The sequence below is a fragment of the Labrus bergylta genome, chromosome 10 (assembly GCF_963930695.1).
Source record: "Labrus bergylta chromosome 10, fLabBer1.1, whole genome shotgun sequence".
NCBI classification, from domain to species: Eukaryota; Metazoa; Chordata; class Actinopteri; order Labriformes; family Labridae; genus Labrus; species Labrus bergylta.
Window position 1 is genome coordinate 1,402,501 of NC_089204.1, and position 54,726 is coordinate 1,457,226.

At 40.3% G+C, this 54,726-nt stretch overlaps 5 protein-coding genes across 7 annotated transcripts in view; 1 reads left to right on the top strand and 4 right to left on the bottom strand.

Moving 5' to 3' along the window:
- LOC109993215 (cytochrome c oxidase subunit 7A-related protein, mitochondrial) overlaps positions 1-6,213 on the bottom strand; it is a 6,518-nt gene extending 305 nt beyond the window's left edge. The window contains exons 1-3 of the mRNA XM_020646085.3: positions 6,029-6,213; positions 5,228-5,362; positions 1-877 (exon numbers count right to left, since the gene is read on the bottom strand). The exon at positions 1-877 is cut by the window's left edge and continues 305 nt beyond it. Of these exons, the coding sequence (XP_020501741.1) occupies positions 740-877; positions 5,228-5,362; positions 6,029-6,097 (342 nt within the window). The 5' untranslated portion in view covers positions 6,098-6,213 and the 3' untranslated portion in view covers positions 1-739. The remainder of the gene's footprint in view (positions 878-5,227; positions 5,363-6,028) is intronic.
- A 2,005-nt stretch (positions 6,214-8,218) lies between these two features.
- On the bottom strand, positions 8,219-17,113 carry LOC109993257 (potassium voltage-gated channel subfamily G member 3). Of its 2 annotated transcripts, XM_065959762.1 has the most exons (4): positions 15,807-17,113; positions 14,770-15,655; positions 13,181-13,254; positions 8,219-13,093 (listed from the first exon to the last, which is right to left on the bottom strand). In XM_065959762.1, exons 2-4 carry the CDS (start codon positions 15,342-15,344, stop codon positions 12,609-12,611), a joined length of 1,134 nt encoding a protein of 377 aa, XP_065815834.1. In that variant the 5' UTR covers positions 15,345-15,655; positions 15,807-17,113; the 3' UTR covers positions 8,219-12,608. The 2 variants fall into 2 exon arrangements, with proteins under 2 accessions (XP_065815834.1, XP_020501816.1); XM_020646160.3 differs by having other exon boundaries at positions 8,219-13,254; positions 15,807-17,110.
- A 3,411-nt stretch (positions 17,114-20,524) lies between these two features.
- On the bottom strand, positions 20,525-31,690 carry LOC109993231 (protein quaking-B). 2 transcript variants are annotated; one of them, XM_020646119.3, is made up of 6 exons: positions 31,226-31,690; positions 28,013-28,149; positions 26,471-26,587; positions 24,421-24,564; positions 23,450-23,537; positions 20,525-22,527 (listed from the first exon to the last, which is right to left on the bottom strand). In XM_020646119.3, exons 1-6 carry the CDS (start codon positions 31,353-31,355, stop codon positions 22,145-22,147), a joined length of 999 nt encoding a protein of 332 aa, XP_020501775.1. In that variant the 5' UTR covers positions 31,356-31,690; the 3' UTR covers positions 20,525-22,144. The 2 variants fall into 2 exon arrangements, with proteins under 2 accessions (XP_020501775.1, XP_020501774.1); XM_020646118.2 differs by having other exon boundaries at positions 20,525-22,551.
- Positions 31,691-37,055: 5,365 nt separating this feature from the next.
- Positions 37,056-42,283, bottom strand: LOC109993225 (uncharacterized). The gene is made up of 5 exons (XM_020646107.3): positions 42,122-42,283; positions 39,966-40,122; positions 39,392-39,762; positions 38,953-39,181; positions 37,056-38,868 (listed from the first exon to the last, which is right to left on the bottom strand). The coding sequence occupies exons 1-5, from the start codon at positions 42,281-42,283 to the stop codon at positions 38,747-38,749; spliced, it is 1,041 nt and encodes a 346-aa protein (XP_020501763.3). The 3' UTR covers positions 37,056-38,746.
- A 78-nt stretch (positions 42,284-42,361) lies between these two features.
- Positions 42,362-54,189, top strand: prkn (parkin RBR E3 ubiquitin protein ligase). Its single transcript, XM_020646162.3, has 11 exons — positions 42,362-42,499; positions 42,790-42,953; positions 43,108-43,372; positions 43,454-43,569; positions 44,563-44,646; positions 47,979-48,094; positions 48,725-48,861; positions 50,637-50,698; positions 51,352-51,582; positions 52,181-52,298; positions 53,652-54,189. Exons 1-11 carry the CDS (start codon positions 42,493-42,495, stop codon positions 53,753-53,755), a joined length of 1,404 nt encoding a protein of 467 aa, XP_020501818.1. The 5' UTR covers positions 42,362-42,492; the 3' UTR covers positions 53,756-54,189.
- The last annotated feature ends 537 nt before the right edge of the window (positions 54,190-54,726 follow it).

The window sequence follows — 54,726 nt, forward strand, 5'->3', positions numbered from 1 at the left end:
CTGAGCTACTGCCGCCCCCTAACCAGACAGCAGATGAACATTCACTACTCTGCCCCATACATACAAAGCTGGAATAGAAATAACAACTTGTAATTCTCAGACTGGTCTTCCAGGAAAGTTGATCTGAGGTCTGTTATGTAAGAACTGATGGAACAATTAATCCTCCATAAACCCACTGAATCCAACAATATGAGACTGATTAGAAGAGATAATAAGGAGAGGATCAGTACTCAAAGAGTGGATCCCCTCAAACACAGGAAGAAACTCTTTTGCTAGCAGCTTGGGGAAAGATAGTTAATATGAGAATAACATGACACAGATGAATCTAAGCTCAGACCAGTCTGAAAGAATGTTTAGGGGCATTGGTATCCCATTGTGAGGTCTCTGGATAGTGATCAAAACAAGACTAAAAATAGTCTTAATGTGTTTGGAGCAGAGATCGATAGAAATCATGTATGCAGCTCACATCCTTTGCTGTTCATTGGTCTACAGTTACCTGGAAATCATGAATTAACCCAGAAAGACAAATTGATTATTTTAAAACAAAATACATTTTAATGTCATTTCTTCACATCAATAATACCTTTTCTGTACAAAATATTTATTTAGAGCTCTGCAAATTGTCTGTCTCTGACAGCTTAGCCAGGAAACATTAATGCTGGATGAACACCTTGTTGTCTGTCAGCCAGCTTTCAAAAAACGTCTTGACCAATCGGAGGGAGGCAGCTCTGCAGCCTCACTATTTTCTGGGCTGAGCGGCAATGTAGAGTGCCACCAGGCAGTAAAGCGCCCCCCCAACAGTCAGACCCATGGTGGTCCGGTAGAGCAGCTTATCCATGACACCCCTCTTCAGGTGGACTGGGATCCCGTCAGACATCTGACAGAAAGAGAGATATGGGTTACTTAATAATGGACTCTATATGGCATGGACATCACAGATACATTGGACGAACCAGATGCATTGTTTAAGTGTTTTAGCAAGCATGCTAGTTCTCAACACCGGTCCACATGAGGCTTTTAAAAGGAAAACAATTAAGATAGGGAGAAAAGCGATAAAACAGAGAAAAATAATAAGGAGAGAATAAATAAATACACTTAAACTGTAGCGCAAAGGCAGCATGATCAAACAATAAACCAGTCAGAAGCTAGTCATGTGAGCACTGTTGTTTTGATTTTAGCCATTGTTTGAGTCCTCTGTTAAAAGCATTCCTGTTGCTCTCTAATTTTCTGCCAGTAGGCAGAGAGCTCCAAAGTTTTGCCCCCTTTGCAGAGAAAGCTGACTGGACAAAAGATGTCTTGTACATTGGGACAAGACAATCACCGCTGATGGAGGCTTGTGTGACTGCCCTACGAGAGCTCTGACGCCTAATGGCTAATTCAGATAACAGTGGTGACACATGATTATTTACACATTTAAAAAACAGTTTAAGAATACTACAATTCATAAAATTGTAAAAGGTGAAAAGGTTGTGTTTTTTTAAAATGCCACAGTGATGCCATCTCATAGGTTTCTGCTCCATGACTTTTATTGTCTGCTTGTATAAAGAAACAATAGGTTTTAATGTAGTTGGAGAAGTTTGGGACCATGATGTGATGCAATATGACAGATGTGAAAAAATCATTGCATGCATGAAACAGCGGGTCTCATACATCATCACCCAAACAAAGACCTGTTAGATAGAATCATTAAGTAGTATGTGAGTTTCTAGTGACAATGCAATAAATATCTTCTCTAGAAAGTCCAGACAGCTCTTTTTTTGTGATTTGTGGCTCCCAGTGACTCTTGTCTTGAGTAGCTGGTCTGGTGTGGTGGGCTACACCCACTCACTGAAGTTTGTTGTCTGTTGTCCAGGACATTGCATCCTGAGAATTGTCAGATGGTTGTTGTGGGATTAAGCACTGACATGCTACCTTGCCAGTAGAAAGGAAATGAAACGCAGTTGTACAAGATGTGGGCTTTCATGAATAAGTTAAACTACATGAGAGTGAATATCTGATGAACTATTTTGTGGTTATTTATTGAATATTTCAAACTGAAATCAAAGCATCGCTTGAAATGAAAACGACACATTTTAGTTTTAAAATAGAATTTCTCTAAAACAGTAGAAAATAAATAACCTGCATTTCTTGCAAACAAGTTTTTCTGCAGTGTTTATATTTGACTTCTTTTTGTTCGGTGTCGTCTTCCCTAAAGACAAAATGTGTCCAAACGACCAACATGCTTCCATGTCACGGATTGGACGTGTCGCCGTGTGACTCTGCCCTGAAACGAATCAAAATCATCGACATGGACAAGATTATGACGCTTAGAGGTTTTGAATGTCGTTTTCGATACTTTTTCCAATTAATTGCACAGCCGTAATGTAAAGTTTGGTTCAGTTTGGTATGGTAAACCCTGATCTTGCTTGCGTTTCCACAGCCAACAATGCCCTTATTTGGTAAGCGGAGTGTAAGCCAGCTGCAGATAGCCGAGTCAGCTATGTAACAGTGTGACATCACAGCAGCCCGCTATTAATTAAGTTCAACGAAGAAGAAGAAGAACAGGGACACAGTAAACAAAAGGGACTCTTTAGGGTCAGATCGGTACCCTTGGCACCCCAACAGAAGGGTACCAAAAAAGTAGGACGGTACGGATCCCTTATTTTGGTTCCATTCCCAACTTTTGACTATGGAAACGCCAATAAATGTGTACCGGACCGGACCGCTAGGTGGAAACGGGGCTAAAGATAAGATAAGAATATTTTACAATGTACATTCTGGAGGGAAACTAGCCTAGACCTGAGGACTCTTTCTCCTTGGGAATTAGAATCCCCCCCCGCTCTGAACCAAGCTCTTGGTATAGTCTGTGTGACTATTCTTAGTCGTCTCCACTAGATTGTTAGGCGCTCTTTTATAGACACTGCACTCCACTTGGCCCTGGGGCTGAACAAAGGCTGTTTTCGAAACCGCACACTACTATCTAAATCAGTATGCAGTATATACTGTATACTGCATACTGAGTTCAACAGTAGTATGTAGTATGACTGCCAGTCGTCAGTTATTTTGCAGTATGCTTGGCCCCGGTTAAACTGGTTTTACTCAGCTGTGAATAATTTGTAGTAATAGAGCAAGCCAAGGACCCTGTAATTGAAGCTGCTTGTCCAGCTGTGGCACATGAACTGTACAGTCTACAAAGCAGGAAAATCCGAGGTGGTAAGACTTATAAATATATGAACATGTCATATTTGTTATTGGTTCATAATGTGGCAAGATATTCAGTCACCGCCACCGACGAGTTCAAACAGCTGCACTCCGGCATTTTGATCTCTGACTTGGCACTTTGCATTGTGGGAAACAGTACGTGAGGTAGACTGGTCCGATGCATACTGTACAATTTTCCCGAATCAGTATGACATCCTGGTATTTTTGGCATACTGCAGATCTCGCAGTTGTTCACATACTGCATATTGGCCAAATCAGTATGTACTAGTAGTATAGTATGCGGTTTCGAAAACAGCCAAAGCCTTTGCTCCCCTTTCTAAGGCATCAACTTCCTTGCACCTTGGTGACCTAATATCCATAATGAGCTATCTTTCCTAATGTAAGAAGGAAGGACTATTTCACTCTGTCATCCTACCTCTTGCTTGGAAACCTTTCCTTGTCTGAACATTCCTTTAACAAACTTACAACTATACTTGTGCTAATTGACCATGTGATATAACAGTATATAGCTTTGATGACAGCACAAGGGGAGTGTCTAATATGTCTTTGACAACCGAAAGGGTCTGTATTATTAAAGATCAACTCCAAAAAGGACTTCAGCTAATTGTATAAATTATAAATTCTTATTTTAAGCCACAAGACAAAAGACACAGACAACTAGGCACCAAGAAAAGTGATTCCATCTCCTCTTTTTTGAATTAATACGCCATATGCAGGAGAACAAAGTCCAGTCAGTATTTTACACCTCAGTTAACACAAATAAAGCAGAATCACACTCGAGGTTGTGATGTAGTTGTGAATATCATCATGGCTGATGTCTTGTCACAGGCACGAGGCCACAGGACATGCTTTAAAGATATTCACACATGCTGACATTCACATCCTCAAGTGTGATATTGTTGTTATAGTCCAGCAAGCAGCTAGCAGAAAGTTATTACCAACATCATATTGTTCTTTAATTTAGAATTCGATCATCATTAGTTCCCTAATGTACTGACACAGGACTGTTGCATAGCAACACAAACATTTTGTGTAAACATGTGTTAGCAGAACAGACCTTTTTCTATACACATACACCGTATGTTTGCTTCAGTCTTTCATGCATGTTTTGGTTGCGTGTGTGATTTTTGGTTATCAGCTTAATAAATACAGACTAAGACTGTCTGCTGTAATATTATTTAACAGTACTCATCAGAACACCTGGCTGAGAAGTGATACACATAGTTAAAAGTCCTGGTGATAATGTACCTTTTTTCAGGACCTATGGAATGTTTCTTGTCCAATCAAATAACTTAATAATTATTTGAAAAACATTAAGTTAGTTACTGTCAATTAAACCCTTCTGTTATGGTGGTATCTTGTTTATCCACTTAAATAATGTCGTTTTTGTATTTATACATTTCTTTAGGCAAGATACCGCGACAAGTCGCCCGGGTATACTTTTGGCTGTAAGAGAGCGAGTTGAGGAAAAAAAGATAGTGAGAGGTCCACTGACAGGATTTCTCTCCTGTAAATACAATGATTATGGTCTTATTTTAAAACCGTTCCTTATCATGCTGTTTTTCAAATATTTTCTGCAATTACATCATACACGCCATCATCAATAGTGCAGATCCCCTGATGTGATAATTGAATACTGATTGAAACATTTCATAAGGTGGGTAATGTACTCGATGGTCTCTAGTGCTGGTGACTATTGTTGAAAACACAATTAAAAGACTACGGAATAAGGCAAGGCAGGACAAGCCGCTGTGTAAAAACAAAGGAGAACTGCAGGTGTGTGTGTGTGTGTGTGTGTGTGTGTGTGTGTGTGTGTGTGTGTGTGTGTGTGTGTGTGTGTGTGTGTGTGTGTGTGTGTGTGTGTGTGTGTGTGTGTGTGTGAAGGGAAGTAAGATAAGCAGATTATGTTGTTTTTTCAAAAACTATGTTTAAACTATGTTATTGTAAAGCAAAATGAATATATACAAAGACTATCTTTAATATTAAACTATAACCTAAGCTAGTAGAATGAATGAATGGTAATTACCTGAAATGCCTTCTGGAGATGGGGGACTTTGTTGGCTCCCAGATATTCCACTTGACTTCCTGCTTCAGACACCAGCTTGGTTGGAGTTGCAAAGGTCATAGGAGGGCTGACGGCTGGGATAGTGGGACGCAGACCCTAAGAGTGAGAGGAAGGTTAAGATGATACTGAGAGGAGCCTTTAAGTCTGTTCTACTGTCCTCCGTCTAGAATAGAATAGAATTACTTTATTGATCCCAAACTGGGAAATTGTGTCGTTACAGCAGCAGATTGTCCAAACACACAATATGAGTAAAAAAACACAATATAATATTAAATACAAAGTAAATAAGTACTAGAAGATATCAAAAATAAGAATGAGAATATATACAACCAGGATTTAACTAAGCATTACTAGTCATAAATATGAAAGATTAAATGTAAATGTGCAAAAACAGAGCTGTAAATGGACAGTATTGACATCTATTTTCCATCTTTTGTCACTCAATCTTATGTGTTTCAGATTGATCAATTATCAGATATATGTATAATGTTGATGAGATAAACTTTAATCTGATCTTTTTTTAGTAGATAGACTGACAAGAGCATCATCTGCTGTTTATTGAATTTCATAATTCACATAAAATGTGAAACAACGTCAACAAAGACTATGGTTTGTTTTTAGTAGATGTTCCATGGGTAAAATGACAGATAACTTAACACAACAGATCCTTAGACCTCAGTGGGAACTGGTTCTGCTTAGCGTTAGCATTAGCAGCTGTCCTCCTCCCGGTACCAACAAGGTCATGCGGTAATGGCGGTTTACCTGCGGGCAGTAGGCGGCGGCAGGAGCACCGGTGAGCCGCTGCGTCACTCCATTTAGTTTGTAGTACATGTTTGACTCAGGTAAAACACGGACACACCGATATTTAACCTGTAATCTTAGATATACTTGTTTGCTGCTGGGCTCGCTCCTGCTGACGACACTGACTGTGCTGCGTGATGACGTGATGACGTCGTAGCAGTGTGCAAGGACCTACGGCCGATGGGCGTCCATTATCCGCCTGGGCGGAATCAAATCCAGCAAAGAAATAAATACTTTTTTTTTTCATTCTAAAGTTGAATATTGATAATGAAGCATAAAAGGATGTCTTATAAATTTAGCTTTGTGAATGCAGAATTTGGCCATAATGAGCCAAACTTTGACCATTATTTTACACTTTTGTCTATTATCAGACACCAGAAAGATTTCTAATATGATCCATAGCCTAATATGTTTTGTTATTGTTTTGCTGTATAGCCATTGGTGTAGTGGGGTCCAAAGAAGTGTACTTTACTCTTAATTGTCCCCCAAATGTTTTTTTAAGTGGCCCGTCCAACAGAGAATAAACAGCCTGCGTTCTAAACAGTGACATTTAAGGATACTCTTGCATATTTAGTAAGTGTGTACTAGCCAATTAGATACAGAGTAGGCTGGGTCATCCCTTCACAATCCTAGGAAACAAATTACAACACACTGCTGAGTATTGTCAGTCAATCATTGGTGTGAATCAGAGGGGATTTGGAGGTGGTTAAACCATAGAGACTGAAAAAACAATACCTGCATATACCCTACTGTGTAACCATTCCATTAAATGTTTACAGAACTGGGTATGAGAGCATGAAACAAAGAGATGCTCTGTTGTCTCAATATCACTTTAACAGAAAATACATTCAAGGCTCTCAAAGCCAAATCTAAACTTAGAAATTCACCCAAATTGTTGAAATGATTCATCACTCTTTTGTTTTATGTAGAAGTTTTAACACTGTCAGTTAGTCAAAAACATACATAATACAAAAGTATTATTATATAAAACTTATAGCAGCATAGAAAGTCTTAGAATATACCTTATTCTAAGACATTTTAGGATGAAAATTAGTTCAATTCATGAAGGGTGTGTATAAAGAGATAGATTTATTTTAGATTTATAAATGTATTGGTACAGCATTGACAAGGGAGTTGAATTCTGAAAACATATTTACCACAAAAAAGCATTGTATGGTAACAATTACCTATTTGCATTTATAAGATCCATTTTACACCAAATATTGCTAGCCATATATTTTGATTGTGAATAATATAGGGATCTATAGGAGTATTAAGAGGTATGAAGCTATGATTGTGCATTCATTTCCAGTACAGCAAAACCTGTTGAAAATAGTTCTGGTGTTTTCACACATGCACAAAACTCCAGAAAATGTCCTAACATTTTCGGGGTAAACTGCATGTGTGAACGTAAACAGCAAATATTTTCAACATGATATTATATACAGACCTTTTTTTCTTCCAGCCCCTGAATCAGATTTTGTGGAAAGTCAGAGTGAGCCGATGTATGCACACTATACTCAGTCTCATTAAGGTCATGTATTTTATTGCTTGTGTTATCATTTTTTCAATTCCTTTTTTCTTTTGTTGTCTCCATCCTTCTTCAGGCTTCTGGCGTTTCCCACCTTGTGTGTCAACTCGTCCATTTTTTTTTTGTGTGTGGAATTTCTGTGCACCGACCTGGACTGAATGAACAATCTCCCTGTTTTTACTATGAACCTCTTAAGTATTGCATTGAGGTCCATCATTCTGAAAACCAGTGGTTGTGTGAAGCAGGAATTATTCTGGGAATTTAACGCCAGTAAGGAGATGACGTTTATGTTTTAAGACTGCTTCTGATTATGTACTTTTCCACTCTGTGGTTATGTCCATTAAATGGAGCATTGATATAAAAGCCATAAACTGATATTATAGTGATTAAGACTCTGCTGCTTTCAATCTTAGATTTTCACAGCATCATTCCCCCCCCCCCCCCCCCCCCCCCCCCCCCTACTGCCCAAAGTGGAAACTTCACGCTGTGTGGGACGTGTGCAGGTAACTCAGGAAAATCTCAGGGGCAGGCTATTCTAAAATTTTCTAGAAAAGCATGTGTCAAAACAGCTTTAGAAAGCTTATGAGGCAATTCTTCCTAATCACTCATTAATTCAGAAAGACGGCTGAATTTTTTATTTTTTTGTACATTTTCACCCAAGCAAGTCTAATCATTTCATTAAATCAAGGAAACAGTCCGGTTTTTCTTAAATAAAAAGATAGCTGTGTAGCTTAATTAAGAAAGAAAAACATCAATTTGTTTATCCCCACAAGTAAAAAAAAACAATATAAATCCACAGCAGTAGAGAACCAAAAACTTTTTTTTTCCATTTCACTTTGTGTTGGAGTAACTTACTTTGCCAGTTGCTGTGGAGTTTCTTTTCTTTGCCATTATTCTGGTAAGGTATGAAATATATTCAATATATAGATATTTTTATAGGGATGTGCTTTATATGGTTTATTGGAGGCGTTTCTGAATGCAAATATTACCAAACAGGTACAAGCCTGTTGGTTAAGAACTGATGTGTGTTCATCAGGTGTGCAGATGTTTCATGAATGCAGATATTTTGTTCTTTAGCACATTCTACATTTTATTGGCAAAAAAAAAATCTGGAACATTTTCTAAACACTGTTGATTATTAGGATTGGGAGAACAGGTTAGGTTGGATGTTGGGTTGAGTGGGACTCTCACCAAGATCTAATCTTTTAATCAAAAATTACAAGCTTATTGCAGAAATAAAAGGATGATTTACAAATCAAGTCATTAAGTCCAAGGAAAAAGTTCAAGAAAGAGAGAAAGAAAGTGTGAGTGGTTAAACGGAGTTGGTGTATAGTGTCCTTCTGTTTAAACCCAGCAGTGTTTCACAAAAAAAGCAGAAGAATAAATAGAAGAGTAGTGCTCAGTGAGATAAGTCACACTTCAGCTTCCTGACATTCAAAACCAAATTTCCAACGCCTCAACTTCCTGTCTCTTAGTCTGCTGTTACTGTGGAAACCATGGAGGGTGTTAAGCCAGTGGGAACAGATCCAGTTACAGACTGCTTGTTTAACCCCTGAGTGTCCAAATGGTCCAGAGGTGACTCCAACATCTGGAAATGGTCCTGAGGAGGGAGCTATAAGATAACATTTTATGTGAAGTCCTCTAAGAAGAAGGCCAAAGAGAAATCTTTGACCCAACCCAATTTCGCCTTAAAACTTGAGCGCAATGGGACACACTATTAAAACATTACACATTGCAGTGAGAAACACGCATTAACATTTTATAAAAGAAAGAAAGCCATAACCATAACCAAGTTCACATTGTTGATATTTTACAGCTAGTCAACAAAGAAATCCTTCTATCAGGACATTTGACTGAAAACAAACTATTCCACAAGCATTTAAAATGCAACCACCAATAGCGGGTTGCTAGATGCTGTCTCTTACTATTACATTTCTAATGTATTTACTCTATTCATGCTTTCTTTGTTTACGTTGGGGTTTGGGACAACCATGTTTCACGATTCACATATTTTTCTAAGAACCTTGGGAAAACCCCAGAGAAGTTTCTGCAGAAAGGATGACATTTTGAAAAGTCTGCAACAGAGATCCAAACACAGATTTGACATCAGCCCTCAGTCTTTAAACACCTATAAACACCCCTCGGAGTACCAGAGTCCATGAGTGTGGAGATTGGGATTGGCCTGTGTAAGTGCCTGTGTCGAGGCATGATCACTTTCAAAGCCACAAGCTGTCTGCTAGGCATCAATTTAGCTAACAGTCACTAAACTTTACCTCTTTGCCCTGTTGTTGTCTGTGTCATTTGAAGATTTTTTCATAAAAATATCAGACAATTAATTCAGCTTGCTGTGTTTTATTATAATAACAGAGCACTCAAGAAGCCAGTACCCAGCAGTTCGGTTTGGTATGGTACGCCTTTATTAGCATTTCCACCTTCCAAAGTTGGGAATCCCAAAATAACTGCTCTGCACTGTCCTACTTTTTTAATACACTTCTGTTGTGGTGCCGAGGGTACCGATCCACCCTAAAGGATAGAATCACAGTGGTTATGAAGGACAAAAACAAAACGCACAATGTTTAAATATCCCGTGTTTTCTGTGTCTTGGTCTTCTTCTTTGTTTAATTTATTGGCTACACTGTGTCGCGCTGTTATGATGTGACGTTGCTAATGCCGCTAACACTGTTTGGCTTACACCCCGCTAAGGGTATGGTCGGCTGTGGAAACGCGTTTGCCGTATTGTACCAATTTGCTTGGTTGAAACAGGGCTATTATCTGGCTTGTTAGGTCTTCAGTGTTTCTCATGTTGATTTGTATGTTGCTGGATGTGCATGGAAGTGATTATTGGACCTTCTGAGAAGACTGTGGACCGCACTGATTAGAAGAGCAGTTTGAACTCCACTTACTTTCAGTACAGTGAGGGCACAGAGAAGCATGGCTGTTCCATGAGCTCACCTGGGTTTCCAATAGCAACCAATCTCTCTGGAGGTAGCAGAGAACAGAGCCCTTTATTCTTTCAAAGGACTAGCCCCCAGCCACTTTGTTTAGTGGATGATGATACCTCGGTTAACACATGATCTTAGGAAGTGGAAGCTTTCACTGTGCACCTTACAACATCAAGTTTACACAGGAGGATGGAGGGATGGACTTGGTATGTGGACTAGAGCTTGTATAGCCCTTTTTTCTTCCAACCACTCAAAGCTTGTGTATTAGCTAATCTCATTTATACTCATTCATACGCTGCCGCCGAAGCAGTGGGAGCAACTTGGGGTTCATTGTCATGCCCAAGGACTCATCAACATATGGCTACAGGAGCATGTCATAACCCCGCCTACTTCAGTCATCTTAATGTCAACACAAACATCACAGGGACTATAAATGAATATCTATAAGTGTCTATGGCTCAACAGTAGAGTCGATCTTCTCTCAACCGTAAGGTTGGGGGGTTCAATCCCCAACTTCTGCAGCCACATGTCCGATGTGTCCTTGGGCAAGACACTTTTTGTTACTCACGCTGCTTCGCCGGCGGCGTATAAATGTGAATAAATGGGATTTGTTAATAGTGGTTGTGAATGGGTGTTACTTGCGATGTAAAAGCGCTTTGAGTAGTCGGAAGACTAGAAAAGCATTATGCAAGCTCAAGTCCATTTACCATTTGTTAATAGATGGGATACATGGTCATAACCTGATTGGCCTTAAGCTTCTAAGTTTAAGTCTAAATTCATTACTTTAACTTAAAATAGTTAAAACAGTTGTGAATGTTTGGCCTTTTTCTTAAAGTGATTTCTTTTTGAAAACATAAACAAGACTTCACCCTGAAAATGAAATACAGTTAATATCATCCCGTTTTCTCTGGGTTCATTTCGGACTATTGAAAGAGTTTAAGCCATTTGAAAATGAAAGTCAAAGCAGAAGTGCAAAATAACTGCAGTTCCTGCAGTGTCCAGTTGAGGCTTTCTCCTAAAGCCAAATATTCTCCATCAGGCCCCATATTTAAAACTCATTTTAAAGCAAGAAAAAACATAATTACAACCTGCAACAAGTTGTTTAGAATGACGTCCGTCTGTAGATGTTTAAGAAGTCTCTGCTAAAGCTTTTCGGTGATGTAATATTGTATTGATGTATGATGTTGTGAGATTTAGCTACACTGCGATTGTTATAGCCTTGTTTATTATACATTATTTAGTTGACAATTCCAAAGCGGTCAGAGTTGTTGTTGGCTTTAGCCTGAAGGGATTCTGGTTGAAGTTGTGGCAAGAAGCTTGGTTTCTTTAAGTTACTCTTCCACTACCTCACTGGATTTTCACACAAGCATGTGGCGAGTTTGTCACGTTCCACAATTAGTTTTTTGCTTTTTTATTCTGATGAATGAACAATTGAAGTCAGACACCACCATAGAAATAATCTCACTTTGTGGAAAACCCAAGAGTATATAGCTTATTCAATGAATTAGTCACCTGATTGACTGTAAGGCTTTAAGAACTTGACTTGATTTGCCAACCATTTGCTCCTCTTCAACAACTCTCTCTTTCAAAATGGGTTGACGTCTTGCTGCAGAAAACCATCATGTAAGCAGTCCATTCCTAATGCTGGAGACTTCATATATGCAGTGGATATGCAAGCTTTTTTTTACTTAACTCCTTTAAGGAACTGTGCTCAACATCGTTCACCAATAGTTCCTGTCAGATAATAGTCCTCTGACTTCAGAGGAAGCTATTTAGAAATTCAAACTAAGACATCTACCACTAAAACAATCCTGAGCAGAATGGATCAAACATACAAGCTCCTCAGATGTCAAAACAAAAGTTTCAAAAGTCTTTGTTGGACCTGATGTGGAGATTTTTTGTTTTGTTTTTGGAGTTTGTTAGACATTGATATCTTCAGGATGCTTCAAAATCCATTGAGTCAATGAACTCCATGTTGCTCCTCCATCACAGTAGTCAGGTGTTTTCCTCCATATTGTCTCTGTCTCTGGAGGTTAAACTCCATGTTACTTCTACATCTCAGCAGCTTTCAGTGGATGAACTCAGCAGACAGGCTATGGGTGCAGCGGGCAGAGCGCACTTTGAGCTCATGGTAGCATTGGATAAAGCTGTGGTAGATGAAGGTAATGGGCAGTGCCAGCAGCACGATGCCACTCACTACGCAAAGGCCACCCAGCACACGTCCTGCAACGGTCACTGGGTACATGTCCCCGTACCCAACAGTTGTCATGGAGATGATCACCCACCAGGAGGCAGCAGGGATGCTGGCATAGGCCTGGTTTCCAGACTCCAGGTCCAAGCCATGCTCCAGCAGCTGTGCCAGTGCGCTGAAGATTGCCATGGCAACAAAAACAAAAATCAGCAGCATCATCATCTCACGGTAGCAGCGTCGCAGCGTCAGGCCAAGTGTCTGCAAACCCAAGAAGTGACGTGCAAGCTTGATCACCCAGAAGATACGCAAAATGCGAAGGACGCGCAGAGTGACTCCGGCCCGCTGCAACTGTGAGTTCTCCCCTGTTAGATTTGTCACAGTAACAGAGATGTAGTACGGTGTGATGGCCAGCAGGTCAATGATGTTCAGAGGACGACGGACAAACTCACATTTATCTTTAGAGACAAGGAAACGGATGATACACTCAGCTGTGAACCAACCGATACACACCGCTTCAATGATCCTGCAGGAAAGAGAAAGACAATGAGCAGTCAGATGGAGGATAGAACAACAAATACTAATCAGAGAGAGGCAATATAAACAAGAGAAAAGGACCAATCAGAGAAAGTAGAGAGAGAGGAGACAAGGACCAATCAGAGAGGCGAGAGAGACAGAGGCAACTTCATGATAATAGTGAAAAAACATATGCAAGCTGCATTTCTGCCAAACAGCCCAATCCTTTCCCGCTCAGTTTACAGCAGTTAAGCCAAGCTCGTTCCATCAATTGAATCCAGTTCAGTTTAGTTCAGAATAATCTAAAAAACTATATCATCAGATGACTAACATAACCTCTGGGAGCGACCAAGAGGCAACTTCTGGCGTTGAAAAATGAAACTGATGAGGAAGTGCAAAATCATGTAGTTTGTTGGAGTGTCCACTAGAGGCTGGCTGCAGTCAAAAATCCTGTTATTACAGCAGAGATTAACATGTTTACAGCCTGGTTCAGAAAACGAAACAGGTCTGATAAGCTCATGTCTCGATCGACACACACTTACAGGGTTTTTGATAAATGACCCGTTTTGATCATGTGAAGGATAAGAGTTTGAAAGATGGGCCACATGTAATGTTTTCGTGAGACCCCGCCTTAACTCAAGCTCGTAGCCTGTCTTAATGCTGACTGAAAATGCGAACGCCATCAATGGGACTAAGTCCAGTACAGTCCAGTTTGGTTCAGTTAAGTCCAGTCCACATCAATCCATTGCCTTACAGTCCAGAGGTTCTGTTATTTTTCATTTATTTAAATTGGACCCCTGTTATATCATGGTTTTTTTTGGTCACTCTTCTTGGACTTGGGAGAAGAAAAAGTGCAGTCTGGAAAATGATTTGTTCAGAGTCTCTGAACAGTCTCTGCAAATTATTTTCATTACCTTGTGGAAATATTGGTCCAAACTCTGTTCTGTTCTTGGTACTTGAGGTGATAACTTCAATAACTGTGAAGCATCAACAGGTTTCAATGGAGCCTAAAGCATTAATGTATAGCAAAAGAAACATACACATAGAAACACACACACTGAAGCACAACACCCATTTTCTACAGACATTAAGGGAAAAACATCCTTGCATGTTTGACTCCTACAGAGTAGGGATCTGTTGCACTGTGGAGAACATTTTACTGGCATGTATTTCTTTACATGAGGAATCTCTTAACATTAACAATGCCCTCATCCGTAGGAGGGCTTACTGAAAGCTTTGAGAAAGATGAAAAGGATGCAGATCATACACTATGATGATGTATTAAATTCAGCTTAATACCTGCTTGATAGACAGTACTCTCCAATACCATTAAACTATAATGTTTATATTTTTGGTGGAGTATAGAACAGTTCAGAGACTTGGAGAATGCCAAGGAGCACTGAAGCTGTTGAGGCAGCACGTGCTAGATCATTGTAAGCGTGCTGGTTTCTAGTCATGTGAATATGTGTGTTTGAATGGTTGTTTGCATCGTCCTTATCCTCAGGTAAGCTCAGGCAGGTCCTACCTGTGCTGGTCCAGGGTCTCGGGGGTTTTCCAGTCTGGTAAGGTGCTAGCACACAGCATCACCATGGAGATGACCACGAAGAGCATGGACACAGAGGCAAGGATCTGTGCCACCAGTGAAGATGTGGGCTCCTCAAAGGTCCTTCTCATCCTTTCCAACCAGCGGTTCTCGGGCTCCTCAGGGCCCCGTGGCTCCTCCTCAGGAAAGAAGTGGACAAAACAGTCAGACAGGCGGTCGTCGAGGCGTCGCTGGCAGCAGGGCTGCAGGTCACCACTCTCCAGGCCCCAGTACAGCATCTCGTTGTAGAAGGACAGCTCGCACATGTGAGGCACGAAGCGTAGCTTCCCGTGCTGCAAATACAGCATAATAAAGCTAAAGGCCTCAGAGTGCCGGTCAAAGAAAAATTCATTCCTGTCACGGTCATAGTCGTCACAGAGCTCCAATAGCTCGCTCTCCGACACACAGCGATGCAGTCGACTAAGTCTGCTGAGAGGGAGGCGCTTCATCAGCTCTGCTGAGAAGGAAAACTTGCGGCCGCCAACGTTCAGGGTGCACAAACTGCCTCCAAACTTCATCTTTGTTACTTCAAATAGCAAACCTGGTTCCCAACTTTGTCATCTGCATATTAAAAAGTTCAAACTGTTTCCAAACTTCATTTTATTTTTGTCCAGAAATTCTTTCATACTCCATTTTCTTTTGGTCAAAAAGCTGAAGATACAACATTGTCCTGCAGCAAAACCCCAGTATCTGTGTCCAATGGTCAACGGTCTTTTTGATGAATCAGCATCCAAATAAAGAAATTCTGTCAGAAATAAAAGCAACTGATACTTCCAAATTCTAAATCATCTTCTTATGAAGAACTCATCTTCTTCCATAATATTCAGAGCTTGAAGGAAAAAAAAAAGATTGTTAGCGAACATGAATTATGTCTGTCCCACTTTGTGAGCAATCATCTTGCCCTCTCTGAGACTCCATTATTGTTAATGCTCTAGTCAAACTGTTGAAGCTGGTATTGAACATAAACACTAAAAACTCACCAAATGTCAGCATCCCGCATCTTCTAGCCGTCCTGAGGAACAGATGTGTGTTCTCCTTGACTTCTGGGTTGTTTCTTGTCGTTGTAGAATCTGGGACTGAAAAGCAGTCGCACATCCTCCTCCTCCTCCTCCTCCTCCTCGTTCTGTCTGAGAGGAGGAGGATCAGAGCGATGATTCAAGCAGCTCTTAGTCTGAGCCGGAGAGAATGTGATCCTCCACAAACCTCCTCCGTGTCTCACAACTGAAGAGAAACATCTCCTCCTCTTCCCTCGTTTACATCATTCCTTTCCCCCTTTTATTTTCTGTCATATTTTCCTCCTCTTTCAGATCTTCATCAACCACAATCAAACATCTGTTTCATTTTAGTTTAATGTTTCACTAAACATCAAAAGCAGCTATAAATAATGAATATGACTTTATTTATTCATAGGCTCTGCAGTTTTTTGTGATGGAATGACTCCCCCTGTTGGGTGAATTTAAAACCGCAGATGGTCATCCTTAATTCGATTTCAAGTTTGAACAGCACAGTGATGCCGTGTGTTTGAAATCATATTTAAATCGTTATCTATAAATGAGGTAACTGTGACTAAAACTATGTGGTGGGTGGGAAGCGACATGTTCAAATCTCTTGCTGGGTAAAATAAACTGGACATAACTTTACATTTCAATATCTACACAGACAGAAACCAAAACAATACATGTAGCAAAATCAGAACATCAGAGATCAACCAGTTCAGTATTTTTTGCAGCCAGTGAGGATATAAAAAACCAAAAAGAGACTTAAAAAAGAGAAAGACAATTTGAACCGAGCTGTTTCTTAGAACTGTATATAGTGGAAGCTTATACCAAAGAAGAAAAACGGTTCTTCTTATGTAGGAATATTTAAAGGAATAGTGCAGATTTGTTTGTAAGCTCTGCTGTATGAGGTACCAAAAGTGTGTATGTACAGAATGGTAAATGGACTACTCAAATCGCTTTTACACCGCATGTCACACCTACACATTCACACCCTGATAGTAGAGGTTGCTATGTAGTATCATCCATCAGAAGTAACTAATCCCATACATACATATTCATACACCGCCGTCAAAGCAGTGGGAGCAATATGGGGTTAAGTGTCTTGCTGAAGGTGCTGCAGGAGCTGGAGATCAAACCCTCGACCTTCCAGTTGAGTGACGACGACTCTACCGCCACAGCCGCCCCAAGAAGATGAAGGTCAGTCCCTGTTCAGACAGGCTGGGTCTGACACAGAAGCTTAGCAATGCATTGCTATACAAGGAGATGTATGAAATATGTAATTTAGATACTCAGAAAAGTCCAATACAAACAAAAATATCAGTTAAAGTGTTCAATATAAAACATTTAATATTAAGCCCTTGGACTGTTTTTATCTGTACAACAGTCTTTTGCAGTTCAGCTGATCATGTTTGCAGTTTGAAGAGAAAATACGTAAAATGATGGTGGACATGACAGAAGAGTAAGGGGAACTGTTTTGATTGGTGCATTTTTTTTAAACATTTACCTACCAAGTGCTATTTTTGGGTATGTCAATGTTACATGGTAAGTGTCTAGCTGATTTTTTTTTTGCCATTGGTAGGCTAACCCTTGCAGCATTGCATGTGGAGAGTACAATGTAGCTAGCCATAGCTAGTTCTCAAGGAGGGGGTTATTTGCCATTAAGGTAAAACCATGGAAATATTCAAGAATAAAATGTACAATTAGATTGATCTTGAAACATTTTTTTTTAAATAAGAGGCTACATTACATATTGCCCACCACCTGTTACAGCAGTATTTCTGTGTCTGTACTCTGGTCACTTTTTTTTAATAAGGGGCTGCACTGATCATCATCTCCTGTATGTATCATTGAACTCCATTTGAAAATGGAAGAAAGACATGCTAAACCACCACACACTCGCACCTACAGGCAATTTGGATCCACCAAATACCCTGATGAGCATGTCTTTGTTCTGTTGTAATAATAATATTAACAATGATAATGATACCTTTATTTGTACAGTGCTTTTCAAAACATGTTTCAAAGCACTCTACATACAATTAAAAGCCAATAAGCAACAGTTAGCAAAACACATTGTAATAACAAATCTAAAATAGTGAGTTTTTAAAAGTCATTTAAAAGAAGACAGTGTGTTTGCTTCCCTGATCTCCTCCGGCAGGTCATTCCACAACTTAGGGGGCCCAACAGAAATGGCTCGGTCTCCTTTAGTGTTTAGGTTAATCCAAGGAATAGTAAGCAATGACCTACCGGAGAATCTCAGGTTGCATGGGGGCTGGTAGTGGGTCAGCAATGTAATCTGGTGCTGGACCTCTACAGGCTTTAAAAGTGATCACTACAGTTATAAAATCAAGTTCTAAAATGGACTGTGTGCTGGTGAAGTGCTTTTAAAACCAGTGCAATGTGTTCTCTCTTCTTGGACCTGGTTATGGATTTGGCTGTGGCATAAATTGTGTTGTGTGAGACCAGATTAAAGTGATTTGCAGAAATCTAACCAGGATGAAATAAATGCATGAATTATTGTTTTCAAATTACTAACTGATAAAAATTACGGATTTTTGTGAGTTTTCTTAAGTAAAAAACTGAATGAATGTGTTTATCAAAGCTGAAGGGTGAGTCAAAAATGATACCACCGTTTCTATAGTAGTCAATGATGGTAAATTCAAGTGGAAAAAGGTTAAAATATTATTTTGCATTGAGTCTGGGCTATATAACAATCTCAGATTTTTTGTGAGGTTAATTTCAGAAAAGCTGCGGTCCATCCTGTTGTAGACCATGTAACGTGATATTTTCTGAATGTATTATACTGAGGACACCTTCGCAAAGCTCTATACACATCTTTAGGCATCAGTTAATCTCACCTCCACAACCTCAAAATTGTTGTGTCAAAGCTTCACAAAAACCTTTGTCCCTCGAATAGCATCCATCATAACACACTGACCTAGTGTGTGACACAGGCTACATGATGAACCATTACATGCATCTCCTACTCACACTCTCTTACCTTCCCTTGTCAGTTTCTGACTGTCCTGTAAATTGCATGCAGTCTCTCTTACTGGAGGGATATGATTAATAATGACAGGACTTGTCCTGTACTTTCATTAACTAAGTTATCACATGCTTGGTATTACATGATAAATTAATTTCATAGTATGATTTTCACAGAGCAGAGAATTATTTGTTGGGTGGTGACGACACTATAAATAACTGCATTAGTATTTAATTACAAATGTTTTTTTAGAAGCTAAACTGTTTAATTGTAGTGTGGTAGCATCCAAAGCTCCAAGCTCTTGTTTTCCACCAATTAAATGGTGGAACAAGTACAGCTGAGACGCAGAAGATTAAAGACTATGCCCAGACATGACTCTGTTACAAAGACTGTATGAAACATGGACGTGGTCTCCGTGACGTCAGCCTTTTGTTTCCTGAAGCTCATCAATAGCGGTCGCCATATTGAATACTTTCTCTTACCTAGTTATAGCGGCTGTCTTTTACACTTCCTAAACATGGCTCCTACACTAGTAATAGGCAAAGAGCTAGAGTTGAGGTGGGCTATAAGCCTCAGCTACACAGCACCTGTCTGTTGTTGTCAGTACCTCTGTGTGATGGTACATCACTGTTAGTTTGTATTAAGAATATCAGAGGAACAAAAGTAAATGACCCATCACTGCAAGCCAACAGAAATATATTCATATTAATTAAAGGAGCAGCAGTTATAGACGGGCAGGTTTGTGGTTAAAGTGTTAACAGTCAAAAAGAACACAGGAAACAGACTTACACTCAGCTCAGACAGAAAGAAGAAGCAGCAGGGGGCAAAGGTCGATCTGAATACCTTGTAGATTAAATACAACTGGGACAAATGGCACAGTTCTTCTCACAGGGTCTAAATATTTTTTCCACTAACCTCACCTTTGCTGCTCCCTGTATTCACCATTACCACCTTATCAAGCTCACTCACCTCATCTGTACACGCAGCTGCTCCTCAACTGAAACAGAGTATACTGTATGAGTCCTGTCAACCCACACATTGTCAGATTACTCTTTGTCACTAGTATAAGAAAACCTCTCAGCCTTCAGTCCTCCTGTGTTGCCATGTTTCCTTGGTTTGTTTGTATACCTACCCGCTGGTGATGTGAATTCCCTTGTTGTTGATATGTTTGATGATGAAGAAATTTGCCGTTGACACTGACTTGCTTTCAAAAAGGATTATTTATTAACAAGAACAGCATCTCCAGGCTCGCCATGGTTCGACCTGGGAGAGACCCAGCCAAAAGTGATCTCCCCCAAACATACAATGAGAGTGCTATTTATACAAAATGTCACAGGACACATGAGGACATCTGTTTCCTGTTCTTGGGTATCTCTCTGGACACAGGGGTCCCATTGTACACATTCCACTGTGGGGGATGTTGTCTTAGATTTAAAGATTTCCTGGGTAACTCAAGGAACAACACCTCAGATACAAATACTTTCCAGATGTGTGTTATAAAACTTAAAGTTGCAGTATATTACCTCTGTACTAGATATTTAAGACACTTCACGGGTTTACCATCCCATACGCCTGGTTTTGACCTGTCTTCCACCTCCTCTCTGCTGGTTTGTTTATTTGTACAGACTACCTACTTCTTGGTATTGAGACTCCTGCTACTTCAACCACATCCCCTGCCTGCTCCCACACAGTACTGCTTCCCTTATATGTACTCTGTGTGTGTGTGTGTGTGTGTGTGTGTGTGTGTGGTGTGTGTGTGTGTGTGTGTGTGTGTGTGTGTGTGTGTGTGTGTGTGTGTGTGATGCAGACGAGAGATGCAGTATGCACGTAAACGCTATAGGGTCAGAGTACCAGCAGAGGGGAGGTGTGTTTTTCATTAAAAACAGATCTGATGGCTATATTTAGGTATTATAATGGAAAAACTAAACAAAAGGGCATTTGTGAGGATTCTCCTTTTTTAACAGCTGCTGCTGTCAAAGTCGACAGTTTACAGGGTCACTTTTTAAACTGAGACACTTTACAATACTCTGCTGCAAAGGTTGTTTATGGTGCTTTTACACTTGCAGAAGATTCCTGCAAACTTCATGAAATTTTAAGGATGAGCTACATGTCTGAACACAAACAGCAGAATATCTCAATCTGACTTTACCCATCATTTTTCCTGCCAACCCCTTAGTAAAAGTTGCAGCAGGACATTTATTCAGGATAAATTCAAAGAGTGAGGGTCCGTTGGGGGGGTGGGGTGACATTTACATCCTGTGACTAGGGCACAACCACTGTATGCATGTGTCTGGTGCAGTCCCATCAACTGCTTCATACCTCCTTCACTATGTTCTTCTCCACTCTTTTGTTGATGTTTTTAAATATTTTGAATTCCAGAAAAACTGCTACCCTATCTGAGTCTGAGCTCATTTATGATGTACTCAGTGGAAATGGAGAACTGTCCTGAGGTCTGAGGTATCCAAAGTGGACTTTCTGTTAGGACATCCTGGACACTTTGTTCTAAAGAGGAGAGGAGCCATCAGGCCTGTTGTCAGTGCACAGTTCAAAAGTCAGCATCCCCAATGGTAAGGAGTGGCATTAGTGTACATGGCGTGAGTGACTTGAACATATGTGATGACACCATTCATTCTGAACCTTGTTTACAAGTTTTGGAGCAAATGCTGCCAAATGGACAACTTATTTTTCTTATCTCAGCAAGACAAGGAGTGGATCTGTCTGCAGTCAGTATTCTGTGATTAGGAGAACACCTCATTGCTTGTGTCTCTAAATTTCTGTGGTGCACAGAACACCACAAACCAGAATTCATCACCAGAATTCAATCACACAAGAGTTGAAACCATCAGTCACACAGCGTCATGGACTGTGATGAGTGTGATCGGTTTTTAATACAACGGTGCTTCTGTGTGTGATATGAGGAACATTTACAGTATGACAAACATGTCAAAAACAATACAGTTTAGTCTTCAGCCAATCAGATGACAGTAATAACACAGTGAATGCAGTTGTACCTGAATGCTCAGTTCACTGTTGATCTTTATGTTTGAGCAAAATAACTTGGAAAAAATACTTTAATTTATAAGATATACAATTTTAAAGTAAAAACAAATGTCTTATTATTTCATTTATTTCAGAGTGGAGATTTATTGGGAGAACAGCATGAGTCATACGATTCCCAGAAAAAATCATAACAATAACTTAAATGATAAACTCTGTACAAAACTCTGTTGAGTCTTATTGGTCAAAACTCAATCCAGCAGTGAGCTTCACTGCAGGCTTCAACTGTGAACAAGGCTTGTGGGTGAATTGTTGCAGAGCACTTGTTTGATATCTTTCAGGAGGCATGTCTGAGGAGCAATGTGGGGACTGGGCTCCACTGGCTGTGGGGGTGGTGATGTGGTGTAGGGGAGCAGTCGCATGAGCAGGGATGGGATGGCTTACCCAACACCCCACCAGAGTCCAGGGGGTACTCCAAGATGGAAGCCGGCGCTGTCAGAGCATACTGGTAGTCATATGGTGTTGCATAGATCAAACCAGACTCAGGCCCTGCCCCAGGCATCAGTGCTGCTGGGTGAGGTGTCCCATTGGGCAGAACTGTCTGGATCTGACGAATCAGAGGCATAAGGGTAGGGCCTGTAGGGGCAGGGGTACGCAGGCCAGTGGGTTGGGCCAGGACAGGGGCAGGACCAGAGAAGATACGAGGAGTCTGAGAGGATGCTGCAAGACAGAAGGCAAGGGAGGCTGAGAGAGATATGGAGACGAGTAGGAGAGGTGAGATGAGAGAGAAGATAAGGAGAGCAGTTAACACAGAAGTATCTGATTGACCTCTGATTGGTAGCAGGATGGTCAGACTGTGTCAAATCAGTCAGATCTCTGGTCGGTTTTTAGTCACAAAGTATTTATGGTTGGTTCAGAAATCTTTGAGTTATTGATTGTTCTCTGAAACAACAAATGGGCTAACGAGAGACACTAACATTAACCTAAATAGGACAAAAAATAGGATATGGGTACTGTAGTCCCAATTCAAAACATTAGAGAGAGCTGTCTCACGCCTCCCCCTCCTCCCTGCTGATAGGGTATGCATACAGGTTGCCATGTTGCCGAAGCTTCAGTGTTTAGCTAGCTCTACATCTGTTTTGAAACCTTTCTGCGTTCTAAATGCTCTATATTGTTACGGCCTACCTTCTCTGGTCAAAAACAAACACAGACCATCTTAGAGCAGAATCTAAAGTTAGAAGGAGGACATACTTACTGCTGCATTGTTGTCAGAGAAGCCAGCACTTCAACATGTTTTTTAATGTCTTATAGTTAGGTCGTTTTATGATTATATTTAGTAGATAGCTTACATATTGCTCCTTTAAGGAAACCAGCGTCAATGCTATTTTCAATCTAACACAGTTATCACTTTCCGGCCCAAATGAACTTGAACCCACATTAGAAGCATGTTAGTCAACTTCACAGCTCAGCTGGACACACAGCAGGGGTCCTATCCTTGGTTAAAAAAAAAATCAGTGCATATGCTGATACATTCAAAGAGTTTTTAAGTATGAACTACAGCTTTGGCCACAAAAGGGATTGAATAAAACACATGGATAAGGACACAGGGTGAGGCATAAGACCAGACTGGCTGGTTTCTTACAGGATTTGATGTTAGCATCTCTGTACGTCCCATTCAGGATGGCTAACTCCATCAGTTGCATCTTCTTCAGACTGTCCTCCCCCTCTGCCTGAAACCAACAGCAACAACCATCATGTACTTCTTCTGAACTATACTTACAGTTTATCAAATACACACTTACTGTAGGCTACATCACAGGGGATACAAGTTAGCCACCAGAAGAAGAAGATATACTTTATTAATCCCACAAGGGGAAATTCTATTTTACACTCTGTTGTTGAACATGACACACACATGCAGAAACAGGATCCAATGGACATGCACTAATGTAATTAAAAACTAAAGAGATATTAAAGTAGGCTGCTCCTGGACAGTGCAGGAAGTGAACTGGCACCTCTCCAGCTACCAGACCAATTTCCAGAATGGTGTGCACTAGGACTTGAACCGACGACTGTCCAGTTCCCAACCCAAGTTCCTAAAGACTGAGCTACTGCCGCCCCAGAGATAATAGGTGCTCAAGTTCTGCTTTAAATGATACTTATTAGGTTTTTTGATGCGTGTATATTCATTTAATTCTTTGGTTACATAAAGACTGTTCAGTCAAAATAAATTTGATAATAAAGCATGCAACATTAAAAAAATGTTAACATGGACATCACATTGAAAAAAACAGATCCATTGTTGAGTGTTGTGCGTTTTAGCGCACATGCTAATTCTCAACATTTACTTTTGAGAGAAAAATAAGTATTATAATATTCCCACAATAAAGCATCATTAGTCATAAATTGTGCACACACTGGTCATTTAATCTTGGAGCCTGATTCAACTCTGTATATTTCCAATAAAAAAGTGAATCTAATTACCGGAGGCAATTCATCAGTAACTTAATGGTCTGAATGGCTGAGCTCACTACTGCCAGTTGGGTGAGATATTAAATCACAGACAGGTAAGAATGCAAGAGAGGCGAGATGGTCAGAGATCATGTGACTCACAGCAGGAACCAGCAGCTTGTTGACCTCCTCCACGGCTTGTTTGAGTTTGACCTCAGCTCGATTCTGTGCATCTTCCACTGTGATGAGGACATGAAGGTCCTCGTTCAGATGCTCCCAGTTTGGCTTCCCTCGATTCTGCTCCTCCTACATAGAGACAGAGAAATTGCAGACAGGTGGTGACAGGTAGAGGAGAAGACACATAGGTACAAGTAGAGACATAGAAAGAGAGAGAGAGAGAGAGATGTGTATTTGTTCGGATATGATTTATGTCTCATGGTGACAATTCACTTTCAGAGATAATGTTAGTGTCCCATTTAAAAAGACAGAGGTCAATCCTATGAGGAAACAGACTGCACTCTTAATCTATACCTGGCAAACTGAGGAGCTGCATCTGATAGGGCGACAACACACACTGTGCCAACTGACACACACCAATGCTCATAGTTGTGTTTATATCACCTCTTTTCTCTGCATTCCTTTGCCTCTCCTGTTGTTCTCTCCTCCTCCGCCTACCTCTGAGACTCCTCTTCTCCTTTTTTACTTTCCCCTCTCTCTCTCGCCCTCCCTCCCTCCTCCTCCTCATTTCCTTCCTCCTGGCAGCCGTCTCGTCCTTCTCCTCTCACCTTTCTTCCTGTTTCCTTCTACTTGCCCTGTCCTCCATCTGGTTTCAGTTAACCCCCTGCTGCTTCTTCTGTCTTATGTATCCTTGTCAGCGTAGCAGATGGCTAACCTTGTTAGCATCACAGATGCAGAAAGACAAACACTTTTTGCTTTTGCAGCCGTGTGACCTGAAAGGTGTGAAATTGTTTCGATCTTTATTTTCACATTATTCACAGAATCCAAACTTTTGCCACAATCAGCTCAAAATTGATTAAAGTTTTTGTCCCCAGCAGACGAAGGAAACAGAGAAGTACACGCAAGGGGTCTCAGTAAAAACTGTCATTTTGGCAGTCACTGTTTGATTTCCATAGAGATGGAAGTTATCCTATATCATATATGTTGACATCTGTAATTTGAACATTCTCAGAAGCCAAATTCCAAGACGACCTCACGACTTATCATTAACCTGATAACAATATTTCCCTGTTTTTGTACTAGTCTAGATAAGTGCTCTACAGAGAAATGTGATGAAACCTCAAGCATGTTGTCAACTGACAAAAACATTAGAACTTCTGACCTTCTGCCGTTTAATCTGTGATGAAAAAATATTAAATAACCTCACTGCTGCAATTTTTTGTTTTGCGAACTGTTCTCTTGTCTTCCGACTTCTGCATGCAAAAATATAATCAATGTTAATTCAAATATTTTGTGAAATAAGTCAGCTTCAGTTGCAAACTAAAATATTCTAAGTAAATTAAGATAAGAAAAACAAGCAGCTGCTTGGAAAGTTTAAAGTTTTCTTTAAAGGAAGAATATGCAATTTTTTGATCCAGCAGATGTCGCCCTTGAGCACCAGCATGAAACCAAAACAACTCGTGGTGCGTTGTTGTGCTATTATGCTATTGTGTTACATAATGTGTTGCATGTAAATTTAGCTGAAATGAGCGTGATCTAGAAACACAGTTAAACAGTGAGTACAGTATGTTATTCTTCTTTTCTCTAGTCCCTCAATTAAACAACTTTTATACACGAGGGGAGGAGTCAGCCGGCCGTCCTAACGATGTAAACAAACTGAAGATAGGACTCTGAAAACTCTGAAAACATCACAGACAGTGGGACTCGGGTGTTACACCCATTGTAGACAGTCATGACTCACAGAGTTATTTTCAGAGGATATACTTGATTTATATTATATTTAGGTGTGAAAAATCACATATTCTTTCTTTAAAGTTAATTAACATTTTTTAAACACCATGAAAATTCTGCATCTATTTAAAAATCACCACGCTAGCAAACCATAACAGAAAACAGCTAGCAGATAATTATTGATCATATATACAGTACAACTTGATGACACAAAAACAGTGTCTGACATTTTAAGCTGCTGAAATAGAAAAACACAGTTAAGGGTTTGTACACAGGTAAACAAGATTTAATGCTGGAGTCTTACCTTCTTTCTGTCTCTCATGGAGCCCCTCCCTCTTACCATGATCTTACATTCTGTCTCTGTCTCCAGCTGTTTGGCTGTCAGACCACGAGGACCCAGTATTCTCCCTACAAAGTTAAACTGATAGAGAAAGAGATCACACTGTGGATACCATGAAGACTGATTACTGAGCAGATATATCTCCCTCTTACTGGCCCAATCAGCTTTTCATCAGCAGCAGACCAGGTTGAAATAAATCATGAGGGGAGGGATTCATTATGCTTAAACACATTTCAGTATCACACAGAGAGCCATCAATCCACCCTTCCTGCCAGCTCCCTGTTGACTGATTCATGAATCATGCACCCTGCTTCCTGCTCCCTGCTGCCTATGAACGCTCCCTGCTACCAGTTAACAACTTTATCTTTCTGGTTCACTGCTCCCTTATTTAGTAATCCTTGGGACCTATCCCTCCTTCTCTTGCTTCTGCTCACTACTCAATGCTGCCTGTTCCCAGATACCTCCCGTCATCTTGCCCCTTCTTTTCTATATTCCCTATACACTCTTCAGTAGACATCTGTTAAGTTTCTTCCAAGAAACCTTGCACTGTCACTTCCCTGTTTCCTTCTGACTAGTGCCCTCTGTATGCTCCCTCCTCCATATGCCTACTGGCTGCTCCACTTCTTTCTCCCTGCTTCCCGAAGTACTGCAACCTGCTTCCCCTTCGTTGCATTACTGCTTTCTACTCTGCTACTTTTTTCACTCATAATTTTGTCACAAAAAAATTGAAAATAGAGTGCTAATCAAAACCGGATTTAAAAGTGCAGCCTTGACCAATGAAATGTGATTTTGTTCTGCTGGAATAATTTGGAAATGGCCTAAACTATCGGACACATTAATGTCAATGGCACAAGATGAAAAGTCAGAGTGTGAATAAAGTGAATAAAGTTCACCCTAAGAGCAGCATGAATATGAGATCCATATTTCATCACATCATCCAAACAGATGATGTGAGTTGGTTCAGATATAGATTCAGTTTGTGTAACAGAGGTGAGAAGACTTTATCTGTTATAATTCCATTAAATCTTTAACATGCGGGTTAACTGACATCATCAGATCTGCTCATCTGACCTTGCTAAAGCTGAACTTTTTGTTTTCTCTCTCTGCAGGTTGATAGTGTAATAATAATAAACTGCTAACAGTTTCATGTTTTTTTTGGTTTTGGTCAGTCTGAGGTATCATAATAGTTGACACTCTCCGTTCTGAGCTTTGTTACATATGGGTCTAAAAATTCTATGAATATGTGAATATGTTACATAAATGTTTCCTTTTTAATGTCGTAAACTACTAATCAACACACACACACACATGCACGCACGCACACGCACGCACGCGCACGCACGCACGCACGCACGCACACACACACGCACACACACACACACACGCACACACACACGCACACACACACACACGCACACACACACACACACACACACACACACACACACACACACACACACACGCACGCACACACGCACACACACACACGCACACGCACACACTCACATCAGGATGCTCCTTTGTGGGGACGTACAGTTTCTCCTGAAGATGGATGATTGGACCGACGGCTTCAGGCAGCTTGCTGATCCTTCCAGAGCTGTTCAGAGTGTCGATGTACATGTCTTTCCTTACACGGCTGATCTCTAAAACACACAACACCCATACATATTAACACACAATCTGACTGTTCACTCACGTGTGTACACACAACATGTCACAACAGGTAAAAACCGTCACATTTATCATTTCTGCTATAGATGATCATTGGTTTTGAGTGCATAGCACATTCAAAGTTGGTCTAAATAAATACTCTCAAAGTCACAGGAAACAGGTTTGAAAGGGCAGCAAACCTGGAAAAGTAAGTCAACATGGCTGAGTATTCTATCGTTTCACAAAGAAAAGGGGCTCTGAGAATAAATATTCAATCATGAAAACAATCGTTTAGGTTCACAGTCGGTATGGAAGTATAGAAAGAAGTAAAAAAGAACCCAAAGACCAAAAACTATAATTTGAAAAACAAAACGTAACATAACGTAAGCTAGGGAAAAAGACAATTCCAAAATTAACATGGGAAGCATCATTAAAAGGAATAGTATCATGAGAGTGCCAGGACCAGTTACAAACTCAAGCAATCGGTCACAATCCAATCAAATGAAAGACTTGTTGGAAAGGAAGTGAGCAGTTAAGAGCTCAAATCAGTGTAGTTAGTGTAAATCTGAAAGATAGTGAAAGAATAAGACTCAATAAACTGACAGAGATGGAGAAGGGATGCAAGGATACTGGTACAAGATATTGGTCCAATAAAAAGCTAAATTTAGTATCTCTCCATAGGGACGATCTATAGCATACAATACAGTTTTTTTGCTCTTCTGTCTTAACAGCCCTGATTTTGCTCACTACACTTTCATCAATGCACTGCCTGTTACGTTTGCTAGACAGAGCCAACATAGCATGAACATAGGGGGTTAGTCCTATGTTCCCACAGCCCAATGGTCCCACAGCCCTATGTTCCCACAGGGTAGGGTTAGGGTTAGTTACCCTAACCCTAACTGATACACATTTATGAAAAAGGAAAGGTGGGAACATAGGGCTGTGGGAACATAGGCACGCTGTCGAACAAAGGCTAAGCAGTGTAGTGGTACTTGCCACTTGTTACACCAACAACTTCTAAGGCTAGTCTAAAATACCAGCAAAGCTGTATTTGTTTTGAGAGGTGGTGGTAAAATGACATGTTAAATCAAGTAAAGAAGAGAGAGGTGAAACAAAGCAGTTAACATTGTCAACTGCATCGCAAAGACGCAAGAAACTTCCCAGTAAGTCTCCCAGTAATGCTTGGAACCAATAAGGTTCAGTTTGTCATCATGTCAACTTTTACAAGAACATGTGAGAAAAGGTATTGGCAGAGTTAATGGATATAATAGTGATGAGTTCAGTAGAGATATCTGGAGCTTTGATGTTTAACAGTCAGACACCAGTGACTTCATTTCCGCTGCCATAAAGGAAAAGCTTGTACCGTTCATTTTGAGAGACAATGCTACCTTTGGGGAAAGGTGTCGGTAGCGTTGGACCGTGGTAGTGCAACGCTTGTGCTGCTTTGCATGCCACATATATTCCAGCTCAAGAAGAGTATACTGTCAAAACACAGTGATAGTGACACCATGGGACGTGGTAGACAGACTCTGATAACCATTTAAATCAGTTTGTATCTACTTTGTTTTACAGTTAAGAACCCCTGATGTCATTGTTTTCCAGTCTCATCCTCCCAGTGAGGGATACAGTTAATTAATTTAAACACTGGTATCCAAATCAGTACTCAGTCAGGTACCCGAACGGTGCATCCTGAAGAAGGAGAGAGACAACATATCATCACAGAGAGGGAGAGAGAAAGAAACCTGTTTTCAAATGCAGCTGCCAAACTTCAGCACTTAAATGGTTCAACATAAATGTATCATGATTTACATTGTTTTCAGAACCCAGTGTCTTAGCTTTGCAATGGCACAGTGTTTCTGTAAAAACAAAACAAGCGTTCAAGACTCATTGTGTGTGGCCTCACTGCTTCACTGCTTCATTGTCTTCCTCTTTGCCAGTTCTGTACTTTGCTGGATAACCCCCCACCTCACCCCACACACAAGCACACACTGTCTCATTAGAATTTGAGATTGTAGTCATCTTAACATTTCTATGTAAATAAAAAAACAAAACTAAGTGTGATGACTTTGAACAGTTTGAGTTGTTAAAGATGGATTGAAACATCAGACATAATATTCAGATGAGTGAACATATCAAAGCTGTATGTGACTGTATGAAGTTTAATGAATGTTTCAGGGATTAAACATAAGATTTGTCGTAGAAGAATTGAAAATATCTCAAACCAAACATATGAAGTACAAGTAATGAAGTATGAGTAAGTATTATATAAACACATTTTTTTTAATATATAAAGACTATAACATACAGGATTTTCTATATGCATCATCTAATTAATAAGATTTGTATTATGTTGAGTCCTTGTCATACTTTTGAGTAGTTTGTTGTACTTCTGCAGTGCACAAAAATACAAATGATTGAACTCTTAACATCTTCTTTATCTTAACGAACGTAAAAGTATAAATGTAGGATTTTTACTTTTTATATGTTTGCACTGTAGAAGGCTACTATAACTGAAGAGTGCTATTTCACCACAGCTTCTGAAAGATTGTATTCGTTGATTTGTTAGCTGTGTCAAAGTAATGGGTTAATTAATGCATTATTTCCAACAATAAGTAGCTCTACTCAGCGGTGGAGTAACATGTTACTATACTTAGCATGTTATGAGGAGCCACAACATACAAACAGCCAGCTTGATTTTAAATCACTGCCAGCTCCATGATATGTAATCCTGTTGACGACATGCTTCCCATATGGACTGTTGAGTCTGTTGCCTTCAGAGATCTAATTAGTAATCTTCCCACATAATGAAAACAGTGTTATTATAAATGTTGTGGAAAATCACACTGTCACAGCAACACTAAATCAAGTGTACATTAATATGAGTATTTAAGCAAAAAAAAAGTCAATCTGAAGTTACTTTCCCAAGTAACTATTACTATTATAAAGCAATTAACTTAAGCTAGTTACTAACTTTCACTAACTCTGTTTGTTCCCTGTAAAGACATGCAGTCAGATAGACAGGTATTCAGACAGACAGATGGGTATTTAGAAGTCTAGTTGGGGTCTCACCCTCGTCCAGGAGTCTCTCCAGATGCTGAAATATCCCACAGAAATTTGGCAGACTGCTCATCAGCTTCTTATCGTTCATGAGCTGCATCAAGTAATCCGGACTTGGTCTAGTTTTCTCTTTTCCCTCCATCTCCCACACCGGTATCCGGCACAATGTAAGAACACAGAAGTTAGGGTGGTCCGGTTCACAGTGGGCCTCCTGCTTGGGTACAGAGCATTTAACAGACCAGGACCCGGAGCAGATCCTAGAGCTGCTCTCTGTCTCCTCTTGTTTTAATCCAACAAATTAATAAACGAGAAATCACAGACATCCAAAACCCTCATGAGGCAGGGGAACCATCAGGATCACAGGAGAATCCAGAGTGACCCAAGATGTGGTCCCTTCAGCAGCTCCAGCTGTCTCCCCGGCTTTCTGGAGCCCCCCAGTGCACAGTTCTCTGTTCCTCTGGTCCCCAATACAATCTGTCACACAAGACACACTCACCCTGAGACAGACTGTGTAATGTGTGTGAGGGTGTGTGTGCGGGAGGGGGAGCTTAAACAACAATACAAGATTTCAGAAAAGAAGTTTAGTTTAAGTCTGTCAGACAGCCATACGTTGATTCACCTTCTTCAGCTGTTAAAACACAACAACGGGTTGTGTGATGTAACATTTTACTTTAAATGCAATGCAGTGAGTAACTGAGATCACCCACGGTGCAATGAACAACCCTTTCAAAACTAAGAGGACAAATACTTTACATGTTTCTTTTTCTTCTCCCAGTTCAGTTTGTAATTATTTTCCATCGTTATAGTAATGAACATTAATTTTGACTAAAAGTGGAGTTAAAAAAGTATTATAATAAAAACTTTCTGGCTAACTTCTGACTTGACACACACATGCACACACACAGGTACAAGCACACACAACAACATATAAAAACAAGTTTATTCAATATTTATTGTTGCTATATACTATACAGATTACAGTATGAGTATGTTCAGGCCATTTTCAAAACTTTTTCACAAAACCTGTTTACAACCCTATCCCTAAACAACTCATTCAAACTACATGTTAACACTTATCTGACATGTTTACACCATTATGAATCAAGATGTTTAGACCATTATCACTAAACACATTCACATATTTTACCTCAACTTGTTAATATATTTAACTCTATATGTTCTAACATTCCACACATTCAACCTTTCATCACTCTTAAATCACTCAACAAGATCACATATTAATGTTCACACCTTCATTCAACCTATTCATAACTTCATCACTTAACATGTTCACACTTTCATCATGTAACAAGCTGAGAAGTTGATGAGTCTTTACTCGCTTGTACACAGGTGAGTAACACATTCACACAGCACGATCACATCATCAGCAGTCTACATGTACACTCTTACTCCACTTTACTTTCACACTTTCACCTGTCACCATGTATATAACCTTGTTATCACTTAACATGGGCTAATTATGTGAGGCTACCTCTGTACTTTAACTGTGTACTCTGTTGAATGAAAAACTGGTTTCCCATTAATGTCATGATTTTTAAATATTCTAAGTGATAACAATCTAAAGAAAAGAAAACATATTTCATCTAAGTTAAATGAAAAGGGCGAGAAAAAGGGAGAGAGAAAACGCTCTTTCCCAGCGAATAAAGTTAGTTGGAATCTGCTGCTTTAAACACTTTAATTGGTTAAATGGTTTTACTTTTTTTCATATGGAAATGAGGTTCCCCCATCTCCCCCTTTGGACAGCCACAGAAGGGAAGAAAAGCCATGAAAGGAGAGGAAAGGGGTCGGAAAGAGAGGTTGGGGTGCAACAAAACTTCTCCTTCTTGTGTTTTGGCTGGAAACTCGTCTCTCTGAGCACAAAAACGTCACGTTGAAGAATGTGTGAACCACCACCAGAGCCTCTGTTTGACTCAGGCTTTGTCCGCCTGGATGCAAAGCATTAAAGAGTGCCTGCAGACTGTAGGGAGGCCTGCAGCCAAAAACTCAGGGCTTCAAATACTCTTTTATCTACTAAAGAAGATAGTTTAAATGGAAACCAAACAGTGAGCCTTGTGTAGAGGATACAATACAACTTGCCTTCTTTTTCTGGGGGTTTTTTTAACAAAAAAAATTGCTGATAGAGTGATATTTGCCGACCAATAATGGAAGCTAGTTCATTTCCTTTAGCATGTAAAGAATTTTAACCACTCTTGTCATGGCTGAAACTTTAACAATTCTGGGGTTTTTCACCCTGTAAGGATGTAAAGGACCACTGTACTACAGCCCTGTCTATTTTGGAGGCGATATAGGACATTTTAGAGAAAGGCAATAATCCATGAGATCTGTTGACTTTACATGAGCTAAGCAGCTGGATGACGTTTCTGCCATCTCCAAAGTCACTAATTTCTCAGCTCGCTCTGGCATGAGTAGCATCGCTATAGTTTGTAACGCTACAGTTGTGACATTGGTCAAAATTCAGCGGCTTGTGGGGAAAATACATTTAGCCCATTTGATCAGCAAATCAGAGCGGTGGCTCTGCGAGGGCACCTGTCGATTATGCAATGAGAGTCATTGGAAGAGGATGCTACAGTGTTTAGGTTGTAAAAATCAGCTCCATTGTGCAAAACAAACCGCCCACTTCGGGATATCCCATGTTTTTTTTCCATAATATTCTGGGTTCCACAAACATTTCAGGGAATGTTGTAAGTTATTTGGAGAATAATTTCCTCATCTTTATTGTATAGGAAAGGGACTGTAGTTTCAAAGTGGGCGGCAGAGGATAGAATCCGACCTGTGGCTCCATTCCTGCATGTCCCCTACTCTCTTTCTCCCTGATTTCTGATTCTATCTCTCTGAATAGAATGAACTCTGGACGGTAGTAGCTCAGTCTGTAGGAACTTGGGTTGGGAATCGAAGGGTCGCCGGTTCAAGTCCAGAAGTTGGTCTGGTAGCTGGAGAGGTGCCAGTCCACTTCCTGAGCACTGCCAAGGTGCCCTTGAGCAAGGCATTGAACCCCAAAACTGCTCTGGAGCGCCCGCTGTGGGCTGCTCCGTCAATCTGACATCTCTCCATTAATGTATGTCCATAGGATCCTGTTTGTGCGTATGTGTATTTCAGCCTATGTTTGTGTAGCATGTTCATTAGACAGAGTGTAAAACTGAATTTCCCCTCATGGGATTAATAAAGGATAAATTATATTTATAAAAATAAAATAAAATAAAGGATACATTATAAATCATAATTATAGCCACTGTCCTCTCCAATAAAGGCACAAAATGACCAAAAATACATCTTAATTTTTTTTTTCTTTTAAATTGGCATTTGGGACTTTTTGAGCTCCTCAAGTGGACACTCAAAGAAATGCAGTATTTATACTTCAGAATTGGTTTAATTTTTCGGTACAACTGCAGTCAACTGACAGAGTCACGTTTCCAGCCTATGATGAATAAGAGTTGAAGGCTGTTGTTGATTCAGCCACAAAGGAGCAGTTCTTTTAAGACAAACAATAGAACAAAATGTCTGCAGTTCAACGCAGCAAACAGCGATAGGACTGGAGGAGAATTTATTTTGCTGTTCTGCTGACTGAAAACATTTTTCACTGCTTGACAAAGATGACATTGTTGAATCGTCGTCTGTGAAATGAATACTGGAGACAAAAGACGCTTTGTGAAGAACCTTTTGTTCTCTCCGCTATGCATGCTAACACAACAGCTATAATGTTTCTGGAGCCACATGTAGGTAAAAGTACAGTGCAAGTATTTTCCATTAAAGTGCTCATGTCAGTTTTATGCCTCGTAGAGATTGATAAAGTGAGATAGTGTTGACTGGACTGTTGTCATGGTAACAGGTAGTTCATAAACCTTGACAAAAGCCTACATGCTTGAATCTTACCTGTCAAATAACAAGACCAGCCAATAGCTGAAGAATGAAGTGTAGGCTGTGAGAGTGTGTGTTGAGATCAGCCTGCTTTGTGTTGATTCACTGATTTTCATAAAACAAAAGGAAACAAACATCTGTCTGTATGCAAAGACACAAAGATGACTTTGAATCATCCTCCTGTTGCATTTCCATACATTTCATCCGCCATGTTTAATTTCTTCACTCTTTAGCAATCACTGTCTAAATCTTTCACTGTAAAGTTCTTATTGTCAAACTGTCTCACTGTCTGTCACATGTGTGGAGGTTGGGTCCTAATGTTGAGAAGAAATAACATTATCGAGACCAATAAACTTCTTAAGCAGCAGTTTACTTTTCTCCACAATCATTTGCTCTAAAATAGTTACTTAAAAAAAAAAAATAATAATAATTTTAGATGCATGCTGGCGGCCACATATGTGACTTTGGCACAGTGTTTGGCGACTCTCAGTCCCTCTTAGACTGTGAGCGGTCACTATCTCTAAAGTAAAAAAAAGGCACACATTCTTGAGGTGTTGATTGAATTGACAAGTTCAATTGACTGAGCCCAAAAATATACAAGGATGTTCAACGAACACACTCATCGAGTGATTCTTCATTTTATGTAGAATCAGTAACTAGACGTTAACCTTGGGTTGATTAGAAAGTCTATCTACTTAAATTGATGAGTACATGTCTGGGGTACTTTACCTTAGTATTTCCATATTTAGTTATTTTACTCCCTTTCAGAGAAGAGTAATGTATCATACTGTAGCTGCTGGCAGCTGATTAATATCCTCACTGAAGTATAGTATTTCAAATATAGGAGAGTTTTTTGTAATACGTTATGTTTTACTAGAATTTGCACCTTTCCTTCAGTATACTCTCAGAGTGCTTCCTGGTGCTTTGTGATGGGTGGCGGAGGTCCTGGGAAAGGTCCTGGCTGGTCTTGCTTCAGGCAAGGGACTTAACAGAGTTGGCAAGCGAACAAGCAGAGAATCCACAAATCAACCAGAGAGAAGAAGCTTTTATTGCGATGGAGATTTAATTAAAGGAATAGTTCACAAAAATGAGAGAGCCTTCGTGTAAAATGGGGCACCTCCTCTTGCTGCTGTTTAAAACTGTTCTCTGATCAGTAATTAGGAGTCACAGTGGGATTCTGTAACATCCACGATGGCTAATTTCCAAACTCTCACCTCCTCTCGTTTCCTCCCTTTCATCCTCTGTTAGTTCTCTTCCCCCCCTCTCTTTTAAACTGTCTATCACAGTATGTCCTACAATCTCTGATTTGATCTGGATCTGCTATGGGATGTTTCGGTTAAACCCGGATCTCTGTGATGTATAAAGGAGAGGTCTGACCCCTCCCTCAACCCCCTCCGTCCCCTCTCTGCTTCTCTTCCCGGGCTGGACTTCCTGAAACAAGGCGTCCTCCTTAATGAAGACAATCAGCTATTCTTTCCTCCTGAAAGACGCTCTGAGGACTCGATTGCACTGCCAAGGACAGAGACAAAGACACCAGGCGGTGTGTGTGGGGGGGTTGTGGGTAGAGAGAGAGGAGGAGGAGAAGCAGAATGTCAAGGCGAGAGAGTTTTTGTGTCTCGTGTTTTCCGCCCCATGACAGCTGATTTATATTCAAATAGAGCTTTTGAATGGTCAGTTCACACACACGCGCGCGCACACACGCGCACACACACTCTCACACACACACACACACACACACACACACACACACACACACACACACACACACACACACACACACACACACACACACACACACACACACACACACACACACACACACACATTACAAAGGCAGAATTTAGCTGAGAGAGTGATGTCATCCATTTAAGTGGTAGAGCTAAGAGAAGGAGAGGAGGGATCCAACAAGGATGACAAAGTAGATAAGGGGTGAAAGGAAAAAAACAAATCAAATTCACTTCCATAGTGGGTTCAAAATGATTACATTTACTGATGGTACTGTAATTCACACAAACAACATGACATAAATACGAGTCAGTTCATGTAATGTCATTACATGTCTGCAGCACATTACATACAAATTAAACAAAAACAAGTCCTGACTGTGAGCAGCTGAGGCTCACCATGACAAAAACAGACATGAGTAGCATTTGAGTTTTTTGTAGTCTTGTCTTTGCAGTTGGTTGTCTCTTTGTGGTCATATTAAGTTTCTTGGGGTCACTGTTTGATACCCTTTGAGACTCTTAATGGTTCTATGTGTTTGTAACTGTATTTTAGTGGCTGTTTTGTGTGGGAGTATGTTTTTGTGCTGGTCTCTTAAGGTTTTTTTTTAATGGTCTTGGGATTGTATTCATAAATCCTCCTAAGTACTAAGAGTTGCTCCTAGTGTCAAAATTCTAACACAATTCTTAGAATCAGGACATTTTGCAAGAATTTACCCTCAAAGTTAGGACTAGATCCTTGTAAAGATGAAAGTTATTCACAAAGCATCTTAGCCCTTATAGAGCTCCTGAGGTGTCAAACTGTTAGGAGCAGGACTTTCAACAGGATGAAGAGTTTCTCAAGCTGAGGAGGAAACAGGGAAGTGTTCTTCAAACACTACAAGAAGAATCATCTTTTTCACTCATAGTTGGGCGGAACAGACCAAATGATTTCTGCAGACATTTCAATCTATCCAAGACCTTTTTCAGTGCAAGATGAAACAGGTATGCTGTGTTAACCTCCACTGGTGCATCCGATCTCTAATTAAGTCTCTTTACGTGCTGATGTTCTTAGATCACTCCTAAGCTAAAAATCCTTGCTAGGGTGTTTTAAGCTAAGTTTCTCAGATTCTCAGAATGTTTGTGAAATCTTTGTGTATGTTTGGGTTTTTTTTGCAGTAGTGTCTGAAGTTTTGTCTTCATGGCTGTCGCTCTGGTCCTGTGTTAATGGTGCTTTGTTTTTGTGACCAGCCATTTGTACATTTGCGTCATTTTGCTTCCTTTAGTAGTTGTTTAGCGGAAACTTTTGTGGGAATGTCTTTGTCTTTGTCTCTATCCGTATTCAGACTGCCGTTTCAAGCCACAATATTTATGTCCCTTTTACGATGTTTTGCTTTTAAACTGAGTGTTGATGAGGCGCCATGGAGGGACAAAGTGATCCCTCTGTACCGTCTTCAGAGTTAGTAACAGAGGTGTTGCAGAGGCCAGACAGGATCAGCTGAGCCAGCTGGGGAGCGCAGCGCTGTGTGTGCATGTCTGACCAAGTGTGTATATGTGGATGTCTCACTTCTTCTCTGCTCATGTAAATGTGCTTGTTTTAAGTCTTTTTGTTGTATTGCTGAAGTTGTCCCTCCATGGTAGCTTGAAGCTCTTGAAGTTATGGTTCTTGTAGTACCAGTCTCTTTGTTGTTTCACATGTCTTTGTGTTTATGAGGTAGTTTTGTGTCTCTTCACAGACACTTTGTGTTAATGTAGATCACCAGGTAGTTATGGCAACACAAAGCTTTGTAACAGACGCTTATGATAACAGAGACACTGAATCCCCTAACCTGCAGCTGAGCAAAGGTTTGAAATTAAACAGCCAGTCAGAAAGTTTCTCATGGTCCAGCAGAGGAAGGCCTTTCGAGTTCTTTTGTTTGTTTTTGTCTGCAGGTGGGCAGAGCCAGCTAGCTGTCGGTTAGAGAAACTGTGGATCTCGATTGGCTCTGCGGGAGCGGAAACGGATCTCAGAAAGTTTGGAGTTAATGCCAGAGCCGATGACTCCTCTTTTTGCAAGAGGGAAACGAGCCAAGATGGCATCTGAAAAAAAAAAAAAAGAGGAAGACTGTGACAGAAAGTAAGGACGGATATAAAGATGGTTGCTGCAAAATAAAATGAACTCACTGAAGATGGCGTTGATCTTGTGTGGATCCAGCGCACTGCGTTGTGGGTGAAAAGCTGGCCGGCGACTCCGTCCACCTCGTAGGTTACTGTTCATCAGAGTGTTCATATCAAACACACCCATTAAGAGTGTTCGCGCCATCGCTGTTGGAGACTGGGCCTGGTTTGCTGCCTGCCAAGAGCGGACATCACAGAGAACCCCAGAGCCGGGATACACCTCCACCCGGCTCACCTAGATAAAGCAGGTAACTGTATTCAATAAAAAGACCTTCAACACACAGTGAACTAACTGTTGACAGGTGTTTAATAGAGCTGTAAAAAAGATGATAACAATGTGTAAACAATGTAATCAAGTGGCAACTACGAGTTGTTAACAACCTGTTAAAGAGGTTACAATCATTTCAAAGAGATGTCGTGTTAATTGGTTCAGACATGTCCTCACCTGTCCATTAATATGTCCACTAGTGCACTGGCTCTCAGAGCAGCTCCTCCTTAGCTCGTCCATGTCAGTTTGACTGCACAGCGGTGCTTCCTCAGCCATGTGGCTCCCCAGGGCCAGGTCAGCTCCTCCTGGCCCCTCCTCGTGGTCAGAGCCCAGCTGGCCCCAGGACTCAGACATGTCCACGCTCAGCTCCTCTTGGAGCTGTTGGACGTAGACCTGTGGGCTGAAGTCTCCATCCTGATTGGTAAGTGGGGGTTGGTGAAGCGAGTATGGAGCATAACTGTCACTCCTGCCTGTTGCCGTGGAATTGGAGAGCTGACCATTGGTCTGGCCCAACGTCTGCCACATAGTCGACAGGAGCCCAGGGATTTCTTGGAAATATAAAATGTACTTTAATGTCATAAAATCATGTGAAAGCTGACCTACAAAAACAGTTCTGGAGAAAGGTTTTAACTAGATCAATCGTGAACCACATCAGATGTGACAACAAGTAAACAAACACTGAAGTGAACTCATCCTATGATTTTCTGTTTGGTCTGGTATAAGTCATCTTTGAACAGGTGATTGGACTCACCGTGGACTAGCATACTCTTCAGTCTCTGGTTCTCTGCAGACAGCTCGGCCTTCTCTCTTTCTAGCTCTCGAACCCTAGACCGCAGGAAGTGTAGCTCAGCAGTATGTGGAGGGGTGAAGACAGGTAAATCTGACACACATGACTCCACCTTTACCACCTATAGGAGAGAGGTTGTAATGAAGAGAATGAGAGTAAACTCAGTTGGGACACTAGTTAGATTTACTAGATTCACTCAGGTGTGTCGGCCAGAACACCACTTGAGGCCAAATCTTCCAGAATATGAATAAAGAGAGTGCAGATTGGTTGAGTGGCTGTTTACTTCTTCCTCACAGTATCACAAATACACACATCTCAGTGGCTATGCAATACAACTGAGTATTGAGTCTTGATGTTATTTCTATAAGACACAGAATGGCAGAATATATACTTATCATCACTCAGTTTCATGTATAAACTACTAGTAGGCTTATACAGTAATGTAATAGGTAAACAATGTGTAAATGTATTTTAGATAAATAAAGATAAGCTACATGTCTCTTTAGTCTGGATAATTACACACAGAAAGGCTATCAAAGGCTTACCAATCATACAATCATTATCCCATCAAATATTAAGATGCTTTTATTGTGAAGCCCGGAAGTTAAACTATCCTCCTCTTGCAAAGAGCGACACAGTTAGCAAACCTTGTAACTTTACAGGCAACTTAAGTAATCCTAATAAACATGGATAAGTATTAGCACTAGGTAGGTATAAAGGAGTCGTAAAGCATGTCGGTGCAGTGCCGTCGGCTAATTTACATATCTAGGATTACACGACGAGCAGCTAATATACAAACTCCCGCTCAGTTATCATCTCTACAACAACATAAATAACACATAGATAGTACTTCAGCTAGGTACTGACTCTTTTCATTCACACACAACCAACATATGAAGTGATTCCTCTGCACACTGATGGCTCATCTGTCGTCATTACTACATGACGTAATTCACTATATCACCAGCAGGTGACGCCCCTCCCCTATTGAGCATAAGGGCATCAAATTGAACAGAGCGGGAATCAAACAGTATTTTAACATAAAGCTATAACCTTAACATGTATCTTCTACAGATGTTCACGTTGACCCCTGTCATGCTCGTATATAAACTAGGGAGGGGTAATATGGCAAAAAGAGTGTGTGTCCTATGATGTTAAGGTGATGATGATGATGCTCTGTAAGCATAGCTGTGTGTGTGTGTTGTTTTGTTGGAAGAAATCCGTTTTTTGAAGAGAGAATATGGGTCGTGGTTTTGAGTGATTTTGACAAGTGGTTAACTCTTTTGCAATGTGTATTATTTAACCAGGGGAAAAATAGCTGAGATTTAAAATCTCCAGATTGTCCTGGACAAGACATGCAGTGGAACTCTTCACATAGTTTCTATCAACAAACGTGCAGCATGTTTACGAACAAAATATAAGATACATCATTATAACACAGAAAAAGTCACAAAATAACATTTAAAGAGCAAATATTTTCAAGTTCGACAATCATATAAGTGGCAGAACATCTCCAGCCAGATGTGTCCTCTAGTTATTTAACGTCTTCTTAAAAGCATCCAATGACAGCGGCTCGTTAGGTTTCAGATCGTTTTGTTATTCGCTCCAGGTAACAAACTTAAACATCTTTTTCCCAAGTTAAGTTCTGACTTTTGGAACAGACACACAGTAAAGAAAAAGGTCAGTTTTCTGGCGAATCAGTACGAAAGATGGAAAACACTGCAGCCTCATTCAAATTCCCATGTAGGCAGGCTACACGTAGGCTATATGAATAAATCATAAAAAACAAGGTTTGAAATATCAAATCTATTTCAAGTAGCCTATTGCATATACGGATTTATAAAAAGAAATGAGTGTAATGCACTGTGGATGAAAACACGTTTAATGTGCACATTAACGTGAATGTATGCACACACCCCTTTCAAATAAAAAAGAAAGAAAAGATGAGAAACAATGTGAGGAAATCGTACAGCCACTGTCCTATGAATGCACACATTCATCCTGAAAGATCTACAGAAAACATATAGGCCTACACATCTATACATCATAAGGCACAGTGTATGGTTGTATATGAAACACAGTGACACAGAGGAGGTGAACGTTTCTGTTAAGTGTCTCACCGTCGGCCCGGTGCCGCCGCTGTGTGTCCGCTGCTGGACGTGTCTTTCCGGACTCTCCGTCATCAGAAGACACGAACCGGAGACGTTAACGGCAATATAATGACTGATAATTCTCTTAACGCACCGCACTGTTGCCGCCAGCTGCCGCTCTCGATAGAACATAAAGAAGAAGAAAAAAAAACAAGTTTATTAAAATTCATAAATGCATCAACTTCCGGTGCAGCGATGTCCGTCATCTTCGCGTGACCGCGCTGTAGTTTTACAGAAGAACGTTTTAATGCTTGTGTGCGTGCAGAAGGACTACAGCTCCCATAGTGCATGGCGGCCAGCACTTTGTAAACACTAATGGAGTTTGAAGGGCGAAGAGACGGATGATTGGTAAGTGTTCTTGTTTTACTGAACTCTTCTAAATGATTTCAGAATTTACTGCACGGTACTGGTCTCTACAGAAGTCCACCAGACTGTAGCGGACTGGTTGAACTGGGTTCCACTGACGATGTTGTGTGACACCGGGTTGTCATTTAGCAGTTCCTCGTAGCCAAAATCATATCATATATCTGAATCATAAACAGATTGATAATTTGCTCAGCATTTGCGACGATGACAGATAAAAGACTGTCATGTGTGCCAGCATGAGAGCTCACCTGTTACCATACTGTCTCCTTCAGTGTTTGTGCGCTATAACCTCGGGCCAGGTGTGCCTGTGGAGCTGCAGGAGGAGGCAAGTGTTGCCCAACTGAAGGAGATGGTGGGGAGTCAGCAAGGAGTGCAGCCAGAGCACCTCAGGGTGCTGTTCGCTGGCAGGTCACTGAGAAGCAATGCCAAGCTGCAGGTCAGAGGGCGAACGATCTTAAAGAGCAAACAAATGTGGAGAGTCCTCGTCTCTTCTTTACAATTTTTTTTTTTGTCTTCTTCTCCTCTCCTTCTCTATTATCCGTTTCTTTCTACTCTTCTCTCCTCCTCCTCTCATCTCTGTCCCGTGTCAGGATTGTGACCTCCCAGAGCAGAGTACCATCCATGTTGTCCTCCCTTCATCAGGTTCTTCCTCCTCCCAGCTCGGCCTGTTGCAGGAGAGACTGGCTCGAGGCAAAGACGAGGAGCAGAACAGTCTGACCAGGTTGGACCTCAGCTCCTCACGCCTACCTTCCACCTCCTCGGGCCTGGCAGTGGTCTTAGATGGGAGTGATGGAGGAGAAGGTGTCAGAGAGGTGGATGAGGCGGGAGAGGTGGAGCAGGCTCCATGTTTGAAAGGTGAGTGAAGATAAAACCATGGTGTTCTCCTGCACTCTCCCTCAGTACTAGTGCCTTAACTGTGTGTCTTTGTGTTTACAGGTTCGCGTAACTGCAGTTTGTTTTTTGTGTACTGTAAGAGCTGCAGGTCCATCCAACCTGGAAAACTGAGAGTACGCTGCGGCAGCTGCAAACAGACCACACTGACACTGAGTAGAGTGAGTCCTTATGCTGCACAGTACATATAATACACTGTGTACTTTAAAGTTCTTATAATATGAAGGACTATTACTACACTATATTTACATTTCTTTATCTAGACTATGCAACATTTATATATGTAATATGTACATGTTATTTTTACTCCAGTCCACACATTTATATGGTACTTATAATGTGTAAGATAGGTTTGTCCATTGGGGCCAATCTGTGGTTTCTTCTAGCAGTCCAATAACATGCTAGTTAGACTACTACTATGACTATAAAATTGTCCATAGGTACGATTGTAGTCGTCTGTTGGTGAGTGTCAGGCATGCGATTGACTGGGGACCTGTTCAGGGTGTACCCCACCTGATGCAGATTTCAGCTGGGGTCAGTTTCAGCCCTACTTGAATGATAAGAAGAATTGATAATTGATTATGAAGATCAAGCTTTTTCATTTCATTGCTTTTGGTGTGTGTCCTTTTCCAATGACCGCCTTCTTTGAACGAGTGACATCATCCTATGTGTGTTTGTACTTTCTGTTTTACATGCACTACTGAGGCTACTAAATGTAGTGTAAACAATCTGCTGATTTGTGTTTCACTTCCAGCAGCACTACCTCCACTTCAGAGCAGTCCCATGCACAGTTGTTATTAGATTTAAATTTGGGAGTTCCTGACATGTCTCTACTATGCACACAGTCGTGCAGGCTCTTGCTCATCTATGGGCATCAGAGGGGCGTTTATCTGTGCTAATTATGAAAACATGCACAAGCTTGCAGCTTAAGAGGACATTGCACTCATCAATTTCAGAACACAGTTACAAACAATTCATTAGTTTAAGAAGAGCTTCATTGGTTCGTCCAAAACTTTTCTTCAGATCTTCTTAGGAATAAATTTAAGAAAAAACATTGGAAGATATTGGTAAATTAGTCCCATGAACCCTGTGCGTTTCATATGTGTTTAATGGTAATTAAGGAGACATCATTAGTATTTTCTTCTGTTTTTCAGGGTCCATCCTGTTGGGATGATGTCCTTATACGAGGTCGTATTCATGGTATCTGTCAAACAGAAGATTGTCAAGGCAACGTTGCGGTAAGGTGGGCGTGGCAATCACAGTTCCATGGGTGCGTTCGAATTGTCCCTCCTATCTCCTTTCACTATGCACTTTACCTTAACCCCGGAAGCATTTAAGTGGCTGCCATGGTAAGAGCCGTTCGAATTCTCTAAAAGTTAAGGAAAGGTGGGTCAATGCTTCCTTTATAACCTCCTTTAGCATAGGATACACTGGACCGTCCTTTACCAAAGGAGATGAGATATGACGCCCCACAATTCCTTGCGGCCGCAACATTTAGAGCGAGTCGCGCATCTGATCGTAAAGTGACACAGATCATGTAAGAGATAAAAAGATAGGAGACATTTTTGATGTTTTATTCAACGTATTTCATTCACTTAAGAATGCTTTGTGCAGTTGGATATTTGTATAAGGGTCAGTGACAAATAAGGGTTGTTCAGATGACCAATTCAAAAATCTTTTAAAAACACAATTTGAAAGCATGCATCAGGTTCATTAAAATGTGAGATTTGTATTCATGTTGGTTTTGTGTTTTTTAAAATGACATTTAAACCTTTTTTTTCAAAAGGTAAGGCTAAATGGACCTAAAAATGTCAAGTGGTGTAACCACTGAAAAATTAAGAATATTGATTCTTTTATACATCTAGAGTATATGTAAGTGTACTCATGATTTTAATTACTTCATTTTAAAATAGCACTAGAAAATAGATTTTATTAGGATTATCCCTAAATTTATAAATTATGCCCTTTTTCAATACTGAGCGGAGCACATAGCTGAAAACACCTCTGTTTTCTAATTAATTTTTGGCAAATTATGTAAAAATCGTTTAAAAAAACATGTTATTTCACTGCAATAGAGGACTGCTTTTATTCCACTTTAATTGTCCTGTGTTTTATTATATTTTTTACAAGAAATACTGGTTACACCAATTGACGCAAACCAGTTACACCAACTGACCATGCTGCTTCTACAGTCAAAGGCCATTGTTTCTTGAAGAAATTGTTGTTAGCTTCCTCCATTTCATGTTTGCTCCACCTACCAAAGTGCACAGAATACCAGTACGCTGATGACAGGAATGTAGCACATTTGTCTTAAACACAGAATAGTATAAAACTGAAGTGAACAGATCGGCCTTTTGGATGGGTCTCATAGATGGGCAAATTCTTACTGATACCTGATCTAGCTGTCTTAGTCAGGATCAGTGCACCCTTAATTAATTCATATCTTAAGTAAATTACAACATCTGACCAAAATCTTCAAGGAGAATTCATTTCTTCAGTATTTGGAATAAACTCAAGGTACTTGTGCCCTAATCAAAGGATAACATACCCACAGGCAACACGTTACATCTCTCCTTCTTTACATCATGGCCATCACAGCCCAAACAGCATTGCCACCTTCTATAGTACCAGACTTTGGCAAGCAAGCTCCAGGTAGTGACATGCTGATACTACCTACCCTACCACATGGCCCCTAATAGCCGACACATCTAAAATGCAACTACTGGTGCCAATATTACAGCATACATACATATATTAGATTATACACGTTTAAAGGTGCACTATGTAGATTTGGTGGTGAAATTTGAAAGTTGGAGAAGTGAAACAATTCTTTGATATATTTTCTGAACTGAATATACAAACTTTATTCAAAGTAAAAAATGGGTCCCTGGAACACTGTTTGGAGATATAAAGCTACCAGGAGAGTTACGCTTTCACTGTTGCGGGCATCTCACCATAACTTCTCCAGTAGCATTTTATCTTCAAACAGTGTCACAGGGACCAAATTTTCATCTGAGGACAGTTTGTGTTTCGAGTTATGATGGACATATACCACATAATCTGTAAATTTCTCCAACTTTCACACTTCTCTACCAAAACTACATAGTGCACCTCTATAAATGTAAGTAAATGGAACACAAATATGCAATTTGAAGCTAAACATTTACACAAATATGCAATTTGAAGCTAAACATTGTCCTAGACCCTTGATAATAAGGCTGTGGATGAATCACCACTTTAATCAACATAAAAAAAATAGTGTCCTCTAACAGAAAGGCTTGTCATAAATGTCAAATAGTGTAACCGGTTACACCATTTGACATTTCCACTTCAAATCAAATTTGACAGGCAGTATCATTGAGACCTATGTAAGCACATTTCCTGGTGTGAACTTTTCAAATCTAATTTTCAAAGTGAATCCAAATCTTTATAATTATCATAAATTGTTAATGTTTTTCTGAGGTCATACCATTTGACATACCTGACCACGCCCTTAAAATGTCAAATTATCTCATGTTTTAAAGAGAGTTGCTAAACTTGGCCTGCAGCAGTTAGGACCATCAGGGGTTCTTCTTTGTGATATCATTTCTTGTCACATGATATGATGAATATATTAACAAAATGGCTCCTTCAATGGTGGTTACACCATGTTGACAATTTGGTACTTGACTGGGTGACATGGTTTCCCTAAAATATTTATAATATTAAGAACAATGATGTTCCTTTACTTTTATTTAATATTGAACAGTTCTATTGTAAGAGTATGCCAGGTTAGTTCATAGGGTGTTATATGAAAATTTAACCTTTTTAAAGGAAGTTTAATTCTTTGGTACGAAGTTTCAACGGTTACACCACTTGGACATTTTTGCCTAAATACCCCAATTATTCTCTAAAAATGTATAATAAATATAAATTTTAGACTAGGTCCTCAAAACAAAGGATGAAAGCATGTCATTTGTGCATTTATTTTTACATTTTAAGCCTTTAAAAGTTAACTAAACCTTATGGACACAAAAAAATGAGCGTCACGTCATTGACCCATAAAACATTATACATCTTAAATAAATGTAACAATTAATATCATACAATCATATTTATTTTGATGTTGATTTATGAGTAGACAGGAAACTGATGGTTTCACTTTTCTTACTTGTAGCCTGGTAGTCTATATTGCTTTTATTTCAATCCCAACCTTGTGATAATTAGGATTATTTCACCGGTAAGAAGGCACAGGGGAAAGTTTTTTAGATGCGCTTTTTGTAGTCCATTATCTGAACATTGTAGTTTCAACACGGTGAACCCACGTCATTAACCTCCACCGGCCCGTCACATTTAATTACATGGCCTAGTGGAAAATACGGTCGGATTGTCAGAGCAACGAGATCGCCTTTCCCTAAGTCCTTAAAGAATTCTCCTAACATCTTTCCTTAACCTCATGACGTTTTCCCCGGGGTTAAGGTAAAGTGGATAGTGAAAGGAGAGAGGAGGGACAATTCCAACGTACCCCATGTGTTGGTTTGTGTTCTGACCTGTAACTGAGCATTTGTGTGTGTGTGTGTGTGTGGGGCAGGAGTTCTACATGAAATGCGCATCCCATCCAACCTCAGATGAAGACATCTCTGTGGCCCTGGACCTCATTATGACCAACAGCAGAGACGTCCCCTGTATTGCCTGCACTGAAATCATGTAACATAAACTCCCTCTTTTGAATCATTTCAGTTTAATACAAACTTGTCAATGCCTGCTGTCAAGAAAAGGACATTTCACTGTAGATTAATCTCGTTCACGTTCTTTCTTTCTCAATCTCTCTCTCTCTCTCTCTCTCTCTCTCTCTCTCTCCCCTCTCACTCTGCCCCTCTCTCTCTCTTTCTCTCTGTCTCTCTCTTCCCTCTCACTTTGCCCCTCTCTCTCTCTCTCTCTGTCTCTCTCTCCCCTCTCACTCTCCCCTCTCTCTCTCTCCCCTCTCACTCTGCCCCTGTCTCTCTTTCTCTCTCTCTCTTCCCTCTCACTCTGCCCCTGCCCCTCTCTCTCTCTCTCTCTCTCTCTCTCTCTCTCTTCCCTCTCACTCTGCCTCTCTCTCTCTCTCTTCCCTCTCACTCTGCCCCTCTCTCTCACTCTGCCTCTCTCTCTCTCTCTCTCTCTCTCACTCTGCCTCTCTCTCTCTCTCTCTCTCTCTCTCTCTCTCTCTCTCTCTCTCCCCTCTCTCTCTCTCCCCTCTCTCTCTCTCTCTCTCTCTCTCTCTCTCTCTCTTCCCTCTCTCTCTGTCTCTGTCTCTGTCTCTGTCTCTCACTCTGCCCCTGTCTCTCTCTCTCTCAGGGACATGGTTCTAGTCTTCCAGTGTTTGGAACGTCATGTGATCTGTCTTGACTGCTTCCATCGTTACTGTCAGACACGACTAAACGAGCGGCAGTTTGTGTGTCATCCTGTGATTGGCTACTCTCTACCATGTGCTGGTGAGTGCGTGTTGTGAATGTGAGAACCATGCATGGCTGGGAATCTTTGCGTGTCTGACGATTCGATTTCGATTCTTCGGTTCTATTTTTGATTCAAAACGATTTTGGATTCATGTATCCATGGATTCAAAGTCTATTTTTGAATTTGTGAATACTTCAGGATCTACTCCAGTCATCTGTGAGTCTGCCTGAATTTCTTGCTGCTCCATTTGGCATTCTATAATAATTTATACTTTATTGATCCTGCCAGGGGAAATTCAGTTTTACACTCTGTTTAATGAACATGCAACACAGACATGCACAAACAGGATCCTGTGAACATGCATTAATGGAGAGGTCTCAGAGTGAGGGGGCTGCACACAGTGGGCGCTCCTGAGCTGGTGGGGGGGGGTTAGGTGCCTTGCTCAAGGGCACCTCTGCAGTGCTCAGGAAGTGGACTGGCACCTCTCCAGCTACCAGACCAATTTCCGGACTTGGTCCGTGCCCTCAGAGTCTCAACTCAAGTCCCTACAGACTGAGCTACTGCCGCTAAAGAGCTAGCATTAGCACTTAGCAGGGAGTGACTGATTAGCCAAAAAAAAAATGATTTTTGGAAGTTATGAATCGATTTAATATCTCAGAAGATAAGAATCTCGATTTTTGAATAAAACTATTTTTTTCCATGCGATTCCAGATCCATGCGATGTCACTGATTTATATGAATATTAGTCTGAGTGTTGCTGCATAAGATTACTTCACTTATCCATAAGATCAATCTCTCCACGGCTCCTTAACACCATTCCATTGTTTTATAAAAATATTGACCAGTCAATAATATTACTCCAATCCTCAGTAAGATTACTTTTATACTAGGGATGCTAGATTATGGAAAAAATCTAATCAGGATTATTTTGATTGATATTGAGATGATGATTATTAAACATGATTAATGGTGGAATTTACCAGATGAGTTCCATCTGCTTTTGCTTTTCTTGTATACACCAAACTTAAAGGGCCCATATTCTGCTTTTTCTGGTTTTATATGCTCTTTATTGTGTTTTCCATGTGTCCTGTGCATGTTTAGTCACAATCTATTTGCAAAAATTCAAAGTCCACGGAAACGCGGCTTCTCCTACGTCCTCCTGTTAGCTGTAGCATTAGCTGCATGTAACGCTCTGTTCTAGCCCCCCTCGATAAAAATTTGTCAGTGTGAGATCACTGATCTAAGCCCATTGGCTCGTTGTGGCAAGCCCAGCAGCTCATGTTGAAATTTCCGAGACGCGTGCTGAGCAACTGACCAATAACGACAGAGCGGATCGGCAGACCAATCAGAGCAGACTTGGCCCACGTGGGGTCTAACAGTGTGGGCACAGCAGAGTGCAGCTGACAGACTCAGAGTGTAGAGGGAGCAAGGAGGAGCAGTACATGAAAACAGACACTTTTTTCGAACTTTATCTATTGTGAACGTACAAAAGTAGGTACATAGATTAAATATATGAACCCCAAAAAGGGCAGAATATGGGCTCTTTAAACTGAAGCCTCTGGATATAGATTTTACATTTTTTATGTAGAATCCGTAAATAGAGCTTATTACTCCCTAAGAGCTCTCCAGCACTCCCAGTATCACCATTTTAACAATAAGCATTATAATCAACGCCACAGCTTTTTTTTATTCATTGATTAATTTCTGAGTAGAGAGTGTGTTAATCAGATGGTTGATACAGTACATAACTGTGTGTTTATATGTTGTTATGTTCATATGTTTATATGTGTTTCTTAAACTGATCTGTTTCCAGCTGGATGCATCGACTCTCTCGTTAAAGAGTTGCATCATTTCCGGATTTTGGGAGATGATCAGGCAAGTGTTTTACTCCTCATCCAATCAACAACATATGTACAGTACATTTGCATATAAATGTGTAAGTGTACATACTGAAAAGCTATACACAAATGTTGCAAAAAGATATTAATCACAGCCTTTGGTTTGTGTTGAATAGCTTGTTCAGAAAAGTTAGTGTGCACCAACTTTAGGAAAGGAAATCAAAAAAACTTAACAGAGACGTCAAATAAGTTAATAATTAGTTAGCATAACAAACATTTTTCTTCCTTATCACAGTCAACAAGTAGTAGGATAGCTTCTTTCTAACTAAGGAAGAAGTCTAAGAACATTGTCTGTTCAGACGTACCACACAAACCATTACGGTTTTAAGGTGGGAATGGCTTGGTTTAATGTATTGAATCTCCAGTGATAGATCTGTTCAGACTCATTTTGATTATTAAATTATTGAAACATAGAAGGTCCAGTGAGAACATTCAAAGTAATTCTTAATCTTTGTTCCTCGTGGTGAATGGTGAGAGGTCAGATTTGAATATTCAGGAAGTTTGTGGTTCTTCCAATAACCGGTAAGTTCCCTCTACATGATGCTGTCATCTCTCTGTCAGAACCCTGCTGCTTCTCTGTATAGATGTTTTGAAGCATCCAACATGTCTACTCTCTTCTCTCCCTCTTAGTATGAGCGGTACCTGCAGTACGGGGCAGAAGAGTGCCTGCAGGAGATTGGAGGACTCATGTGCCCGTCACCTGGCTGTGGGGCGGGGCTTGTCCCACTTGAGGGCAGCAGAAGGGTGGAGTGTGACAGACAGCTGGGATGTGGCTTTGTCTTCTGCAAAGACTGCAGAGAGGTGTACCATGAGGGGGTTTGTCACGCAGAGCCCGTCCCACCCCCAGGTGAAGCCTCACAGGTGAGAGAACCCATCAATCAAGGACAAATCAGCCGTAGACCATTAACTGTAGATTCAGCACTAAAACAGACATCTCAATGTGAGTGCAGCTTACAATTCGGTCGTGGACCTTGGCTCCCAATTCCAACTCCAAATTCATATCTCAAGTTGTTAGTCATACTGGAAATGTTGAATAACACACAGAAAAGGATGTCGCTGCCCATAATATGCCAGCTTCAGTGAAAGCCGCAGTAGCTGTTGCTCCCAGAGACAAAATTGTCTTGATGTAGTCAGACAATAGCTGAAGGGTTTTGATATAAGATAAGATAATCCTGTTTATCCCATAATGGGGAAATTTACAGTGTTACAGCAGCAAAGAGCAAAGATTGTAAACAAAAAGTGAACACAGTACACAATTTAAATAAAAAAAGAAAAATTAAAAATGTACAAAAAAAATAGATAGATACCACAATATACATTTTTTTTTTAAATAGATCAGCTGAGCTGCAGTTTTTGTCAGAATATTCCGTGTAACACAGACATGCACACATATTGGGTCACTATAAATTTTTGCAATTTTCCCTGCCCCCCCTTCCTCCCCCTCTGTACCTGTCGTCAGGGTTTTGTTGTGGAGGAGGAGGCGTCCCTCAGAGGGAGGTGGGATAGAGCCTCCCTGCTCCTGGTGCAGGAGTCAACTAAACGCTGCCCTAAGTGTTCCGTTCCTGTGGAAAGAAATGGTGAGAGATGAGCTGATCCTAACTTGTTTGAACTGTTGTGAACTAATGAGAACAGATGGATGTACCAAGAAGCCAGTTCATCGTACCCTGGCTGTCTGTCAAAAGGGGGTGTGTGACGCATCATTTGACTCTTCTTTCGCACAAATTGTAGCAATCACATGCCGCCTACTTCACTCACTTCACCGCTGTTATAACGGACAGCAAGAAGAAATATTAAAATTCTCACAAACCCTGCTTCAATTGAGGAAATAGGGTAATGCTGTGGAAAATGACCCGACAACTGTGCCAATTTGAGCTTCTGAACATATTTTCAAGAGCACAATCAAGAATTGCACTTTGCTCTGACACTATAATATAGTGAGGGATACGTTGAAATCACTTGTGTTTATTACCAAGTAATCATGCATAAACATCTACCTTCTTTTCCTTCTTTATTCTTGCTGTATTAAATTAGATTGTTTATTGAAACTCCAAGGAAACCATGACGGTTACAGTTCAACACATTTTCAAAGGCCTTTATAACGTATCCTCTCTTCTGAGAACCTGTATGTCTCATAGAGTATCACCAGGTACAGAGTCAACAAGAGCACGGCACTGACTCAAATCTGAAACATGAACATTACCAGCTTCAGATCAAGTCACGAGTGCAACATGAATTAGCAAAGTAATCCAGTCAGTTACCAATACCAAGCACTCATTAGAGAAAACAAAGAGAATTATCCATCCTTTGTTCAATTTGAGACACATTTTTTTTCCTCTCTAGAGTTTATTGTTAAAGATAAAGATAAACTTTATTGATCCCCCATTGGGGGATTTTTTTTTGTTACAAACAGCTCAAAAAAACAGCAATATAATTAGCAAAAATAGCAAAAAGTTAAAAACTAAAAATATTTACATCAATTGAATAAAGGGAGAAAGATACAATAACAGAAACACACTAGGTATGTACACTTTCACTTGTGGAAAGACAGTTATTAAAAACACACACACAGTGTGTTACTGTGTCTTTTAGTTTTCTTTTGTCAGTTGTTCAAGCACTGAAAGCTATACATCAGTGCTGGGAATCAACTTAGCTTTGCTTTCCAGGCTGAGCAAAGTCTGCAGGAACCTCCTCCCTCTCTTTGTTATCTCTAAAGGACAAATCAGTAACCCAGACAAGATAATGAGAAAACATAAGCTATGGTGAAGAATTAGATATTTCAAACTGAACAGTTACAGGTCAGAATATGCCTGCATCACATCTGTGTTCTATCATGATCTCAAAACATGCAGTTATTTGATTGAAAATGTGTATTTTTCTGTGTGGGAGATGTTGTGAGTTATAGGTTTGTTATGTTTTGTCTCCCTCTTCAGGCGGCTGTATGCACATGCAGTGTCCTCTGTGCAAAGCAGAGTGGTGTTGGCTCTGTGGAGTCACCTGGAACAGAGAGTGTATGGGAGACCACTGGTTTGGATGACACCAGATGTTCCCAGTTGTTGTCCATAGACACTAAAGCACCTGTAAGAAGAAATGAAACCACTGACCCGGCAAATGCAGCTGATAATCAAAACTTTGGGGGTGGGGTTCTTAAAGATTCTAATGAGAGTGAGGTCCTTTCTGGTTCCGGCAGGTGAGTGTGGATCTGAAGTCTGTTGAGCTTATTTATTATTCTTTTACTAAATAATAAATTGGAATAATTGAGAAGAATCTTTGAAACAAACAGATCATTGAGGACTTGAGAAGTCGCTGATTAAAGTCTATTAAACAGAGAATAGTTTGTGTTTTCTGTGGCCGGGGATGGGGGATGCACATTTTAAACACTGACTGTGTATTTTGGATTGTTGTCATCAATTCAACACTCAACCAAAAACTGTGAATCAATTTACAAAAAAATAAACTGGATTATTCAAATCAAGGATTCCATCTTTCCTTTCTTTAGTGTGCAGGTCGATGATAACAAACTCACACTAACAGTTTTTATAGGGACATCAAGTGATCTGCAGGTTTGTCTGTTCACACAAGGCTCTCTATCCTCTGCTCTGACATTCACCTACCAGCCCCTGGTGCTCTCTTCCTCTCAAACACCTTATTTATCAGTGTGGGTTTTTTGACAACATAAGGTCAAAAGGACTCAGAGCATTGTATTTGTCAAGCTGAGAGAGTTTGTCTTTTTGTAGATTTTCTTTCTTTTTTTTTTAAATAAATGTTGAGTTCGTATTTGTACAAAATATTATCTAGAGCTGATTATCTATATAGCTAGCTATAGTGTATTGTGGGATGTAGATAAAAAGTGTTCGCCAGGGTTGGATTTTCTGCTACTTTTTTCTCCTATAGCCACTTCACTTCATCTTAGAGGGAGATTGAATACTTTTCACCTCAAATCAGAGATTCAGATTGTTATAAATAATAATATCAGCTACTAGTTGAAGAAGTTTTGATAAATGATCC

Excerpts from the sequence above, each read along its gene's own strand:
- LOC109993257 (XM_020646160.3), bottom strand. The coding sequence starts at position 15,344 with ATGAAGTTTGGAGGCAGTTTGTGCACCCTGAACGTTGGCGGCCGCAAG. Across the intron at positions 13,255-14,769 it reads GAGACCCTGGACCAGCACAG|GATCATTGAAGCGGTGTGTA; the intron begins GTAGGACCTGCC and ends TCTTTCCTGCAG.
- LOC109993231 (XM_020646118.2), bottom strand. The coding sequence starts at position 31,355 with ATGGAGGGAAAAGAGAAAACTAGACCAAGTCCGGATTACTTGATGCAG. Across the intron at positions 28,150-31,225 it reads GGAGAGACTCCTGGACGAGG|AGATCAGCCGTGTAAGGAAA; the intron begins GTGAGACCCCAA and ends TGTGTGTTTTAG. Across the intron at positions 26,588-28,012 it reads CCACAAAGGAGCATCCTGAT|TTTAACTTTGTAGGGAGAAT; the intron begins GTGAGTGTGTGC and ends TTTCTCTATCAG.
- LOC109993225 (XM_020646107.3), bottom strand. The coding sequence starts at position 42,283 with ATGTTCTATCGAGAGCGGCAGCTGGCGGCAACAGTGCGGTGCGTTAAG. Across the intron at positions 39,763-39,965 it reads GAAGAGTATGCTAGTCCACG|AAATCCCTGGGCTCCTGTCG; the intron begins GTGAGTCCAATC and ends TATATTTCCAAG. Across the intron at positions 39,182-39,391 it reads GTGGACATATTAATGGACAG|GTGAGCCGGGTGGAGGTGTA; the intron begins GTGAGGACATGT and ends TGCTTTATCTAG.
- prkn (XM_020646162.3), top strand. Across the intron at positions 44,647-47,978 it reads ATTGTCAAGGCAACGTTGCG|GAGTTCTACATGAAATGCGC; the intron begins GTAAGGTGGGCG and ends TGTGTGGGGCAG. Across the intron at positions 50,699-51,351 it reads GGATTTTGGGAGATGATCAG|TATGAGCGGTACCTGCAGTA; the intron begins GCAAGTGTTTTA and ends TCTCCCTCTTAG.